This window comes from Hypanus sabinus, chromosome 8 (assembly GCF_030144855.1).
Source record: "Hypanus sabinus isolate sHypSab1 chromosome 8, sHypSab1.hap1, whole genome shotgun sequence".
Classification (NCBI taxonomy): Eukaryota; Metazoa; Chordata; class Chondrichthyes; order Myliobatiformes; family Dasyatidae; genus Hypanus; species Hypanus sabinus.
In genome coordinates this window covers 73,871,187-73,943,275 of record NC_082713.1, presented here as the reverse complement: position 1 = coordinate 73,943,275, position 72,089 = coordinate 73,871,187, and the positions used below count along the sequence as shown (strand labels likewise).

General features: G+C 42.7%; 1 pseudogene; it reads right to left on the bottom strand.

Annotated features, from left to right (window-relative positions):
* Nucleotides 1-34,285: 34,285 nt before the first annotated feature.
* On the bottom strand, nt 34,286-46,831 carry LOC132397636 (uncharacterized protein K02A2.6-like; annotated as a pseudogene).
* Between the last annotated feature and the right edge of the window lie 25,258 nt (nt 46,832-72,089).

Genomic DNA, 72,089 nt, shown 5'->3' with positions numbered 1-72,089 from the left:
ACAGCTTATCCAGTGATGTCTGCTATAAACCTACTAACTCTCACAGCTAACTGGACCATACCATTTCCCACCCTGTCACTTGTAAAAACACCATCCCCTTCTCCAAATTCCTCCGTCTTCACTGCATCTGCTCTCAGTAGGAGGCTTTTCATATCAGAAAGAAGGAGATGTCCTCCTTCTTCAAAGAAAGGGTCTTTCCTCCCTGCACCATCAATGCTGCCCTCAACCACACCTCTTCCGTTTCATGCATGTCTGTCCTCACCCCATCCTCCTGCCAGGGATAGGGTTCATCTTGTCCTCACCTACCATCCCACCAGCCTCTGTGACCAGTACATAATTTGCAGTAACCTCTACCATCTCCAGCGGGGTCCCACCACCAAACACATCTTTCCCTCACCCCCCCATTTTCTGCTTTCCACAGGGATTGCTCCCTCTGTAACTCCATTGTCCATTCATCCCTCCCCACTGAACTCCCTCCTGACAATTATCCTTGCAAGTGAAACAAATGCGGCACCTGCCCCTACACCTCCTCCCCCAATACCATACAGCACCCCAAACAGTCCTTCCAGTTGAGACGATACTTCATCTGAGGGTCTGTTGGAGTCACTTACTGTGTCTGCTGCTCCTGGTGTGGCCTCCTGTATATCAGTGAGACCTGATGTAGATTGGGGGACCAATTGCCGAGTGCCTACACTGCGTCTACCTGAAAAAGTGGCTACCTACTTCAGTTTCACTTCCCATTCCTGTTCCATCATGTCCATCCATGGCCTCCTCTACTGTTGCTATGAGGCCACACTCAGGTTGGACGAGTAACGCCTTATATTCCATCTGCATAGCCTCCACCCTGATGGTAAGAACATCGATTTTTCAAACTTCCAGTAATGCCTCCACCTCTCCTCTCCCACTTCACCATTTCCCATCTCCTTTTTCCCTCTCTCACCTTATCTTCTTACCTGCCCATCACCTCCCTCTGCTGCTCCTCCCCCTTTTCTTTCTTGCATGGCCTACTGTCCTCTCCTATTAAATTTCCCCTTCTCTAGCCCTATATCTCTTTCAGAAATCAACTTCCCAGCTCTTTACTTCACCCCTCCTCCCAGTTTCAGCTCTGTGATATTAGCTCAGTTGCTTCCCACTCCCCTTTGTTTCTCTTTTCTCTCGGAGTATGCCCTGCTCAACCTGAAGGGGCTTGCTGCTCCTACGCTCTGTTGTATGTGTTCTTTTGTCCGTGTACTCCCTCTCTACCTATTCCCATGCATTCATTGACTAAGAACCTTATCCCTATAGTTACATAGTTATATCCTATTTACCCCTCTCCTACCTTCCTTACAACTTCACAAGCTTCTTTTATCTCCTTCCCTGTTCTGTGACAAACCTTCAACCTGAAATGTTTCCTCTGTTTTTCGTCTTGCCCTGCTGAGTGCCTTGAATGCTTCCAGTATCAGTTTATGCCAACAACACACACAAAATGCTGGTGGAACACAGCAGGCCAGGCAGCATCTATAAGGAGAAGCACTGTCGATGTTTTGGGACAAGACCCTTCGTCAGGACGAACGTCGACAGTGCTTCTCCTTATAGATGCTGCCTGGCCTGCTGTGTTCCACCAGCATTTTGTGTGTGTTGTTTGAATTTCCAGCATCTGGAGATTTCCTCCTGTTTGATCAGTTTATGCCATCTGACTTCACATAAGATGCTTTAATGAAACTGGATCATTTCAGGCTCCATTTCTGCCATCCACATTCTTTTGAGGTGAAATGTTCCACGCAGACGTACACATTTTCCACACTCCTGAATGGATTCCTATATTTCAGTTCTCTGTATGTTCAGTAAACTTATTTTTAAACCAGTTCTTAATGTCCCTTAATGCGCAAAGTTCCTGGAATTTGCTGTCCTAATTATTCACTCTTGTGGGAATATGCTGACATTGAATCCTGAGAGTCAATAGTCCATTCCAAAGGGGAATCTATCCAGTGATACTGAAAAATGTGTTGAAGAGATGCACGTAGCAAAATATATAATGATGGCTTTTACTGGAATCCATGAGAACCATGAGCCAGCCTTTACCAACACAAGTTAGAAAGCGGATGAGGAGATTCAAGATTCAAAGATTCTAAGATAGATATTTAAATACTCCCAAGGGAAATTCCAGTGTCATGGTAACATTATAAGTGCACAGATATGCAAATACTAGAAGAGAAGTAAGAAAGAATAAAATATAAGTTCCCTCAAACAGTCTAATGGGAGGGTGTCATCACTCCCCCAGCTGTAGCTTGACTTATTGTAGTGCCTAATGGCTGAGGGTGAGAGTGACCTCATATAGTACTCTTTGGAGCAGCACAGTTGGCTTAGTCTATCAATAAAAATGCTTCTCTGTTCAGCCAAGGTACCATGCACAGGATGAGAAACATTGTCCAGAGTTGCCAGTGTTTTCCGTAGGGTCCTTTGTTCTACCACAGCTTCATCCTTTCTAATCTGTTTATTGAGCCTGTTGGCATCACCCGTGTTGATGCCATTGCCTCAGCACAGCACCACATAGAAAATTGTACTGGTGACAACAGACTGGTAGGACATGTGAAGGAGAGACCTGCATACTCCAGAGGACCTTGGTCCCCTTGGAAAGTAGAGGCGACTCTGGCCCTTCTTGTACCCAGCCTCTGTGTTGGTGCTCCACTCAAGTCTGTTATCCAGGTGGATGCACCTTTATGCATGTAACCCCCTGGGTCGCCTCAGGCTCGCTCAGCTCGTTCTCATCTAGGGGGAGCAGCCTTCGGCCCCGCCAAACTGGGTAATCAGCTGGTGTGGATGCTGTGTGTTGTCCCCGCCTCGCCAAAGAACAAACAGGACACCATATGCGATTAAATGATTACAGTTTATAAAGATTACTATAACTGATTAATAACCATACAGTATATATGAAGGTAAAGAAAATAAAGAAAAGGTGCTAAACTTATCAAAGTCCAAACCACTTCACGCACAACCGTTGGAGCTCAATTACTGAAGTCTTCTGGCCACCATTCGATCCCCTCCGAACTCCTCGACTCGCAGCTCAGGACCATCCGAAGTGGTCAACCAAGCACATCTATCTTCATCTCCTCTCCTCAGGGTACCTCCTGGCCTCGGACCGCTGCTTGGGGTCCGTTCCTCGCCCAGTTTACAGCATCGCGTCCTCTGTCTCTCACCCCCTCGCGCTGACTCCCCAAAAGCCGCCAACAATAGCTTACAGACTCAGCAGAAAGAACAACATTAATCCCAATTGGTTTACAAAGGAATACAATTCTCGTTATCAGTAAATTTTAACCCAAACAAGCTTCTAGCGCTCTCTCGCAACAAAGCATTCCTACTTTTAACAAGCCAAAGAAGCCATTTTAATTAACATATGCAATAAAAAAAAAGAAACCCCCCTTTACATGCATCTTTAACATCTAGTGTCAAATACATTTGTTATCAGAGTATGTATGGAGTATATAACCCTGAGATTTCTCTTCTCACAGACAGCCACAAAACAATGAAACCACATCGATCAAACCTTGCCCATGATGGCAGCTTTGAGCGAGAGTGGGAGATATATATCTGTCTATCTATCTATCTATATACATATATAGATCTATGTATATCGTACGCAGAGACCTTTGTCCGGCAGCAATGAGTGAGAGAGTGGTGGACTGGCCTGAGCAACTCCCACCTTCTGCTCTCATTCTCGTTGAATTCAACCTTCCTTGATGCTTCAATCAGAGAGAAATGGAGTCAATCATTGGCTCCGACCCCAAGTCCAGGCTGCAGGCTTTGCTTGAAACCTCATGGAACCTCTACAGAGACAGCAAAGCGCCAGATCGCTCAATTGGCCTGAAAACACACCACCAACATGTAGATCACAGACTCCAACAGTCGTACAACCACATTTGAAAGAAAAGGAAGATGGAAAAGAAGTGAAAGAAGTCGTTTTGTAAACCATCTGAACGAAGTTGTGTTGTACACTGGCGCCATCTTCTTCTAGAAAATGAAACTGACTTAGAATAAAGAGGTGAGCTTGTATTAGCATTGATAATGGCCATCACTCCATTGACAAAACTGAGTTAAAACTGAGGAAACTTGTTTTAAGTGAAATGCTTCTTGCTGAATATTATCCACCTTGTCAGAGTTGCCAAGGATGTCACTCTTGTATGCACCCACTAGATGGAGCAGCACCTCCAAGCCAAACAATGATTGCAACAGATCACCTGCTTTCTGCGTACTGTAATCTTAAAAGCATTCAGGAGTAGTGGGTTTCAGCTCAGAGACAAAATACAAAATACCTTAGTTTATAAGGTAAGTGAGAAGATATCTCATTTGTCAGGAAATACCACATTTAGAAATTCCTAAACAGACATTGAACCCTTGAACACTACTGCACTTTTTAAATATATATCATTTCTGTTTTTTACATGATTTTTAATCTATTCAATATATGTATACTGTGATTGAATTACTTATTTATTATTATTTTCTTTTTTCTTCTAGATTATGTATTGCATTGAACTGCTGCTGCTAAGTTAACAAATGTCATGACACATGCCGGGGATAATAAACCTGATTCTGATTCTGATTCATCAGGCAAAATTGGGAAGGGGCAGTAGGAGGAAAGGAGCGGGGCAGTGGTACAGCCAAACATTAAACTGGATAAGACTGCGAAGAAGGTAGTGAGTAGAACATCGAACGTAGAACACTAGAGCACAGTACAGGCTCTTTGTGCACAATGTTTTGCTGAACTTATAACCTTCTCTAAGATCAACCTAAACTTCACGTCCTACATAGCCCTCCATTTTTTATCGTCCATGGATGATTCTAAGAATTTTGTAAATGCCCATGATATATTTGCTTTACCACCACCCTGACAGGCCATTCCAAGCACTCACCACTCTCTTTATAGAACACTTACCTCTGACATTCCCCAGTTGAATAATGCATTGTCCCAGAGCAATGAAATCTTCTGCACAAGTCGGGATGCCTTGGCATCATCAGAAATTCACCTCTTTTACTTTCAAACAAGACTTTCTTTCTTTTTTCACTAATTTTCCATTGTAAAACTTCAGGTTGCTTCAACATATGTGAAGGCAGACGTACGAGAATCCGGTACAGAAAGCTGTACAGTTTTGGGTCTGCCTCATGTTTACTGATCACACCAACTACATTCTTATTCAAATCAGTAACATGCAGCATGTAGCAAACAACAGTAAACTCAGCAGTAATCCTTATAGTACACAACAGGTCCACTACTACCCTCTGCCTCTTCACACCAAACCAGTTTTGCAACTAATTGGCTAACTCACCCTGGATCCCATGTGTTCTAACCTGGACTCATTGGGATGTAGGTGACCTATTCTTTGGGGCCTAACAAAGTTCCTGACCACACGTCAGGAACATATCCATCTTTGCATTCTTTCAGTGTTTGAGTATGGGGAGGCCATTGTTTCTCATCTCCAGTGTAGAAGCCTCCACTCTTCCAGAGGTATTGAGAGAGAATGTAAGGACTCCTGGGACAAACCAGGGTTCCCCTTGACACTCTTAAAAATTTCTCCTTTGGCTCCTTCCACTTCCTTCAAACAAAAGATGTAGCCATGGGCACTCGCATGGGTCCCAGCTATGCTTGCCTTTTTGTCAGCTACGTGGAACAGTCAATGTTCCAAGTCTATACTGGTGTCCATCCCCCAGTTTTCCTTCACTATAGTGACAACTGCGTTGATGCTGCTTCCTGCACCCATGCTAAGCTCGTCGACTTCATTAACTTTGCCTCCAACTTCCACCCTACCTTCAAATTTACCTGGTCCATTTCTCCCCTCCCCTTTCTCATTCTCACTGTCTCTATCTACTGATGTCTATTATAAACCCATGAATTCTCACGGCTACCTGGACTATACCTCTTTCCACCCTGTTATTTTTAAAAATGCCATCCCCTTCTCTAAATTCCTCCATCTCCACCACACCTGCTCTCAGGATGAGGCTTTTCATTCTAGAATGAAGGAGATATTGAAAGGGGCTTCCCTTCCTCCACCATCAACACTACCATCAAGCACATTTCTTCCACTTTGTGCACGTCTGCTCTTACCCCATCCTCCCACCACCCCAGCAGGTATAGGGTGCCCCTTCTCCTCACCTACCACCAGCCTCAGCACATAATTCTCTGTAACTTCCGCCATCTCCAATGAGATCCCACCACCAAGCATTTTTCTCCCTCACCTCCCCCCTCCCCATTTTCTGCTTTCCTCAGGGATCGCTCCCTCCGTAACTCCTTTGTCCATTCATCCCTCCTCACTGATCTCCCTCCTGGCACTTACCCTTGTAAGCAGAACAAGTGTTAACACATACAAACAAGCTGGAGGAACTCAGCAGGTCGGGCAGCAACCGTGGAAACGAGCAGTCAATGTTTCAGGCCGAGACCCTACATCAGGACTGAAGTGTTACACCTGCCCCTACACCTCCTCCATCACTACCATTCAAAGCCCCAAACGGTCCTTCCAGTTGAGGCGACATTTCACCTTTGGGTCCGTTGGGGTCATATACGTACTGTATGCAGTGCTCCCAGTGTGGCCTCCTGTACATCGCTGAGATGCGGCATAGGTTGGGAGACCACTTAACCAAGCATCTACACTGCATCTGCCAGAAAAAGTGGGATCTCCCAGTGGCCACCCATTTTAATTCCAATTCCCGTTCCCATTCTGATATGTCAATCCATGCCCTCCAGTACTGTCGTGATAAGGCCACACTCAGGTTGGAGGAACAACACTTTATATTCTGTCTGGGTAGCCTCCAACCTGATGGCATGAACATTGATTTCTTGAATTTCCAGTAAAGGCCCTTCTCCTTTCCCTCTCCTTCACCATTCTGCATCCCCTTTTCCCTCTCTCACCATATTTCCTTGCCTGCCCATCTCCTCCCTCTGGTGCTCCTCCTCCTTTTCTTTCTTCCATGGCCTTCTGTCCTCTCCTGTCAGACTCCCCCTTCTCCAACCCTGCATCTCTTTCACCAATTAACTTCCCGGCTACTTACTTCATCCCTCCCCCTCCAGATTTCACCTATCACCCTGTGTTTCTCTCTCCCCTCCTCCACCTTTCAAATCTACCCTTCATCTTTTTCTCTCCAGTCCTGCCGAAGGGTCTCAGCCTGAATCATTGACTGTACTTTTTTCCATGGATGCTGCCTGACCTGCTGAGTTCCTCCATCATTTTGTGTGTGTTGTGTTGCTTGGATTTCCAGCATCTGCAGATTCTCTCTTGGTTGCCTCTTGACATTAATAGCTACACTCATCATTAAATGTTAATTTTTCTATGAGATTTGGCTGTTGTTAAGTATTTCTGAGGAAATAATTCAGGGGTGACCCATTGATCAGTGGAATTGAAGATGAGAGTGCTGATATCTGAGCCTAGTTCAGGGCTTTAGAATGGACATCTTAATGTGAAGGAGATTCACTCTTGGGAGAAGAATGAGGAACACCAACATAAATTAAGAGAAATATTGAGGAATGTTTAATCAAAACGAACCTAGACTGTAAGGGATTTAGAATGACATGTCATGATCTCGTCACAACAGAAGGATCAGAATCAGGTTTATTATCACCGGCATGTGACGTGAAATTTGTTAACTTAGCAGCAGCATTCAGTGCAATACATAATCTAGCAGAGAGAAAAAATAATAAAATAAAATTAATAATAAATAAAGAAACAAGTAAACCAATTATATATATTGAATAGAAAAACATGCAAAAACAGAAATACTGTATATTAAAAAATGAGGCAGTGTCCATTCAATATCCATTCAAAAATCGGATGGCAGAGGGGAAGAAGCTGTTCCTGAATCACTGAATGTGTGCCTTCAGGCTTCTGTACCTCCTACCTGAAGGTAACAGTGAGAAAAGGGCATGCCCTGGGTGCTGGAGGTCCTTAATAATGGATCCCCTGGAATCTTAACTGGGTCAATATTAAAAGAATGTTTCTTTTGCTGAGTAAACTAGAACCATTGGGCATCGTTTTCATACCAGAATTTATCCCTTTATGACTGAGCCAAGGAGAAATTTCTTCTCTTGAGTGGATTGAAGGGTACTCCAAAACCACTGTGAAGGCTAAGCCAAGATGCTGTTAAGTTGCAGAATCTGTGGCCCTAATTAAATTTGTGCTTTCATGTCCATGACTTTGACCTAATATTTTTACACATCGAGTGGTAGGTGACTGGGCATATATCAGGGGGAGGTGATGAAGGTAGATAGGACACACTAGAGAGGCCCATGAACAAGCTGGTGGATAGCAGGTTATAGATCGGCTACAACTAGATGTGATTAGTTTAAAATGGCATTGTGGCCAGCACAGGCATTATGAGCTGAAGGGCCTGTTCCTATGCTGTACTATGTCTAACAATGAAAGAATATGTACTTCTTAGCTAGGGTAGTTTTCAAATTGGGGGCAAACTAAGAGCATAGTTATTCCCATAAATCTGCTATCCTGTGGATGAACTTTGAGCATACGTGTAACTATGATGTTGTGGCCATTACAGAGACCTGGATGTCTCGGGGACAGGAATGGCTGATGAGTGTGCAGGCTTTAGATGTTTCAAAAAGGACAGGGAGGGAGGCAATAGAGGTGGGGGCATGGCATTGCTAATCAGGGCAGTAAAGGAGGAAGTCATGGAGGGATTATCTACTGAGTCCATGTGGGTGGAAGTCAGAAACAGGAAGGGGCCCATAACTCTATTAGGTGTTTTTTTATAGACCCCTCATTAATAACAGGGATACCGAGGAGTAGATAGGGAGACAGATTCTGGAATGGTGCAATAATAATAGGGTTGTTGTGATAGGAGATTTTAACTTTCCTAATATTGATTGGCATCTCCTTATAGAAAGGAGTTTAGATGGGATGGAGTTTGTTAGGTGTGTTCAGGAAGGCTTCTTGACACAATATGTAGATAAGACAACTAAAGGAGAGGCTGTACTTGATCAGGTATCGGGAAATGAACCTGGTCAGGTGTCAGGTCTCTTGGTGGGAGAGCATTTTGGAGGTAGTGATCACAACACAATCTCATTTACCGTAGCGCAGGAGAAGGATAAGAGCAGACAATTTGGAAAAGCATTTGTTTGGGGTAGGGGGAAATATGGTGCTATTAGGCAGGAACATGGGAGCAGATGTTCAAAGCCTGGGTGTATCAGCATGGCATTCTTCCCAGAATCCTCTGGCCCCTCCTCGTCTATGTAGTTCTGATCTCGACGGTCGAAACCTCAGAGAGGAGGGTCAGTAAGCAACTCAGGAGATGGCTGGGGCTGCTGAGGAGCCTGAGCAGCATCGCCCTCTATGGACACCACAACAAACTGCAACGGCCCTTCAAACCCCTGGAGGAGGAATTCAAAGTTACAAGAGCCAGAGAAGTGGTACAGTACAGGGACTGGAGTGATCTGAAGGTGGCTAGAGCATTGAGGACTGGCAGGAAGTGGAGGGCAGAGGAAGCTGATCAGGAAGCAGAGGAAAGGCTGCGTCACAGGAGGCTGGTGGGAGGGGTCACACGAGGCCGAGCTGGGCTAGGATCCTTTCCAATTCCCCAAATGGACACCATCAGAGGGAAGGAAAGGTGCCATCTAGTTCAGGAGGAGGTGAGAGCACAGTGGAGGAGAGGAGAACCTGCAAGGCGATGGGAATGAAGCAACAGGGAGCTTAGACAAGTAGGAGAATGCAGTGGAGAGGACAGTGACCTGGGCTCAGCTTTCAAAAGCTGAGCCACACCACATCCAATTTCTCATTCAGGCAGTATATGATGTGCTTCCAAGCCCACCAAACCTGCACACATGGGGCAAAGCAGAGTCATCAGCGTGCCCACTGTTCCAAGCGAGAAACCCTGGAGCACATCCTCAGCAGCTGCACAAGGGCACTTGGTGAGGGACGGTGCCGATGGAGGCATGATCGGGTCCTGAAGACCATCGCTGGAGCCATCAGCGCAGGAGTGGAGGGGGCGAAGCGGTCCCGACCCTCCAAGCAGACCATTGCCTTTGTAAGAGCTGAGGAACAGCTAATACCTGCCAAAAGAACATCTGCAGGTATCCTGACCTCTGCAAGAGACTGGCATTTGTTGGTGGACCTCGAAAGGTAGCTGAGGTTCCCCAACCATATCGCAGCCACCATCCTGCGACCAGATGCTGCCCTTGTGTCTGAGGCTACGAAGCAGGTGGTGATGCTGGAGCTGACAGTCCCATGGGAAGATCACTTGGAAGAGGCCTTTGAAAGGAAGCTATCAAAGCACGCAGGACTGGTCAACAACTGCCAGCAGGCTGGATGGAAAGCGAGGTGTCTCCCAGTGGAAGTTGGTTGTAGGGGATTCACAGCCTGTTCCTTAGCCAGAGCCTTCAGCAATTTGGGCATCGAGGGAGAGAGGAAGAGGAGAGCCATTCGCAATACCACCGATGGGGCAGAGAAGGCCTCAAGATGGCTGTGGCTCAAGAGAGGGGACCCATGGAGTCACATGTAGCTAGCCATCTGATCAGCCCTGGCTGGATCACCTGGAGGAGGGTGTATGATGTTGAAAGACCCAAAACACCTGATGATTCCAGGAACATCACTGATGATGTCCAGAAGCATCAGTAGATGTATGCACACAGCTTACACCCTGAGTTTATCAGTGACAGCTGGGAAAGACTGGGTGGCAACCACGAAAAGAGTGGTGACGACTGGAGAGTCAGTGACAGCCTGGAGAGACAGCAACCAGGGAAGAATGGGCTGGCAACCCCATCTGTGTCCTCTGAGAGGAGGACCCCCACAAAAACTACAATGAATCTAAGGGAAAGATACCCCCGGGGGTGCCCGAGGTGGGGAGGATGAGCACCCCAGTGGGACAGACACGACGGCAACAGACCCAGGCAATGAACAAATGACTATGAGGAAGCAGTGTGCACGTGGCAAAATCTGCAAGAACAATCGCAGCTTGAAGATCCACCAAGCAAGGATGACGTGTTCGGCGGGAGCAGTAGCAACACAGCATGCAGGTGTCCAACCTGGTGAGACGAAGGAGGTGCCAGGCCTGGAGTCACCCCGCAGTGCCCAGAACCTCCAAGTGTTGCAAACTGATCTCTCTAACATCAAGTCTATCAGAAGGTGGATCAAATGGCCTGCAGCTAACATGACTTCACTGTGGAAACAGCCATCCACAATGCCAACGATGTGGCAGAGAGGGCATCAAGATGGCAGTGGCTCCAGAGAGAGGAGCCATGGAGTCATAAGTAGCTAGCCATCTGGACAAAAGCTGGGGTCTGAGTCACCCGGAGAAGGGTGTATGATGTTGAAAGGCACGAAACACCCAATGATTCCAGGAACATCACTGATGATGTGTCCAGAAGCATCAGTAGATGTACGTACACAGCATGTGGGAAATTCCAGAGAACATTCATGTGGTATTCTACATAGCTATGTTCCATTGAGGCAGGGAAAGGGTGGTAGGATAAAAGAACCATGGTGTACAAAGGATGTGGAAAATCTAGTTGAGAAGAAAAGAAAAGCTTACAAAAGGTTCAAGAAACTCGGTACTGATAGAGCTCCAGAAAATTACAAGGTTGCCAGTAAGGAGCTTAAGGATGAAATTTGGAGAGCTAGAAGGGGCCATGAGAAGGCCTTGGCGGGCAAGATTAAGGAAAACCCCAAGGAATTCTACAAGTATGTGAAGGGCAAGATGATGAGCCATGTGGGAATAGGATCAATCAAGTGCGATAGAAGAAATGTGTCCATGGAGTTGGAGGAGGTAGCAGAGGTACTTAATGAATACTCTGCTTCAGTATTCACCAGGGGAAAAGGACCTTGGTAATTGTGGGGATAACTTACAGTAGACTGAAATGCTTTAACATATAGACATTAAGAAAGAGGATGTGCTAGAGCTTTTGAAAAATGTTTAGTTAAATAAGTCGCCGGGACCAGACAAGATATACCCCAGGCTACTGTGAGAGGCAAGGGAGGGGACTGCTGAGTCTCTGGCAGTGATCTTTGCATCATTAAAGGGAACAGGAGAAGTTCTGGAGGATTGGAGCGTTGCTCATGTTGTTCCCTTTTTCAAGATAGGGAGTAGAGATAACTCAGGAAATTACTTCGGTGGTAGGCAAGTTGCTGGAGAAGATCATGAGATGCAGGATTTATAAGCATTTGGAGAGACATCATCTGATTAGAGATAGTCAGCGTGGCTTTGCCAAGGGCAGGTCATACCTTACAAGCCTAAGTGAATTCTTTCAGGATGTAAAAAAATACATTGATGAAGGTAGAGCAGTGGATGTAGTGTATATGGATTTCAGTAAGGCATTCGATAAGGTTCCTCATGCAAAGTTCATTCAGAAAGTAAGGAATAATGAGATACAAGGAGACCTTGCTTTGTGAATCCAGAACTGGCTTGCCCACAGAAGGTGGTTGTAGATGGTTTGTATTCTACATGGAGGTTGGTGACCAGTGGTGTTCTGCAGCAATCTGTTGAGGGACCCCTCCTCTTTGTAATTTTTTATAAATGACCTGGATGAAGAAGTAGAAGGGTGGGTTAGTAAGTTTGCTGATGACACAAAGGTTGGGGATATTGTGGATAGTCTGGAGGGTTGTCAGAGGTTATAGCGGGACATCAATAGGATGCAGAACTGATCTGACAAATGGCAGATGGACTCAACCCAGATAAGTGTGAAGTGGTTCATTTTGGTAGGTTAAATTTGAAGACAGAATATAGTATTAATGGTAAGACTCTTGGCAGTGTGGAGGATCAAAGAGATCTTGGGGTCCATGTCCATAAGACATTCCAAGCTGCTGTGCAGTTTGACAGTTGTTAAGAAGGTATATGTTGTGTTGGCCTTCATTAACCATGGGATTGAGTTCAAGAGCTGTGAGGTAATGTTACAGCTATATAAGACCTTTGTTGGAGTACTGTGTTCAGTTCTGGTCACCTCACTACAGATAGGATGTGGATACTATAGAAAGATACAAGGATGTTGCCTGGATTGGAGAGTATGCCTTATGAGATTAGGTTGAGTGAACTTGGCCTTTTCTTTTTGAAGCAATGGAGGATGAGAGGCGACCTAACAGAGGGGATGATGATGAGGGCACTGACTGTGTGGATAGCCAGAGGTTTTTTCCTAGGACTGAAATGGCTAACATGAGGGGCATAATTTTAAGATGCTTGGAAGTAGGTACCGAGGGGATGTCAGGGGTAAGTTTTTCACACAGAGAGGAGTGGATGCTTGGAAGGCACTGCCAATGGTGGTGGTGGAGGCAGATACAATAGGGTCTTTTAAGAGACTCTTAGATAGGTACGTGGAGCTTGGAAAAATAGAGGGCTATGTGGTAGGGTAATTCTTGGCAATTTCTAGAGTAAGTTACATGGTCGGTACAATGTTGTGGGCTGAAAGGCCTGTAATGTGTTGTAGATTTCTATGTTCTTGTATATCTTCATTGCAAAAAAATATTCAGCCCACTCGGATGGAGCTAATTATAATTTTCTTTCTTCTTGAGCATTTCTAACAGTTGCTGTTTTTGATCACTGATTTCCATCACTATATGGCATCAGGAACAAAATCTGCCATATTCTGAATGCTTTGTGTAGATGATATAATCATTGGCTTCAAACCTACTTCCCAGTCAGCTGTACATAATTTCTTTGAAATTTAATTATCTACCTACCCTAATATTGGATATACTTCTCATCCACAGTGGATTATAAGTAGCAGATTCCAACGATTCCTTATCCACTCAGAGAAGAACTTTCTCATTGGCTTAGTCTTAAATGGGCAATCTCATACTGAAGACAGTTCCCACCATTTCTGTGTTTCCCATTAGAAGAAACATTCTTTCTAACCCTCTCTCACTGCTCACCTTGTGCTCATCTCTCTCCTCCCCCCACCTTTTAAATCTACTCCTCATCTTTTTTTCTCCAGTCCTGCCGAAGGGTCTTGGCCCAAGACATTGTCTGTACTCTTTTCCATAGATGCTGCCTGGCCTGTTGAGTTCCTCCAGCATTTTGTGTGTGTTGCTCAGATTTCCAGCACCTGTAGATCTTCTGTCATTTGAGAGGAGAAGCATTCCCTCAGTATTGATCCTGCCAAGTTAAGACCACAAAGACGTGGAAGTATGCAGATGCTGGAAATCCAAAGTAACACACCCAGAAGTCTGGAGGAACTCAGCCCATCAGGCAGCATCTGTAGAAAGGAGTTGATGTTTCGGGTTGAAACAGGACTGGAGTTAAAACCACAGTTCAAATCAGCCATGTTTTAGAAGGTGAAGCATTGTTGATACCCAAGTAGACGTATTTCTGGAGATATTGGTGAAAAGGAGCAACAGATAGTTGTGGCTATTATGAAAGAGAGGGGATGCAAGGATAGTTTACATGGATGGAGTAGAACAAGCGAATAGTGAGAATTTAGGAGAGGAGTGAAAAAGATGGAATTTGTTGAAGGACAGCATGGCATAAATTTATTCAGAATCCTGTGATTAAAAATCAATTAAATTAAAAAGCATGATATTGAGCATTATACACATGAGAAAGTCTGCAGATGCTGGAACTTCAAATCCAAATCCTGAAGAAGGGTCTCAGCCTGAAACGTCAACTGTTTATTCATTTCCATGGATGCTGCCTGACCTGCTGAGCTCCTCCAGCATCTTGTGGGGTGTGTTGATAATAAACATTGCTATGTCATTTTATGATATTCCAGGAAAAACATAGCCATTTTCAGGTTTTAATCACTTCTGTGTTGCTAATATGATTGTGTTGGTACTACGTTAATCCTTTTCACTCCTTATGGAGCATAGGGCCTCAACAAAAGTCCTCCACTTCCTGCGATCTCTAGCAGATGTTTTTGCAGTCTCCCAAGTTTGGCCGGCGGCTTTCAGTTCATCCAAAAGCCTATGGCTCCAGGTTTGCTTTGGGCGACCTCCTCTTCCCTTGTGGATTCCATTCGAGTGATTGTCGAGTGTCATTCGACTGGCTCTTCCTCAAGGTGTGGCCGACGCATCTCCACTTCCTCCTCCTCATCTGGAATACAATGGGCTCTTGCTTTGCTCTCTTCCACAGGTCTAGGTTTGACACTCTGTCGTACCACTTGAGGCGGAGGATCTGCCGGAGGCATTTGTTGAGAAAGGTCTGGATCTTGTTGCAGCTGGTGTTAGTGATTCTGATTGTGTTGATAATTGAAGCAAAAGGGAAAGATGGAATCAATCAGAAATAGGCCTTTCAGCCTACTGAGTCCACACTGACCACTAACACAACACTAATCAAATTTTAATCTCCCCAGTTCCCCATCAATTCCACCCAGGTATTACCTCTCACAAGTATACTAGAGCAATTTGCAATGGCCAATTACCTATCAACCTACAGGATTTGGGATGTGGGAGGAAACCAGACCTCATTTGGGAAACCCACAAGGTCACAAGGACAACATGGAAGCTCCTACGCAAACAGCGCCTTTGGTCAGAATTGAAGATCCGTCGCCGGAACTGTGACATTTCAGCTCTAGAACTGTTCTGCTGTGCCATCCTGTCAGATGGAATCCATTAGGTAAGTTAATTACTTACCTTCAATCCTTTCTGCCTCACACTCCAACTACTACTTAATCTCCTTCCCATTTTCCTACCCTGTGATCCACTTTCTCAGAGCTGAAGATCCAGTTCCTGACCCACCCACAGATCTTTATTCCTGCAATGTGCTGAGGCTTTCAATTGAAGCCTTAAATTCTTCCCGTCCAATTTACTTCAACCTCCAGCTGACCCTTGGCACACTTGACAAACTACAAATGGCCCATCTTCATCCCTACCTCTGCAATATCATGCTTGTGTCAGAAGTCTCTCTACCAAATATAGGTAACTGGACATGCCTTGATGTCTCTTTCACCCCTCCCTGAAACCTCTGGACAGCAAGTGCTGACCTTTGCGATGGCAATCAAATATGGTTTTTAACCCAACTGGGAACTAGTTTGTAAGAATTCTTCAGCACTGGGACTGACTTTGAAATATCTGACTCACATGACGTTTATAAAGGAGGAGGGATTTGGCAGCAGGGAGTGAAGTTTATGAGAAGAGCTGAAGGCTGTGGCTTTGATCTTCCCAATTTTGATTGAAGAGTATCAATACCAAATAGTCTTATTTTTAGATTTAGTGTGGCTTTCAGCTGGACACCCATGGTAAGAAAAACTGATCTCTCTTGAACAGCATGAACAGTTTTCAGCTGGAATCCATTAAGAAAATTCTTTGAAGACTTATAAAAAAAATACAATTAGCTCATTAGCTTCTTCAGAAATCATGCATCTCTCAAAGAATTGATTTGACTTGACGTAGATTGGGGAAGCCTTGCTCCATCTGCAGCCAGCACGGTTTCCCAATGTTAACTATTTTAATTCCGTTTCCCATTCCCATTCCAACATGTCAGTCTGTGGCCTCCACAACTGCCATGACGAGGCCACACTCAGGCTGGAGGAGTGATACATCATATTCCATCTGCGTAGCCTCCAATTGATGGCACAAACATCAAATTCTCTAACTTACTGTAATTTCACCCCATCCCTTTCTCTTTCCATTCCCCATTCTGGCTACCTTCTTGCCTCTTCTCCTCTCTTCCCCTGCCAATCACCTCCTTCTGGTTCCTCTCCTACTTTCCTTTCTCTCACTCTCCTCTCCTATGAGATTCCTTCTTCTTTAGCCCTTTACCTTTTCCACTTATCACCTCCCAGCTTCTTGCTTCAAGCACCCTCTCTACCCACCCACCTTCCCTCTCACCTGGTTTCACCTATCATCTGCCACCTTGTACTGCTTCCCTACCCCTCTCTTCCTTATCCAGGCTTCTTTCTCCTTCCTTCCCAGACGTGATGAAGGGTCTTGGCCCGAAACGTCGACTGTTTATTCCTCTCCATAGATTCTACCTGACATGCTGAGCTCCTTCACCGTTTTGTGTGTGTTGCTCTGGATTTCCAGCATCTGCAGAACTTCTTGTGTTCATGATTACCTGGTTGTTTACCAAAGATTCCCACTCAATGGGTTAATAATTATATGTAATGTGAGTTAAAGCATTAATAACAAGGCCATCAAATTTTACCAGTTACTTTTTTTTTAAAAGAAGGCTTGTTTGTTTTGGGAAAACTGAAGATAAATTGTCACATTAAAGAAGTAAAGACAAATATATAAAATTAGCACTTCAGCGCGGTGCTGTTATAGCTCATGGCGTTGAAGCTCAGAGTTCAATGTGGATGCTTTCTGTCCTTCCCATGATGGTGTGAGTTTCCTCTGGGTGCTCCAGTTTCCTCCCACAATCCAAAGACATACCAGTTGGTAGGTTAATTGGTCATTATAAATTATCTCATGATTAGGCTAGGGTTTGCTGGGCGGTGTAGCTCATTGGGCTAGAAGGGCCTGTGCCGTGCTGTATCTCTAAATTAAAATTAAATTCAGTACAGTAACACCAATGAATTCATATCTCTCCTGAGTCATACAGTGAGCATTATCATGTATTAGCATACATCTCCACTCGCCCATTTTAATGGCAATTCTAGGTATATGGCCTGAAATAAATATCAACTGCAATTAGATTTGAAGTATATTTGAGTAGTTTGCTTTTTAAAGAAGGCTGCATTGAAAGGCATGTGTTCTGTTTGTTTAGGCATCACAGTGGCACAGTAGATGGAGCTGTTTCCTCACAGCCCCGGCGCCATGAAAAGTCTTGCCCTCCAATGCTGTCTGCAAGGAGTTTACATGTTCCTGCACGGTGCCTTGGTTTCCTCCATGTCCAAAGACATGCCAGTTTGGTGTGTCAACTCCCACCTACTTCACAGGCACATCCTTCCCCATTACTTGTATCTACATGAGACGAGTCTCACCAAGGAAATGACTATTCTAAATCAGGGACCTGACATCTTCTCACAGCTACTATTGGGCAGGAAGTAGAGAATCCTGAAGTACCACACCTCCAAGTTCAAGAACAGCTTCTTCCCTTTAACCATTTCAGTTTGTGAATAATCCTGCACATCTGGCAACAAGACATGACCACTTTGTTCTAAAAAGGGCCTTGCTTTTTGTTTTTCTAATTGTGTTCTTTTTAATGTCATTTTGTATGTGTTTAATTAATATTTTTCTCATGAATGTTGCGTCTCTGATGCTATGTGCCCGAGATGCTCCTGTATATCTATGTACTTGTGACAATAACGGCTTGCACAAGAGGGCACTGTTTTAAAGTGCTTGGAAGTAGGTACAGAGGAGATGTCAGGGGTAAGTGTTTTACACAGAGGGTGGTGGGCTGCCGGCGATGGTGGTGAAGGCGAATACGAAAGGCCCTCTTGAAAGACTCTTGGATAAGTACATGGAGCTCGGAAAAATAGAGGGCTATGGTTAACCCTAGGTAATTTCTAAATTAAGTACATGTTCGGCACAGCATTGTGGGCCAAAGGGCCTGAATTGTGCTGGAGGTTTTCTATGTTTCTATGTTTCTTATCTTAATTTTGACTATAAGTTACACATAACATGAATACAGTGCCTATAAAAGTATTCAGCACCCTTGGAAGTTTTCACGTTTTATTGTTTTACAACATTGAATCACAGTGGAATTAATTTGGCTATTTTGACATTGATCAACAGAAAATGACTCTTTTGTCTCAAAGTGAAAACAGATCTCTACAAAGTTATCTATAATAATTACAAATATAAAATACAAAATAATTGATTGCATAAGTATTCACCCCCCTTTAATATGACACACAAAATCATCACTGGTGCAGCCAATTGGTTTTAGAAGTCACATAATTTGATAAATGCAGATCACCGTGTGCAGTCAGGGTGTTTCAATCAATTGTAGTAAAAATATACCTGTACAGTATCTGGAAAGTGTAAATACTGGTGAGTCAGTGTCCTGGCAAAAACTACAGCATGAAGACAAAAGAATGCTCCAAGCAATTCCATGTAAATGTTATTGAAAAGCACAAGTCAGGAGACAGATACAAGGGAAGTTCCAAATCACTGAATATCCCTTGGAGTACAGTTAAGTCAATCATCAAGGTATGGAAAGCGTATGGCATGGCTGTAAATCTGTCTAGAGCAGGCCATCCACAAAAACAGAGTGATTGTGCAAGAAAGGGACTCGTAAGGGAGGCCACCAAGAGACCTATGACAACTCTGGAGGAGCTACAAACTTCAGTGGCTGAGATGGGAGAGACTGTGCATACAACAACTGTTGCCAGTTGCACAACATAAAACCAGTTGCAGCTTTATGGGAGAGTGACAAAGAGAAAGCCACTATTGAAAAAACTCAGATGAAATTTCAGCTAGAGTTTGCCAGAAGGCATGTGAAAGCTGGAAGAAGGTCCTATAGTCTGATGAAACCAAAATCGTCCTTTTTGCCCATTAGACTGAATGCTATGTTTGGCATAAGCCAAACATCGCACATTATCAATAACACATCATTCCTACTGTGAAGCACATCATGCTGTGGGGATGCTTCACTGCAATAGGCCCTGAAAGACTTGCGAAGATAGGGGGTAAAATGAATGTGGCAAAATACGGGAAATCCTGGAGGAAAACTTGATGCAGTCTGCAAGAGAACTGCAACTTAGGAGAAGATTTGTTTTCCAGCAAGACAATGACCCCAAGCTTGAGCCAAAGGAATGGCTTAAAAACAAGAAAGCTAATGTCCTGGAGTGGCCAATACATGGTCTAAATCTCAATCCAATTGAGAATTTGTGGCTGGACTTGGAAAGGGCTGTTCACTTTACGATCACACACAATCTTACAGAACTTGAGCAGTTTTGTAAATAAGAATGGGGAAGAATTGCAGTGTCCAGATGTGCAAAGCTGACAGAGACCTATCCACACAGACTCAAGGCCGTAATTGCTGCCAAAGGTGCATTTGACTTGAAGGGGGGGGGGGAATAATTATGCAATCAATTATTTTGTGTTTTATATTTGTAATTAATTTAGATCACTTGGTAGAGATCTGTTTTCCCTTTGGCACAAAAGAGTCTTTTTCCCATTGATCTGTGCCAAAAAAGCACAATTAAATCCACTATCATTCAATGTTGTAAAACAATAAAACCTGAAAAGTTTCAAGGGGAGTAGTGAATAGTTTTTATAGGCACTGTAGGTAGAAGAAGCATCTGGAAGATGGGCTACAGATTAATAAGAAGGGGAATGGGATTCCTCTGACAGCTACAGTGTATGCATAATTAATGTTCATATAAGTTTATGTTAACATTCTCATCTTGTAGTACACTTTGATGCTGCAAAACTAACTTTGATTGTATTTTCACCCTGTGTATCTTTGCAAATGATAACGATAAATTTGAACTAGATCCAATGAGCCAAATGATCTTCATCATCTCATGATTAATGTGAGAACATACATGGGATTAAAATAAAGAGCCAATAAATAAAGAAGATATATTTTAGCAAGGCAGCACTGAACATTATAATAAGGTTATAAGCAATATTTCTGAGTGAACATAATGCAAAAATCAGCAGTGTTGCCACTGGCCTATTGCAAATGAAACAGTGGGTGGATGAGATACTTTGTGGTTAATGTCACAAGTGCAGTAATATTTTCACCTATCATCACAAAGTGTCTATATCACAGATAACTTCAACATTATGTAACGCTTAGGGCTATCGGCTTGTGTTTGTCTCGGAAAAAATCCACACACCTGCCAAACCGTGTTTCCTGTTTGCTGTGTAATGCCTACTCATACAAACTGGCACATACAATATCAGACAGCACACAATGTACGTTTTACAGATTGCACTTTATATATCTTACTGGAACTAGGTAATTAATAGCGATACAATATAAAAAGAAAGAAAAGGGCGCCAAAATTTACAAAGTTAAATCAGTTCGTGCACAACCGTTGGAGCTCAATTATCGAAGTCCACCATTTGATCTTCTCCAGCCTCCTCGACCCGCTGCCTGGGACCAGCCTCGGTGGTCGACCAGAGCACATCCAGCGCGTCCTTCCTCTTCTTTTCTCCTTCCAAAAAACCCGGGCACTCACTCCAGGTTCCCACACATACAGATAGAACAACATTGCTACCATTGATGCTGCCTGGCCTGCTGTGTTCCACCAGCATTTTATGTGTGTTGTTTGAATTTCCAGCATCTGCAGATTTCCTCGTGATTGCTACCATTGGTTAGTTCCTCCGTTATCAATAATTATAACCCAAACATTTCAACTAAACAGAGCATTACCTCATCAATTACCTACAAAGAAGCCATTTCATTATATTGCTACAGAGAAGCCATTTTATATATGCAGTTAACAGATAACATTACAGTAAATAATCTGAGAACCCTGCAATTATAAAAGCATGCGTAGCATCAATAGTCAAGATTGTTTAATGTCATTTCCAGTACACAGCTGTAAAGGAGGACAAATTAATTGTCTGTAGAAGTAAATGATTTGACACAATCAATCAAAAACATTTAAGTTCAGTAGAGTTGGAAAGACCAGTTAGTCTCTAAAGTGCTCATTGATGGCTGTTCCTAGGGAGACTCAAGAGTTCCTTTGTACAATGATGGGGAGAAACTTGTATGAGGTTGACAAGCATTTTTCTTTTATTTATGGAAGGGAGATGGGATTAATCATTTGCGGAGACTCTGAATATGTCCCAAAGTGGATTGTTTGTTTTTGGTGAATATGTTATTTTCTTCTGTGAATTCCCAGCCTGTCATGTAAGAAACAAAATGTTCTCCTTTCTTACTGTGGCAGCAGGACGATCAGCCATGACAGAACCTAATGTGAGTGCAGTCATCCTGCTTGCTTTGTGAAGAACCTTGTGCTCTGACCTGCTGCAGCAGAGACTTTGAAAAGCCACCAAGCAGAGAACATACAAGGAATGTTCCATTTTGGTCTTTAAAACCTTTGATTTTAAAGATTAGAAAGCAGATAAGTGACTAATTCCACGCATCTGCCCTTGTTCCAGATCTGTTAAGGGAGCCAAGGATCAGCTCAGACATTCTCAAATGTATCCACCTCACTTTCCTCTGTCTCAATGAATGGAATGGTTTTAGTGCAGCACTTGTACTAAGTAGCCATGATCCATGGAGATTTGCTCCAAGTCTGTCAAAGACAATTGTGACAGAGTCTTCGACCGGAAGTATAAAGTCGCTCAATTTTGCAGACATGCTATCTAACCAGCATGTTGTTTTTGTTTCTGCTCTATAATTAAGATCAAGGTTCTCAAAGTACATTTATGCCAGCTGAGATTCATTTTTTGCCAGTATACTCAATAAAACCATAGAATAACAGCCATAAGAGAATCAATGAAAGACTGCACCACCTTGGGCGTTCAACCAGTGTGCAAATGACAACAGACTGTGCAAATAGGAAAACTAATAAATAATAAACAATAAATATTGAGAACATGAGATGAAGAATCCTTGAAAGTGAGTCCACTTGTGGGAACATTTCAGTGATGGAACAAATGAAGTTAGCTCCTTTGCTTCAAGTGCCTGACAGATGAGGAGTAATAACTCTTCCTGAACTTGGTAGTGTGAGCCACGAGTCTCTTGTACCTTCTTTCTGATGGCCTCAGTGAGAAGTGACCATATCCTGGGTGGTGGGTGCCCCTAATAATGGATGTTTTCATGCAACAGTGTTTCATGTAGATGTGCTCAATGATGGTGAGGGCCAGGTATACCATTACTTACACTGTCTCAATGCATAATGTATTTCTGTGCAGTTGACCCAGTGTACTGAGCTGTACATGCTGGCTGGTGGCGTAGTGGCATCAGCACTGGACTTTGGGGCAAGAGGTCCAGAGTTCGATTCTGGCTGGCTCCCTTGTACGCTCTCCATCCGTGCCTGTGTTGGGCCTGGGTCAACAGCACCTTCACCCACTGAAAGGCCTCCTCACATTTTGCAGACCAAAGGGCTCCAACAAGCTAAGACACTCCACCCTCCTGTCCTTTTCTCCCCCTCCCTTTCTTCCCCAAGGGAGGGTAACTGCACAGAAGCTGATTCAAAGGGTGTCTCACTTTCATGTAGCCTTTCACAAACCTCTGATAGTAACGTCGGAACCCGAGGAAGGAGCACAGAGCGCTCACAGTCTGGGGCCTTGGCCATGTGGTAACCACCTCGATCTTAGCTGGATCTATAGTTACTCCATACATGAGACTATGTGTCTGACATAGCTAACAGATGTTTGGCAGAACTGGCACTTGTCCAGGCTAAGTTTTAACCCTTCCCCAGAAAGCTCTTGCCAGCCTTCTCCATGCCGGCCCCCATGAGCCTCTTCACAAGACGGATGTTGGTCCCCACCAGAATTCAAACTCCCCTCCCCTGTCTCAACAGGGTCCAGACAAACCAGCGCCAATGTACCAAGAACCTCAGATACTTCCACATCGGTATCCGAGAACTCGAACTTCACTGACAAATAACCATTGTACAAATAATCACCAGCACTAAGCCCCCAGATCTCCAGCGTACTGAATAGTGTCAATGGTAAATGCTTCAGATACCAGTTGTAAAATGAATGGTACAATAATGTGACCTACGACCCGGTGTTGAGTGTGGCTTTAGCATAAATACCCTCTATCAGTAACGACACACTGGAGCATGGACCCACTAAGAATTGGGCATTTTGATTTCAGGGGATCCTTGGTACATTGCTGGGAATGTGTTCCCCAAGAGACACCAGGCCATTCCCTCACTGGGTCTCCTCTAAGTTTTCCCAACGACTGTCTCTGCTGAGGTACCGGGGGGCTCACTGTCCTGGCGTGACACCTGCTGCTAGCAGGCCCCCGCATTGTTCGTCCCCTTGGGGAACATGTTCCTAGCAATGTATCCATCACTCCCGCTGATAACAGCCGGCACATCTCCATTCTCAAGCCTGCCACAATCTCCTCTACTGCTCTCCGCAGCAGGCTATCTGCGGTCACTTCACTGTAGTGGACCACTACCAAAGACTGTACCCTGCTGACGGAGGCCTCCCGCACCTCCGCTGTGCTCTCCTCTTCCCGCACCTCTCTGATCAGCTCAACGAAAGATGGAGTGGGGCGCTTCTTACGAGACTGTCGGAGACCCCAAGCAATCAGGTCCTGGGACTGGGCGTCCCCAGTTATCTGGTCCATTCTTAACTGATCCACCTCAGCCGCCTGAATGACCCTCTGCGCTGCAAGTGATTTAACTGTCTCTCTAGCCAAAAAATATAAGCAGAAAGCTTCTCCCCTTCTCCTAATGCATGTTTTGAAACTCCACAATAAACTCCATTGGGTTTCCAGTCAGACCAAAAGCATTGTCCAGTGCTTGCATGTAATTGACAGCTGTCGCTACCGGATATTTCAACCTGACAGTTCTCACATCAGCGGCTCACCCATTCAAACTTTCAACCAATCTCTGTCGCTTTTCATCATCAGAGTACTGTCACTCATCTAACAGTTCTGAGGTCTACTTCACCCAAGTCTCATACTCCTCTTCCCCTTTAGGGGTGGGCATAATTCCAGAGAATAGGTGGAGCCTGCCATAGCTGGGACTTTGAATCAGATTTTTCCATTCAATCGCCAGAGTATTAAGGGCAGATACTAGCTCAGAATTCTTACTCTTCACTGGGGGGATGTGGACTAATTAGACATTCCAAATCAGACCACTCTTTCTCCTCACTCCTCAGAAATGAGAAAACCCTGTCTTTGAAATTTCCACCCTCAGCTACTTATACCTCAGAGCTGGTCTGCATTAAAACGAGAACTGTGCCAGTCATTTTATCAAACCTCCTCCCACAATTGCAACTTTAACAGTATTTAACAGGCAAATTAACAATTCAGTTGGAGTACAAATATCTGCCCTACTGGTTCATTGTTCAGGGTAATCACACAGCATTCAATGGAATCAATCTCGAATGTAGCCCCCACAATTTTAACTCTCGCTTTGGCAAGCGACTTAATATAGGTGATGATAGCCCCCCCCCGGCCCAGCCAAACTTAGGAAATCTCATTTGGGTGGGTACTGCACAATGTGTCCCCTGTTACAAATCAGTAGCCCGAAATAACAAACAGTACACAATATGCAATTAAATGGTTGAGCTTTATAATTCTTACTTTGACTATATGGTTAGTGAAGAAAACAAAAAAAGAAAAAGGGCCCAATCTTATGAAACAGTCTATTGCGCCATGTTGGAGCTCACTGATAAGCTGATCGTCCACCATCGACCTCCTCCAATCGTCGCTGCTCTTCAGACCCTCGCTCCACGTCCACCCTGTCCGGCGGTCTACCAACTCTCTCCATTTGCATCTTCTCTCCTCATCTCTCCCCGGCAAAAAGACCATGAAAATCTCTCTTCCAGACTCACAAGAAAGAACAACAGCATTCCAAACCCCATTATCTCTAGTCATAACCCAAACATTGCTGCTACAGAGAAACCATTACATTATCAGTGAAACTCTACAGCATATTACACAAGTTATGTTAGTCATGGGGGATTTCAATATGCAGATAGATTGGGAAAACCTATTTGATGCTGGATCCCAAGGGAGAAAAGATTGTGGAATGCCTGTGAAATAGCTTTTTGGAGAAACTTGTGATTGAGCCCACTAGATGTCAGAAATTCTGAACCGAGTGTTGTATAATGAACCAGATTTGGTTAGTGAGCTTAAGGTAAAATAGCCCTTAGGAAGCAATGATCATAATATAATAGAATTCACCCTGCAATCTGGGAGGGAGAAGCTAAAGTCTGATGTATCAGTATTATTGTGGAGTAAAGAGAATCTCAGAGATGTAAGAGACGAGCTGGCCAAAGTTGATTGGAAGAGGACACTAGCAGGGTTAACAGCAGTGCAGCAATGATTGGAGTTTCTGGGAGAAATTTGGAAGGCTCAGGATAGATATATCCCAAAAAAGAATTTCTCTAAAGCAGGACAATACAACCCTAGCTGACAAGGGAAGTCAAAGCCAACATAAAAGCACAAAAGAGCATGTAATAAGGCAAAAAATAGTGGGACATTAGAGGACTGGATAATTATTTAAAACCATCAGAAGGGAACAAAAACATAATGTGTTAAAAGATGAAATATCGAAAATGATACCAGAAGTATTTTCAGATATATAAAGAGCGAAGGAGGTGAGAGTAGATATTGGATCACTGGAAAATGATGCTAGAGAGATAGTAATGGGGAACAAGGAAATCATGGACAAATTGAATAAGTATTCTGCACCAATCTTCACCATAGAAAGCACTAGTACTTTGCTGGAAGTTTGTTGAGTGTCAAGGGGCAGAAGTGAGGGCAGTAGCTAACATTAGGGAGATGGTGCTTGGGAAACAGGAAGGTCAGAAGTCACCTGGACCAGATGATGCACACCTCAGGGTTCTAAAAGAGGTAATTGAAGAAATTATGGAGACATTAGTAATGATCTGTCAAGAATTAATAGATTCTGGCATGGTTTTGGAGGACTAGAAAATTGCAAATGTGACTTCGCTCTTAAAGAAGAGAGGAAGACAGAAGAAAGGAAATTATAGACCAGTTGACTGGACCTCAGTAGTTGGGAAGATGTTGGAGTCGATTGTTAAGACTGTGTTTCAGGGTACTTGGAGGCACATAACAAAATAAGCCAAAGTCTGGTTTCCTTATTGAAAAATCTTGCCAGACAAATATGTTGGAATTCTTTGAAGAAATAATAAGAAGGGTAGACAAATGAGAATCAGTGGATGTTGTCTATTTGGATTTTCAGAGGCCTTTGACAAGGTGCTGCACAAGAGGCGGCTAAAGGAGATAAGTGCAAGGTATTACAGGAAAGATACTAACATGGATAGAGCGCTGGCTGATTGGCAGGAGGTGAAGGATGGGAATGAAGGATTGGCTGCCAGTGACTAGAGGTTTTCCACAAGGGTCTCTGTTGGGACTGCTTCTTTTTATGTTATATGTCAATGACTTGGATGATGAAATTGATGGCTTTGTGGCTAAGTCTGCAGATTTTACAAAGATGTAGTTTTGAGGAAGCAGAGAGGCTGCAGAAGGAATTAGACAGATTGGAGAATGGACAAAGAAATGGTAGATGGAATACAGTGTCAGGAAATGTATGGTCATGCACTTTGATAGAAGGCATAAAAGCATATACAATTTTCTAAATGAGGAGAAAATTCAAAACTCCAAGGTATTAAATGACCTAGGAGTCCTCATGCAGGATTGCCTGTAGGTTAATTTGCAGGTTGAATCGCTGGTGAGGAAAGCAGATGCAATGTTAGCATTCTTTTCAAGGGGACTAGAATATAAAAACAAGCCTATAAGGCTGTATCAGGCACTGGTGAGTCTTCATTTGGAGTATTGTGAATAGTTTTGACCCCTCATTTAAGAAAAGATGTGCTGACATTGAAGAGGGTTCAGACGAGGTTCACAAGAGTGATTCTGGGAATGAAAGGGTTATCATATGAGCAGCGATTGAAGACGCTGGGCCTGTACTCACTGGAATTTAGAAAAATAAAGTGGGACCTCATTGAAATCTGTCGAATGTTGAAAGGACTGCATAGAGTGGATGTGAAGAAGAAGTTGGTGGTGGAATCTAGGACCAGAGAGCACAGCCTCAAAATGGAGGGACATCCATTTAGAACAGAAATTAGGAGTTTTTTTTTAGCCAAAGGGTGGTGAATCAGTGGAATGTGTTGCCACAAGCAGCTGTGGAGGCCAAGTCACTTGGTGTATTTAAGGTGGAGGTTGGTAGGTTTTAAGTCAGGGTGTGAAAGTTTATGGGAAGGAGACAGGAGAAAGCGGTTGAGAGGGAACTAGGCCGGCTTTGATGAAATGGCAGAACAGACTCAAAGGGCCAAATAGCCTAATTCTGCTCCTATGTCTTAGGACCTTCTGAAGGACATTTCACCAGGCTCCTATCAGCAATGCTTCAGAACAACCACAGCTCCACCAGGAGAGACATCCAGTGGGACCTGCCCCCACCTAAAGGACTATACTGTCGCTGGATGTGAGCAGAGCAGTGCACCAAGGAGCAGGTTTCAGAAGTCATCATCTTGGAACAGCTACTTCGTGTCCTACACTACGACACCCAGTCCTGGGTCAGAGAGCATGAAACTAGACGATGAACTAACAGCAGCGAAACTGGCCCTCAGTACATCAATGGCCGCTGAGCAGACTTACGATGGAGGGACGTCCATTTAGGACAGAGATGAGGAGGAGTTTTTCTTCTTCATTCAGCCCATAGAGGTACTAGAGACGAGGCTGGCAGACAGGACCCTGGGGGTAATCGTGCTGGGGTGGGGAGTAAGAAGGGGAAGTGACAACAGTTACCAAGGGACTGGTGTATTTCTACTGCCAGCAGCCAGGCCATAATGTGTCAGTGTGTCCGATAAGGAAGTTCAAGTTGACAGGGTTTTGTTATGTGCTAAGGGAAGGTGATAGTCCTGAGAGGAGGAAAGGAAGTGATAATTCTGCTTGCTGTGAAGTGACCTTAAATGGACAACAAGTACAGACATTGTAGAAACAATAAGTTTCATGTCTATGGTGAAGAAGAAACTTCTGGCAGACAGCAGTATTCATTGCAGTGACTGTGCCCATGTTCAATGTGTTCATGGAGACAGAAAATTGTATCCGATGACAGAGGTTACTGTGGTTGTAAAAGATCAGATGTACTCTCTGAATGAAGGAGTGATTAACTGCTTGCCTGGGGAGAGATCTACCCCGTGCTAAGTGATCTTTCAATGCCTACAAATGCTTTGAATCATGTCTTACCATCAATGTGTTATGTCCAGGGGTCACCCAGGTACAAGCGAAAGCCGGCTAGCAGCCACTACCAGACCTAAGCAAGGGTGGAACTGATGGCCCTAGAAAATCTGGATGGCAAATTCTGCTCCTATGTCTGATTGGCTTGAAGTCTAAGATTAAGATTTCTCCTGCTGCAATTTCATTTGGAGTCTGTTGTAATATTGTGGTTGACTTCGAGAACAGAATATATTTGTATTTCACCACCTCTGTAAATGTTGTTCAGTTTCCTTTCTTTTTTGACATAGGCCATGTTGTAGATTGATAGAACATGTAAGCAGATCCTTTGGTTGACCATATCTATGCCACATTAAGAATCATTCTATACTGTGCCTATCTGTAGCTTTTTATGTCTTAGTGATTTCTGTGTTCGTCTGAATAATATACACAAGATATTGATCATTTGGGAAAGTGGGCAAGGGAATGGCAGATAGGATTTGACTCAGACATCTGTGCCAGGTGTGTTGAGCTGCAGCTCTTTGGGGACCGTGTTAGGGAACTGGAGCTGCAGCTCGATGACCTTCATCTGGTCAGGGAGAGTGAGGAGGTGATAGAGAGGAGTTACAGGCAGGTGGTCACTACAGGGCATGGAGAGACAGAGAAGTGAGAGGGAAAGGCAGGAGTCAGATACTGGAGAGTACCCCAGTGGCTGTCCCCCTTAACAATAAGTACTCTTGTTTGAGTACTGTTGGGGGGGACAGCCTACCTGGGGGAAGCGGCAGTGGTCGCGCCTTTAGCACAGACTCTGGCCCTGTGGCTCAGAAGGGTAGGGAAAGGAAGAGGAAGGCAGTAGTGATAGGGGGTTCTATAGTTAGGGGGTCAGACAAGCGATTTTGTGGATGCAGGAAAGAAACACGGATGATAGTTTGCCTCCCAGGTGCTAGGGTCCAGGATGTTTAGGATCACATCCATGATATCTTGAAGTGAGAAGAACAGCCAGAGGTTGTGGTACATATTGGTACCAATGACATAGACAGGAAAAGGGAGGAGGTTCTGGAAACAGACTACAGGGAGTTAGGAAGAAAGTTGAGAAGCAGGACCACAAAGGTAATAATCTCGGCATTACTGCCTGTGCCACACGACAGTGAGAATAGGAATAGGATGAGGTGGAGAGTAAATGCGTGTTTGAGGGATTGGAACAGTGGGCAGGGATTCAGATTTCTGGATCATTGGGACCTCTTTTGGGGCAGGTGTGATCTATACAAAAAGGACGGGTTGCACTTGAATCCCAGGGGGACCAATATCCTGGCGGGGAGGTTTGCTAATGCTATTGGGGAGAGTTTAAACTAGAATTGCTAGGGAGTGGAAACTGAACTGTAGTGATGGAGGAAAGGGAGGTTGGCTGACAAACAGAGAAAGCTTGGAGACAGTGTGTGAGGGAGGATAGGCAGGTGATAGAGAAGGGACGCACTCAAACCGAAGGATTGTGATGTGTCTATTTCAATGCAAAGAGTGTTGTGAACAAAGCGAATGAACTTAGAGCATGGATCAGTACTTGTGCTGGCTATTACAGAAACTTGGATGGCTCAGGGACAGGAATAGTTACTTCAAGTGCTGGGTTTTAGATGTTTCAGAAAGGAAAGGGAGGGAGGCAAAAGAGGTGGGGCATGGCACTGTTGATCAGAGATAGTGTCACGGCTGCGGAAAAGATGGACGCCATGGAGGGATTGTCTACAGAGTCTCTGTGGGTGGAGGTTAGGAATAGGAAGGGGTCAATAACTCTACTGGGTGTCTTTTATTGAATACCCAATGGTAACGGGGACATCAAGGAGCAGATAGGGAGACAGATGCTGAAAAGGTGTAATAATAACAGGGTTGTTGTGGTGGGAGATTTTAATTTCCCAAATATTGATTGGCATTTCCCAAGAGTGAGGGGTTTAGATGGGGTAGAGTTTGTTAGGAGTGTTCAGGGAAGTTTCTTGACACAATATGTAAATAAGCCTACAAGAGGAGAGGCTGTACTTGATTTGATATTGGGATATGAACCTGGTCAGGTGTTAGGTCTCTCAGTGGGAGAGCATTTTGGAGATAGTGATCACAATTCTATCTCTCTACCATAGCATTGGAGAGGGATAGGAACAGACAAGTTAGAGAAATGTTTAATTGGAGTAAGGGGAAATATGAGGCTATCAGGCATGAACTTGGAAGCATAAATTGGAAACAGATGTTCTCAGAGAAACATACGGCAGAAATGTGGCAAATGTTCAGGGGATAATTGCATGGGGTTCTGCATAGGTACATTCCAATGAGACAGGGAAAGCATGGTAGGGTACAGGAACCGTGGTGTACAAAGGCTGTTGTAAATCTAGTCAAGAAGAAAAGAAGAGCTTACAAAAGGTTCAAAAAACTAGGTATTGATAGAGATCTAGAAGATTATAAGCACAAAGTACACTGCAGATGCTGGGGTCAAAGCAACACGTACAGCTCTCTGGAGAAACTCAGCAGGTTGGCCAGCATCCGTGGAAACGTTGACTGCTCATTTCCATTAATGCTGCCTGACCTGCTGAGTTCCTCCAGCATGTTGTACGTGTTGCCTAGAAGATTATAAGGCTAGCAGGAAGGAGCTTAAGAATGAAATTAGGAGAGCCAAAAGGGGCCATGAGAAGGCCTTGGTGGAAAGGATTAAGGAAAACCCAAAGGCATTCAGCAAGTATGTGAAGAGCAAGAGGATAACTTGTGAGAGAATTGGACTAGTCAAGTGTGACAGTGGAAAAGTGTGTATGGAACTGGAGGAGATAGCTGAGGTACTTAATGAATACTTTGTTTCCGTATTCATTACAGAAAAGGATCTTGGTGATTGTGGGGATGATTTGTAGCAGACTGAAAAGTCTGAGCATGTAGATATTAAGGAAGAGGATGTGCTGGAGCTTTTGGAAAGCATCAAGTTGGATTAGTCACCGGGACTGGAGGGAATGTACCCCAGGCTACTGTAGGAAGTGAGGGAGGAGATTGCTGAGGCTCTGGCGATGAACTTTGCATCATCAGTGTGGACAGGAGAGATTCCGGAGGACTGAGGGTTTGCGGATGTTGTTCCTTTATTCAAGAAAGGGAGTCGAGATAGCCCAGGAAATTATAGAGCACTGAGTCTTACTTCAGTGTTTGGAGAAGATCCTGAGAGGCAGGATTTATGAATATTTGGAGAGGTATAATATGATTAGGAATAGTCAGCATGGCTTTGTGAAAGGTAGGTCGTGCCTTACAAGCCTGATTGAATTTTTTGAGGATGTGACTAAACAAGTTGATGAAGATAGAACAGTAGATGTAGTGTACAGTATGTGGATTTTAGCGAGGCATTTGATAAGGTACCCCATGAAAGGCTTATTGAGAAAGTAAGGAGGCATAGGATCCAAGGGGACATTGCTTTGTGGATCCAGAACTGGCTTGCCCACAGAAGGCAAAGAGTGCTGTAAATGGGTCATATTCTACATGGAGGTCGGTGACCAGTGGTGTGCCTCAGGGATCTGTTCTTCGTGATTTTTATAAATGACCTGGTTGAGGAAGTGGAGGGATGGGTTGGTAAATTTGCTATGACACAAAGGTTGGGGGTGTTGTGGATAGTGTGGAGGGCTGTCAGAGGTTACAGTGGGACATTGATAGGATACAAAATTGGGCTGATAAGTGGCAGATGGAGTTCAACCCAGGTAAGTGTGAGGTGGTTCATTTTGGTAGGTCAAATATGATGGCAGTATATAGCATTAACGGTAAGACGCTTGGCAGTGTGGAGAATCAGACGGATCTTTGGGTCCGAGTCCTTTGGACACTGAAAGCTGATATGCACGTTGACTGTGTAGTTAAGAAGGCATACAGTGTTTTGACCTTCATCAACTGTGGGACTGAGCTCAAGAACCGAGAGGTAATGTTGCAGCTATATAGGACCCTGGTCAGACCCCACTTGGAGTACAGTGCTCAGTTCTGGTCGCCTCACTACAAGAAGGACATGGAAACTATAGAAAGAGTGCAGAGGAGATTTACAAGGACGTTGCCTGAATTGGAGAGCATGCCTTATGTGAATAGGTTGAGTGAACTCAACCTTTTCTCCTTGAAGCAACAGAGGATGAGAGGCGACCTGATAGAGGTGTACAAGATAATGAGAGGCATTCATCATGTGGATAGTCAGATGCTTTTTCCCAGGGGCTGAAATGGCTAGCATGAGATGGCACAGTTTCAAGGTGCTTGGAATTAGGTACAGAGGAGATGTCAGGGGTAAGTTTTTTATGCAGGACGGTGAGTGCTTGAAATGGGCTGCCGGCGGCAGTGGTGGAGGCGGAAACAGGGTCTTTTAAGAGACTCCTGGATAGGCAGACAGACAGACAGACAGACATACTTTATTGATCCCGAGGGGAAATTGGGTTTTGTTACAGCCACACCAACCAAGAATAGTGAAGAAATATAGCAATATAAAACCATAAATAATTAAATAATAATAAGTTAATCATGCCAAGTGGAAATAAGTCCAGGACCAGCCTATTGGCTCAGGGTGTCTGACACTCCGAGGGAGGAGTTGTAAAGTTTGATGGCCACAGGCAGGAATGACTTCCTATGACGCTCAGTGTTACATCTCCGTGGAATGAGTCTCTGGCTGAATGTACTCCTGTGCCTAACCAGTACATTATGGAGTGGATGGGAGACATTGTCCAAGATGGCATGCAACTTGGACAGCATCCTCTTTTCAGACACCACCATCAGAGAGTCCAGTTCCACCCCCACAACATCACTGGCCTTACGAACGAGTTTGTTGATTCTGTTGGTGTCTGCTACCCTCAGCCTGCTGCCTCAGCACACAACAGCAAACATGATAGCACTGGCCACCACTGACTCGTAGAACATCCTCAGCATCATCTGGCAGATGTTAAAGAACCTCAGTCTCCTCAGGAAATAGAGACGGCTCTGACCCTTCTTGTAGACAGCCTCAGTGTTCTTTGACCAGTCCAGTTTATTGTTAATTTATATCCCCAGGTATTTGTAATCCTCCACCATGTCCACACTGACCCCTTGGATGGAAACAGGGGTCACCAGTACATGGAGCTTAGAAAAATAGAGGGCTATGGTTAAGCCTGGGTAGTTCTAAGGTTAGGACATGTTTGGCATAGAAGCATAGAAAACCTACAGCACAATACAGGCCCTCCAGCCCACAAAGCTGTGCCGAACACGTCCTTACCTTAGAACTACCTAGGCTTAAACATATTTTTGAATGTCTGTACAAATCTTTCTGCCAAGCCATTTGTGGATGGATGGTAAGGAGCCAATTTAAAGGGCTTGATTTCATTGTTCTTCACAAAACTTTTGAATTCTTCAGAGACAAATTGTCATCCATTGTCTGTGCAGATTTGTTCTGGTATGCCATTCCTGGCGAACATGGCTCTCAGCACTGTAATGGTCTTTTCTGATGTGGCTGTCTTCATTTTGATGACTTCTGGCCATTTGGAATGTGTATCGACGGAGATTAAAAAGATAGAGTCCATGAATGGTCCAGCAAAGTCGACGTGCACTCGCTGCCATGGTGATGAGGGCCACTCCCATGGATGGAGAAGGGCTTGTGTGATGTGTTCTTGATCTTTTGACATCTAGAGCAGTTCTTGGTCACATCCTCAATCTGCTTATTGATTACTGGCTACCACACATAGGCATGGGCAAGACCTTTCATCTTCACGGTACCCAGGTGCCCCTCGTGCAGTTCCTCCAGCACTCTGGTGCGTAGCTTGGAAGGAATCATAACTCGTGAACAAACATTAGTGTTCCCCGACACACTGACAACTGCTCCTTCCTCTCTGAAAAGGCTGGAAACAGTGTGTTACCATGCGCTGGCCATCCCTTTACCATTATGTCATACACTTTTGACAACATAGTGTCATTGCGTTTTTCACTTTCAATGAGGCTCTGTGTCACTGGTAATTGATCAACTATTGTTGTGTGAAAGACCTCTGCAGAGTCCATTTGCGTAGTTACCTCAGGCAGTAGTAAACATGACAAACCATCTGCGTTGCCATGTTGCTTGGTTCCCTTGTGTTCAATGTCATACATGTGACCTCCTAAGAAAAGAGACTATCACTGCAGCCTTTGTGCTGTCATCACTGGAACGCCTTTCCTTGGGTTGAAGATTGACATGAGTGGCTGACAGTCAGTCAACTGGGTAAACTTTTGGCCATACAAGTAGTGATTGAATTTCTTGACGCCCCACATGAGGCTTAGGGCCTCTCTGTCAATCTGTGCATAGTTGTGTTCAGCTGAAGTTAGCATTCTTGAGGCAAAGGCTATTGGTCTTTCCGAGCCATCTGGAAACTTTTTTATAATTTTTTTTTATTGAATTTTCAAATAAGTTACAGAAAGAAAAAAAATCAACCCTTCCCCCCACCCCTTAACCTCTCCCCCCTAACATATCGCTATAGAAAAAAAAAGAGAAGAAAAAAGGAAGAATGAAAGAATGCCTGGATATCAGAAGATCCCCACATGCTCCATGGAGTTCATAATAGCTTTAATATGTATATTTATTTCTTTCTCCAGATAACCAATAATTTTATCTTTGGAGCACCTATATATTTAATCCTATCTTTTGTAAATAAGGGCACCAAATTTTCAGAAATATTTCATATTTATCTCTTAAATTATAAGTAATTTTTTCAAGTGGAATGCAGCTAAAAATTTCATTCTTCCAACGATCTATACAAGTATGAATCGGATTTCCAAGTAACTGCAATAGCCTTTTTGGCTACTGCCAATGCAATTTTTATGAATTCTTTCTGATATTTATTCAATTTGGATTTCGATTTTATCCCTTCAATATCGCCTAGTAAAAATAATGTTGGATTATGTGGAAGTTGTATTCCAATAATTTGTTCCAGTAAAACTCTTAAATTTGTCCAAAAAGGTTGAATTTTAAAACAAGTCCAAGTAGAATGTAAAAAAGTACCAATTTCTTGGTTACATCGGAAGCATTGATCAGATAAATTTGGATTTAATTTATTTATTTTTTGTGGTGTAATATATAATTGATGTAAAAAATTATATTGCACTAGTCTTAGCCGGACATTTGTTGTATTTGTCATATTATCAAGACATAGTCTTGACCAACTTGTTTCTTCAATTTTAATATTCAAATCAGTTTCCCATTTTTGTCTTGACTTATGAATTCCTTGTTTAATTGCCTGCTTTTGAATCAAACTATACATACGAGAAATAATTTTTTTAATTTTTCCTTTTGAATTAAAATTTCTATTTCATTAGGTTTCGGCAATAACATTGTTTGACCCAATTTATCTCTTAAATAAGCCCTTAATTGGAAATAACAAAAAGGAGTGTTGTTTGATATTTTATATTTATTCTTTAATTGATCAAATGACATTAATATACCTCCTTCAAAACAATCTCCTATATATCTAATCCCTTTTTGAAACCAGTTGTATAAAAGTTGGTTATCCATTGTAAAAGGAATAAGTTTATTTTGAATTAAAGGTCTCTTTGCTAATAAAGATTTCTTTATCTTATCATCAACATTTATCTTATTCCATAAATCAATCAATGTTTTAATATAGGAGATTCTTTCTTTTCCCGTATCCATTTAGATTCCCACTTATATATCAAATCTTCTGGTATATTTTCTCCTATTTTATCTAGTTCTATTCTAATCCATGTCAGTTTATCTTCATCAAAAAAAGATGCAATAAATCTAAGTTGATTTGCTTTATAATAATTTTTAAAGTTTGGAAGTTGTAACCCTCCTAGATCAAATTTCCATGTCAATTTTTCCAATGATATTCTTGACATCTTACCTTTCCAAAGGACCTTCCTCACACATTTATTTAACTCATGAAAAAACTTCTGCAGTAATTGTATTGGTAGTGTTTGGAATAAATATTGTAATCTAGGGAATACATTCATTTTTACAGAATTTATTCTGCCTACTAATGTTATTGGTAACATCATCCATTTATCAAGATCTTCTTGAATTTTTTTCAATAATGGTAAATAATTTAATTTATATAAGTTCTTTATATTATTATCAACTCTTATACCTAAATATTTTATACAATTTATCGGCCATCTAAATTGAGTATTAATTGACATTGACAATAATCTCCTTTAGTAAGGGGTAGAATTTCAGTTTTATCCCAATTTATTTTGTAGCCTGATATTTTCCCATATTCTTCCAATCTAGAAGATAATTTACACAGTGAATACAATGGGTTTGTTAAATAAAGCAAAACATTATTTAGCAAATAAATTAATCTTATATTCCTCCTGGTTAACCCTGAAACCCATAATAACCGGGTCTGTTCTAATGAATTCAGCTAATGGTTCTATTGCCAACACAAATAAAGCAGGTGATAATGGACAACCTTGTCTAGTTGACGTTGTTAACTGAAATGATGTTGAAATTTGACCATTTGTCATTACTTTAGCTTTGGGATTAGTATTTAAAGTTTTAATCCATGTTATAAAAGATTTTCCTAACCCATACTTTTCCAATACCTTAAATAAAAAATCGTATTCCAATCTATCAAATGCTTTTTCTGCATCTAAAGCAACTGCCACACTCATTTCCTCCCTCTTTTGTGCCAGATGAATTATACTAAGTAACCGAGTTACATTATCTGCCAATTGTCTATTTTTGATAAATCCTGTTTGATCCATATGTGTTAATTTTGGTAAGTATTTAGATAATCTATTAGATCAAATTTTTGCTATTATTTTACAGTCGATGTTCAACAAAGAAATAAGTCTATATGATGTTGGCTTTAAAGGATCTCTATCTTTTTTTGGCAATACTATTAAAATAGCTGTCAAAAAAGATTCTGGAAGTTTATGCGTTCTTTCTGCTTGGTGTATTAGCTCCATAAAAGGAGGAATTAGTAAATCTTTAAACTTTTTGTAAAATTCAAGCGGAAAACCATCTTCTCCTGGGGATTTATTACTCTGAAGTGATCCTAGAGCTTCTTCGACCTCTTTTAATGTAAAAGGCATATCTAATCCCTTCTGTTCTTCCGAATTCAATTTTGGAAGAATTATTTGTGATAAAAACCTTTCTATCTCAACATTATCATTTTGTGATTCTGATTGATACAGTTCAGAATAAAAATTCTTTAAAATTTCATTAATTTCTGAAGGTTTATAAGTAATTTTATTTACACTTGTTCTAATTGCATTTATCATTTTGGAAGTCTGGTCTGTTTTTAACTGCCAAGAAAGAATCTTGTGTGATCTTTCACCTAGTTCATAGTATCTCTGTTTAGTTCTCATAATTGCTTTTTCTGTTCGGTATGTCTGAAGTGTATTAAATTGTAACTTCTTGTTAACAAGTTGTCTTCTTTTTTCTTCTATCATATATCTTTGAGATTCTTTTTCTAATTTTGTAATCTCTTTCTCCAATTGATCTGTTTCTACCATATATTCCTTCTTAATTTTAGAAGTATAACTTATTATCTGACCTCTCAAATATGCCTTCATTGCTTCCCATACTATAAATTTATCATCAACTGAATGTAAATTTGTATCTAAAAAAAACTGAGTCTGCTTTTTCATGAAATCACAAAAATCTTGACGTTTTAATAATATTGAATTAAATCATCTGTAAATCAATTCCTCTTTATCCATCATTATCATTGTCATTATCAAGGGGGAATGATCCGACAATATTCTTGCTTTATATTCCATATTTTTCACTCTGTCTTGAATATTCGTTGATAATAGAAAAAATCTATCCTTGAATAAGTTTTATGTCTATTTGAATAAAATGAATAATCTCTTTCTTTTGGATTAATTCTTCTCCATATATCAATCAAATTTAAATCTTTCATCAATGATAAAGTTAATTTTGCTACTTGATTTTGTAACAACCTTTGTTGACCTATCTAAAACTGGGTCTAAACAAAAATTAAAATCTCCACCTATTAATATTTTGTCATATGCATCAGCCAAATTCAAAAAGGCCTCTTGTAGAAATTTTACATCATTTTCATTTGATGCATAAATATTCATGAGTCCATAGTTCTGAAAAAATTTGACAACGTATAATTACATATCTCCCCGCAGAATCAATTAATACATATTGTATTTTAATTGGAAAAGTTTTATTAACCAAAATTGCAACTCCCCTCACCTTTGAGTTAAATGAAGCTGCAATAACATTTCTGACCCAATCTAGCTTTAATTTCTGATGTTCTATCTCTGTTAAGTGTGTTTCTTGTAAAAAAAGCTATATCTATTTTCATTTTCTTAATATATGTTAAAATTCTTTTTCTGGAAATGATTCCATTTGTGAAATTTAAATCTTTCACTAATGACCAGTGGTTTGGGGTTTAAATGCCATTGGAGAGTATCTATTTTTTGCTTGAACGTTCTGGCAGCTGGCTTTTCAGGGGTTAAAAAGCTCCATAGCATCCCATCTGTTTTTGTTCCCATAACACTGAGGCTATGTCCACACTAGACCAGATGAATCCATAACCAAAGCTTTTTCTCTTCGTTTTGACCCTCCGTCCACACTGAAGTGGTGTTTTCCTCCCCCAAAAACAGAGCTTTTCTAAAATGCTCTCCAGAGTGTGTAAATCTGAAAACTCTGATGGAGCGGTGTAATGTGTACAGGGTAACCGGAGCTTTTCAAAAACGCTGTCATGACGTGCTGGAACAGATGGTAGTGGCAGCGTGGCATTTCATTGTTTTCTTGAACGCAACCTCCAACACCACACAACAATGGCGGACAACTTCAGGAGACTGTCCCTGAGCAGAATGTTACTGCAGCTTTGCAGTATTACAGAGAATTTCAACCCCCCACACAACCTAACAATTTCAGAACAGACGACAATGAGACTGAAGCCAGAAGAGTTAGAAATGTACTCACCACATACTTTGACTCATAACTTACTGAATAAATAAGTATACTGTACTCAGTTTGCCCTGTTTTCTGTCCTTGCTTATATGAAGGTGGTTTACCTATTTATGCAAGTGCTTCTCTGACAGTGGATGTGTTATAGCCTAAAGTAACATTGTATGGAAATACAAGGTAACACTGATGCAGACATGTCTTATACAATTATCAAGATGCTTTATTAATGTATTGCTTGTGCAAATGTTCAATAGATGCAATTGTCACTACTTCCAAAATGTCATTTTTAGGTAGTAACTTATGTTTGGCATAGACATGAAAATATTAAGGCCAAAAAAGGAAAATTGCAAGTTTCACTTTTAATCAGGTAAAAATAAAATCACTTTTGCCCAGTAACTCCTTTTATTGTACATGTTAAATGCAGCAAAATAATACAGAAAGACATGGCAAAAGTAAAGGCAAACAAATGAGGTAACGGCAAATCTCACTTTTGCCCAGTAACAAGTCTTCTTGCATTTAGTTGTAGCTATTGTCCCTTTCATCAGTGAAGAGACTGTGGCTGTAGGAAATTTTTCCAGGTTTAGTCAGTTTTTCAGTGTTTATCATCAGTTGGGTCATACTGGCCGTGAACTCCCTGTCGGTTGCCTTCGTATGCTCCAGTATTTTCTGTTTTTAGTTTTAAGTCCTCCTGTGTGAGAGCCAACAGCTGTCCACTGTTTGGCAATTGCCTTTTAAGTTTTTCTGGTCTGTAACTGAACAAACTCGCACCAAGTCTTTCATGGCGAGATTCAACATCAAACGTGTTATTTGTTTTCTGTAGATGTGTCCTACGCTTGCCAAGTAGGAGGAGATTTTCCCAAATGCCTGTTTTAATGTGGAAAGAGATATTCTCAAAAACGCCTGGTGTAGACACCTATTCTTTTTATATGAAACCGGCTTTTTCAAAATTATCTAGTCTAATGTGGACGTAGCTTGAGTAAGACGCTGGCTTTCTTTTCATCATTAACACCATTAACATCATAATATTGTCATGGTCCTGGCTGGCATTTCCCAACTTTTCCTTCCTCCCTAATTAGTCCTTAATCCCCACATTCGATTCCCAATCTTTCCCATTTCCTCTCAATCACCAGCACCTGGTTTCCATTAGCCACCAGAGGATAAGACTCCGACAGCTCCGGTCAGCCCTTGCCAGATTGTTGGTCGACTCTCAGAGAGAGAGGAACCTTGCTCCAAGTCTTCAATCACGTATCTCTCCATAAACCAAGTCTCCCAGATCCTGACTCAGCCTGGTCCTGATTCTACAGTCACTACGGAGATTCTGCCTCCTGATCCTGCCTCTGTGTCAGAGTCCAGCACTTGGGTTCGTTTTCCTGCTACATTCGTGTCACAAATATAACTCCACTCTTTCAATGTAAGTTACGCAGTTTTCAATGCCACTATCAAATGCTGTAATGGTTCCAATCATCGCCATCTTTGTTACATTAATTTAGCCCTGTTTTTTATTATTTTCTTTTAGCTAGCTCCCTGCAGTCACAGCACGTTTCACTTGACTCACGTGTCATTTTTGCTAGTGCAACGAGCGCACTCTGTCTAGACGCGTGTGTCACTCCTTTTCATTTCCCTTCTCTCTCTTCTCCTCCAAGTGTTATTGTTAACAAAAACACGGCATTCTGATAAGATGTAGGTTCATAATTCTCGTCACCAATTTGTTATGTATGTGGCCTGTTTACACAACTGTATTATTAACAACAACACTGGAGACGGGAACTAAGTTTCATGGTTCTTTACTAGTAGAGTCTGAAATTGACATACATATCCATACGCACTTAATAGTGTGTTACTTAATGATGTGTTACTACAACATAAAATAGACCCTTATTATAATGTAGGCTATACGGTACTCTATGGTTTCCACATTCTTCCTGTAGTGAGGCAACCAGAACTGAGCACAGTACTCCAAGTGGGGTCTGACCAGGATTCTATATAGCTGCAACATTACCTCTCAGCTCCTAAATTCAATTCCACGATTGATGAAGGCCAATACATCGTATGCCTTCTTAACCACAAAGTCAACCTGCACAGCTGCTTTGAGCGTCCTATGGACTTGGACTCCAAGATCCCTCTAATACTCCATCTGCCAAGAGTCTTACCATTAATACTATATTCTGCCTTCATATTTGACCTACCAAAATGAACCACTTCACACTTATCTGGGTTGAACTCCATTTGCCACTTCCCAACCCAGTTTTGTATCCTATCAATGTCCCACTGTAACCGCTGACAGCCCTCCACGCTATCCACAACACCTCCCACCTTTGTGTCATCAGCAAACTTACTAACCCATCCCTCCACTTCCTCATCCAAGGTCATTTATAAAAATCACAAAGAGTAACGCTCCTCATGGACAACTTCTTTGTGGATTGTCACCTTGTCATGGTGGAGAAGCTTGTGTGGTCCTGAGATCCCGAGAGCAATGCCATCTGGAGCTGTGCTCCTGGTAGGGTCACCAAGGTGGTAAGGTCGAGGGTGAGGTCCCTGACAAAGAACAATCCAACCAAGACCTCAATGGTAGAACAGGTGGATGAAGTTACTTAGAGCTCAATGGCTGTGAAGGTGGATGAAGGCTGCAACAAATCCATCAGCTCCAATCGTCATGGTTTCCATGCCATTGGAATCAGTTGGCTGATCTGTGAAGTGTCGTGTGCTTCTTGGAGTGCAACATCAAGTACCCATTAAACAAATACACACACAGGCATCTTCGCTCTGTGATCGATCAATGGAATGAAGACCATCATCCTCGACCTCAAGGGATAGCCACGACGAAGAGTCCCGGAACACATCACTGGTCACTGGCCTCCATGCAGAATATGATCCGTCTACAACCACTCTTTGCCTTCTGTGGGCAACCCAGTTCTGGATCCACAAGCAATGTCCCCTTGGATCCCATGCCTCCTTACTTTCTCAACAAGCCTCGCACAGGCACCTTATGCCTTGCTGAAATCCATATACACTACATCTACGACTCTTCCTCAATGTGTTTAGTCACATCCGCAAAAAAATTCATTCAGGCTCGTAAGGCATGATCTGATCTTGACAAAGCCATGCTGACTGTTCAAAATCACACTATACCTCTCCAAATGTTCATAAATCCTGCCTCTCAGGATCTTCTCTGTCAACTTACCAACCACTGAAGTAAGACTCACTGGTCTATAACTTCCTGGGCTATCTCTACTCCATTTCTTGAATAAGGGAACAACAGCCGCAACCTTCCAATCCTCTGGAACCTCTCCCATATTCACTGATGATGTCAGAGGCTCAGCTATCTCCTCTCTCGCCTCCCACAGTAGCCTGGGGTACATCTCGTCTGGTCCCAGTGATTTATCCAACTTGATACTTTCCAAAAGCTCCAGCACATCCTCTTCCTTAATATCTACATGCTCAAGCTTTTCAGTCCACTGCAAGTCATCCCTACAATCAGATAGATTTTTTATGTTTCTATGTTTCTGTTTCAGGCAAGAGTGAGGTGATGTATTTTGGAAAATTAAATCAGGCCAGGACATACACAGTCCTGACGAAGGGTCTTGGCCTGAAGCATCGACACTTCACTCTTTCCCATAGATGCTGCCTGGCCCGCTGAATTCCTCCAGCATTTTGTGCATATTGCTTTGGATTTCCAGCGTCTGCAGATGATCTTGTGTCCTTCATACACAGTGAATGAAAGGGCTCTGGGAAGTTGTGTGAAACAGTACATGGCCATAGGCCCACAGTATTCACACACTTTTTCAATGCTAATCCCACTTACCGCTACTTAGCCTGTAATATCATATGACACACTGATTTCAGTATTCATCTCAGTGTTATAAACAGAATATTGATCAAATGGGAAAGTAAGCATGATATTGAAAGACAAATCTTTTTGCAACTCCAGAGGTATCCTTTATTCCAGCTTCAATTTCTTATGCTTTGCTGTTTTGGAGGAAAATGGGGAATGAAAGAAAAACAATTTTATTTGCTGCAAACTTCTTAATGTAGGAGCTCCGCAGAAAGTTTGAAGTTTCGAAGTACATTTATTATCAAAGAATGTATAAATTATACAACCTTGAAATTTGTTTGCTTACAGGCAGTCGCAAAGCAAGAAACCCAAAAGAACGCAATTTTAAAAAATAAACACCGGATGCACAGAGTAAGGGGAAAAATACACTAATAATTCAATCAATAGAAGCTGTGGTAACTTCTACTTTACAAAAGGACCACTTGACAATCTAATGGCCAAAAGAACATCTTTATCTGGAACGGCAAATGATATTTACAACACAGAGGCTTTCAGGTACCTCGTGCAGCGTGGGTGGTGGAGCTATATACAATGCATACCGGGAGTAAAACCTCGCTGACTCCGGATCCCACCTCTCGTTACCAACGGCTTCCTGATTAGTATTAACTTACCTTTAATAATACTCACATTACAACACTTCTCCCCCTTTAAAATCCAACATTCCCTAAATATGGAAGAACTGGGAAATAAAAACAGTGGTATAATTAGCGACAGGTTACTAATACTAAAAAAAAAGTGGCAAATTCAGCATTCAATCTAACAACAAAAAAAAAACTATCCAATCAAGGAGTCTGTCAGGAGGTTTGCGAGGGCACTGCGATCTATGCACTATCTCCAGTGACCCAGCAGGCACCGCTGGTGAGGATGTGTTGGGTGGATCTACTGCTGGGGACATGAGAGGGGTCTGTGTGTCCAAGTGAGAATGTCCATCCACTTCAGGGGACTCTGTCCCCTCTGCCAATGTCTCTCCCTCTGGCAAAGTCACTGGTGGACACACTTCCCCAGTAGGCTGTCTCACCATTGGAAACTCCACGGAACTGTCTACCTCTGAGCCTGTGTCATGATCCTGATATCTGTGGAAAACACGCCCATCAGTCAGCTTTACAACGTAGGAGACTGGACCACTCTGCTTAAGAATAACCCCAGTTAGCCATTCCTGATTGTTTCTCACATAGATATTGTCATCCAGTTCTAACTGTCTCTTTCGCACATGTTGATCATGTCCCTCCATCTGCTTTTCCTGTTTTCTAACTACTTTGGCCTTCATATCTGGGTGCAGCAGGTCCAATCTTGACTTGGGCCTATGCCCCATCAGCATCTCTGCTGGAGTGCGTGCAGTTGTAGTCTGTGGCGTCAGGCGGTATTTAAACAGGAAACGTGAAAGCCGGGTACTAAGAGAGTCCTCTGTCATCCGCTTCAGGCCTTCCTTCACTGTCTGAACAGCCCACTCAGCCAAACCGTTTGAGGCTGGGAGGAAAGGGGCCGTCTGAATGTGACAAATGCCATTCTGCTGCATGAACTCACTGAACAGTTCACTGGTGAACGTTTGGCCATTATCAGTGACCAGAGTGTCAGGCAACCCTTGGACTGCAAACACTTGCCTGAGTTTGTCTATGGCTGAGGGGGCTGTGATGTTTTTCATGATGTGAGCTTCAATCCATTTGGAATGCGCATCTACCATTACAAGAAACATCTGCCCCATAAAGGGGCCAGCAAAGTCCAAATGTAGCCTAGACCAGGGGTAGACTGGCCACTCCCATGGGTGCAAAGGAGCTGGTGGTGGCATGTTCTGATTGGTCTGACATTGCGTGCATGATTTTACCTTGTTCTCCAGATCCTGATCCATTATTGGCCGCCAGACGTAGGATCTTGCAAGGCTTTTCATTGGAGACACCCCTGGGTGAGTCTCATGAATTTCCTCCACAATGTGTGAACGGCTGGGGGAGGCACAATGCCCCTCACCGCCCAGAAAATGCAACCATCCTGCAGACTCAGTTTGGTCTTGCGTTTGGCATAAGGTCTCAGTTCCTCTCCTTCCACGACTCCGGGCCAACCTTGTGAAAGGAAAGTCTTGACTTGAGACAGGACTGGGTCCCTCTCTGTCCATTGCTTGACCTGGATCGCCTTTACAAGTGTCTCGGACAGCCTCTCCAATGAAAACACAGTCTCTGGAGGCACATATGTAGAGGCAGGCGTCTCAGGTAAAGGGAGTCGACTCAGCGCATCGGCGTTTGCATCATCCCCATCTGCTCTGTACATGATAGTATACTGGTAGGCTGACAATGTGAGAGCCCAACACTGTATCCTGACTGAGGCTAGTGGTGGGATGCATCTGGTCTCCCTAAAAAGGCTCATCAGTGCTTTATGGTCCGTATAAATTGTGAATGCACGTCCATAGAGGTACTGATGAAAACGTTTGTCTGCAAAAACAATGGCCAGACCTTCTTTGTCTAGCTGTGAATATCCCTTCTCAGCAGCCGTCAGGGTACGTGAAGCAAAACCGATTGGCTTCTCTGAACGGTCCTCCATTACGTGTGAGAGTACTGCCCCGACTCCATAGGGCGAAGCGTTGCATGAAAGGGTGATCTCCTTGTCTGGGTCATAGTGAACAAGTAGCTTTGCTGAGTGCAGGAGTTCTTTCACTTCCTTGAAAGCTTCCTCCTGCTCTTCACCCCACCGCCACTTAGTGTCATTGTGAAGTAGTTTTGGGGCCAAAACTTTTGAGCGGTCCGGAAGAAACTTGCCATAATAATTCACCATGCCCAGAAATGATCTGAGTTCTGTGACGGTTTTGGGCCTTGGGACCTCCTTGATAGCTCTCACTTTGTCCTCCACTGGGCAAAGCCCCTCATCTGTAACCTTGTGTCCCAGGTAGGTCACACTCAGAGCCAGGAACACACATTTTCCGCGTTTCAATTGCAGCCCTGCGTCTGAGAGCCTCTTCAGCAGCAGTTAGCTAGATGCTCCCCCTCCGTGGCTCCCATGATCAAAATATCATCAAGATACACTGCTACATGCAGAATCCCCTGCAGCAAAGAGTCCATTGTCCTTTGGAAAATAGCGGGGCTAGACGCCACTCCAAACACCAGGTGACTGTATTTGAATAATCCCTTGTTCGTATTGGTGGTGACGTACTCCTTTGAATCCTCGTCGAGCTGCAGCTGTTGGTGGGCGTGGCTCATGTCCAGCTTTGTGAACAGCTGACCCTCTGACAGGGTCGCAAACAGATCATCCACCCGTGGCAATAGGTACTCCTCCAGCTTAGAGACCTGATTCACCGTAAGCTTGTAGTCCACACATGTCCTCATCGTTCTATCTGCCTTCAAAACTGGAACAATGGGAGCCACCCACCTTGAAAACTGGACGGGCTCAATGATATCCAGCCCCTGTAAACGTTCCAGCTCCTCCTTGACTTTGCCTTTCATGGCAAAGGGCACCGACCTGATCTTAAAAAAACATGGTGTGGCCACAGGGTTGACATGGAATTTCACTGTCACACCCTTCACCATGCCCAGCTCGTCCCTGAAAACGTCACTATACCGCTGCAGAATGTCTCTCACTAATGACCAATGCAGTAGCCCCTGAATCAATCTTGAACTTAATGTCCTTTCCCTTGACAGTGACTGTGGCATAATATGGTTCAGGTGGTCCCTCATCTGTTTCCACTCCAAACATGTTGTAGGCACACGCTGCCTCCTCGTCTGCTTCTTCTAGGTGGTGTGTAGCTGGCTGAGTATGTTGAGCTTTCCCGTGCCCAGGCTTAACGTCACCCCTTATGCTCCTGCACTTTTTAACTAAATGTCCCTTTTTGCTACAAGCATGGCAGACAGTATCTTTGAATTTGCATAGCGCATCCCTCCACACCAAAAACATTCCACCCGCTTTGTCTGTTTACCAGTCTCCCTCCTGACTTGGAGCACTGCCGCCGACTGCGACCCCCCATATCCTTTCTGTATATCCTTGGCATTATTAGCAGCCAACTCCGTGCCTTGGGCAATCTCTAGGGCTTTCTTGAAAGTCAACGGTGGGGTTTCCCCCAACAAGCGGAGTTGTACGGCATCATTATTAATGACGCATACTAATCTATCATGGAGCATGTGATCCATCACGGCTCCAAAATTGCGATGCTCGGACAGCTGCCGAAGCTCGGCCACAAAATTAGCCACAGACTTGCCTGGCTTCCTAAAATGGCTGTGAAACTTAAATTGTTGGACTATCACAGAAGGTTTTAGATTGTGGTGGTTCCCCACGAGCTTGACCAGTTCGTCGTATGGAATTTCTCCCGGTTTCCGCAGTGTAGCTAAGTTCCATATCAGCTTGTACGTCTTTGCCCCACACACACTCAGGAGAATGGAGCGCTTCTTAGCCTCCTCAGTAATCCCATTAGCACAGAAAAAGTGTCCCAACCTTTCCTCATACTCCGGCCAGTCCTTGTTTCCCTCCACAAATTCACTGATAGTCCTGAATGTAGCCATTCGAATGCAAGGCTCCTCGTCCTCTCACAGCTCCTGTTCCAAATGGGCCAACACATCCACAAAACCAGTTCACCTCACCGCCAAAAATACCTGGTAACTACTACTTTACAAAAGGACCACTCGACAATTTTATGGCCAAAAGAACATCTTTATCTGGGATGGCAAATGACATTTACAGTACAGAGGCTTTCAGGTACCTCATGCGGCATGGAACTACATACAGTGCATACCAGAAATAAAAAACCCCACTAACCCCAGAGCTAATCCCTTGTTACCAACAGCTTTGCGATTGGCATTAACTTACTTTTAATAATACTCACATTACAACAGAAGCGAGCACCAACATTCTGAACCAAAATGAGTCCTTGGATCCAAACCCCGGAGCAGCCCAAAGTAGACCCAAAGCCTCAGTATCAGTCCATCATATTAGTGGGCACAAAGCACAGCAGCCAGGAGAGCCTTCATAGCCTCAGTGCCATGGAGAAAGGGGTAAACATCATGGGATATTGAGCAAAATCGGCTCTTGCCTCCAATCCTGACACCCTGACTTTTCGGTATATCTGGACAGGTGTTTAAATTGTCCAAACAGCATATCGTACCTGACACTATGACCTTGGCACTGCTGCAATGAAAGGCTCCAGGCCTAGACCACGATGCCCAGCAACTTGATCCAGGCCCAGATTTCTCTCTTCTGCCCAAAGCTGGTTTCAATTTCTCCAAATCGACTCAGTGCCCTGAGTGATCCAACTTCTCACCTGGATCAGTTGTACAGACATCAAAACTCCTCAGCCTTGGCTTCTCTTGTCCGGATGGCTCACTCCATTTGCATCAATTCTGCAACGTACCAGCATGGTTCATCCCTTGATTCCAATTTGCCAACACTTTGATGATAATTTAGCACAATTTACCTCCGAAAAGGTGCTATTAGAATTGCTTTTTGTCAAATCTCTTGCTTTTTAAACTGCAAGTGTGCTGTTGCATACATTTGGTCGCGCTGTCTTAAACTGAAAGTTTAAGAAGGCTAGAATTAGTAATGCAGAGGTGATAAGGTTAGAGAAATAATTGAAGTCATAGCTAATTGATGTTGATGTAAAATCTGAGCAGTACATCAATTAGAGAAAGGAAGAAACAATGAGAGATTGCATTGGTGATCTGGAATCGAAGTGTCATGACAATGGGGTCATTGAATCTGTGCACCCAATGACAGGTTTGTAGATTAAGGGACAAATCGATTCAACTTAATTTGTTGGTTCCTTTGATTTGGCTTGTAGAATATCCATGGAACTGGCAACAAAAAAATAACAGGATGCAATAAAAAATAACAGTCTTTCATTGCCAATAAATGTAGCAGTAATTTATAGTCCAAGGGCAACTCCCAAACCTATGATCCAGGAATAGAGACAGGAACATGAGACGAGAAATGGTGTGTCATTGTTCCAGAAGAAACAAAAAACATTCTTATTGCAACTGTTCTTTGGAATGTTAATAAAAAGCTGCACAAACACAAAACCATTGTCCATAAATCTAAAAACAAAGCACAAGGGAATTGTATCAAATGCAACACCTGGCCAAAGATATTTCTGTGAAAAGAAGTCACACAAAAAATCGCAATAACTTCAGAGCAGTCCTACTTTATTTTTATTCTATTTAGAGATGTAGCTTGGTTACCGGCTCTCCTTCTCCAATGAGGCTGTGCTGCCCAGTTACACATGTGACCAATTAACCTACCAACCCTTACCTCAGAAACTGGAGGACCTGGGGAAAACCACAAAATCATGGGGAGGATGTACAGACTCTTTGCAGAGAGCGATGGGAATTGAACCCGAGTCACTGGTGCTGTAGTAGCATTACGCTAACTGCTACACAACCATCCTGCCCCTATCTAAGTTACAATGTCTATACTACAAGCAATCACAGTGTGAAAGAACAGGGCATTAAGGTCTCATGTCCGACTGACAGTAAGTACCAGAGATGAAATCTTGATGTAGCTGCAGATTATTCCAAAGGTTCAATTTAATGTCAGAGAAATGTATACAATATACATCCTGAAATGTGTTTTCTTCACAAACATCCACAAAAGCAGAGGAGACACAGACTTCGCGTTTGACCCAGCATTCGACATACCACAGGTTCTCTCTCTCCCTAATAAGGGAGAAGAAGGTGTTTCCGTTATTTCCCCAGCAAGCGAGGAGACAAAACAAACAACTCGCTGGTTTAGGATGTTATAAGTCCATTACATCACTTTTTCTGAGCTCTGTTCTCAAAGATCTCAAAGATCAGGGGTCGTTGGGCATACAGCAGTAGATTTTCTGATTCCCCCCAACAACAGACAGGCCTCCTGCCATGTCACTGACCCTCAATCCGCCCGCCTCCACAGCCCCGAGATCTTAGGCTTCCAACTCGGAGCCAAACTCTCAGGCCGAACCTCTGGTGTGCCAAACAATGGCCAGTCCTGAAACCCCGAGAATAGGACCAATTCCTGCAAAGAACAGAAGTCACCGTGAAACCCCAGGTCAGGGTCTTCAAAAGAACCCTGAAAGGGAAAAATTAAGATAGTAAAGATGGAAATAGAGCTGTTTCCGAAGATGCAAGCAAAGGAGTTGCCATCTTGATTTAGCTCTGCCTCCATATGGAAAATAACAAAAAGTTTAGTCACCGATCCTTAGAGAAAGAGGAGTTTCTAAAGTTATTCTTGAATGGCATTAGACAGATAAGACGTGGGGTATTCCACAACGGCCAGTTCTTGCCTTGTGAAACTGTCACTTATTGTACTAGCATCTGATTGTGTTGTTCATAATCATACAACTCAAATGGAAGGATATATTTGGTGCCTATATGTGTATTCTAAAATAAAATCTATGCAAATGAAGATGCCTGTGAAAGTACCACAGGATGCAAGTACAGATGTGGATTAAACAGTGTCAAAATAAGATAATTTCCCCACCTTTTGAAGATCCAAATTGAAGAAGAGCTCAAGAAACTGGAAAGAAATTAGTCTGTTGTAAGCAGCCCATAGCAAACAGGCAACTCAGATAGGTGCTCTATTCTCTCTACACTCTTGACTGTGTGGCTAGGCACAGCTCAAGTGACATCTATAAATTCACTGATGATGCATCATTTGACCCTCAGCTCCAAGGAGACGCTCTCTTTCTACCATCAGGAATGAGGTACAGGACCCTGAAGACTGATCCTCAGCATTTTAGGAACAACATCTTCCCCTCTGAGAACAGTGTTCTAAGAACGCATGAGCAATACCTCACTACTCATTGTGAAACTGCTTTGGTTTCCTTGGCTGTGTAAGTCTAGGGAAGTCAACCTCCAGCCCTGCGTATGATTAAAGGGATTGCATTTATGAATATTAACTGCAATGTTAGTAAAGAATAACAAAAGGGCCCATTCTAATTAAACTGTCAAATGTGCATCAGTTGGAGCTCATCTTGAACTTCTCTGTCACTCACACGCAGGCCCCTCGGTCAACATGAAAGCACACACCACCTTCCGAAAGTTGTTCGCAATCCATCTCCAACAAACGGGTCTCCCATCAGATCGTACGCTATGACCGGTTCCCCCAGCATCATCTCCTCTCAAACAAAAGCTCCAAGCCCAACCATGTTGTTCTTCACCAAGAAAACCTCCCACTAATTGGATGGCACATATTCCACATCATCCCTTATCTTCAACAATAACCCAAACTGGCTGAAAGCAGAACAACAACTCTTACAGATCTGCTAAATGAAATGCCTCAGCATAGCAGTAAAGATTTGAACCAGGGCATTGCATTTGTTTGCATGCATTATTTATTTAGTTTTTACTGTAACAGTAAAGTTTGATGTCTTTACTGCTACCACAAAATAACGCATTTCATGATATATGTCAGTGATAATAAGCCTAACTCTGGCTCTGAGTGATAGTATGTCAGGAGCAAGACAAATCTAAAGCAATCAGCTGACAACAACCAATACTTCCCCCACCTTTCCAGGACCGGCATGCAAATTTGGTAGGAAGCAAAATGTACAGTATTCGATTTGAATGAAGACAATCAGAAACTATTCTGGTAACAGCACACAAGACATTGTACTCCTTCTCTAACTTAAAATAGTTAATTGAGCAATACAGCTTATGAACAGCAATCCCCCAGTCACCACACTGTCAAACTAAACTAATCACATTTGCATACAAATAGCCCTTGTCCCTCAAGTCCCTTCATGTTTATATCTGTGTAAAGCCTATTGTATCTGCTTTCACTACCTCCTCTGCTAGCACTTACCACTCAGAGTGTAAAAAAAAGCTTTCCTACTCAATCTCCACTACATTTTCCTAATTTATCTTTAAACCTATGTCATAGTGTTTGACATTTCCACACTGGGAAGAAGACTCTGACCATATTCCTGATAACTACATCTATAACTTTATGAACTTCTATCAGCTCACCCTTCAGCCTATTGCCTCCAAAGGAGACAATCCAAGCTTGTTCAACCTCTTTCTATAGCTCATATTTTCCAGTCTAGGGAAGATATGGATAGATACCTCCTGTTCCATCTCTAAAATCCCCACATGTCTCCTATAGTGTGATGACCAGAACTCCACACAACACTCTAAATGAGATCTAATTAACGTTTTATACAGTTACAACATTTATTTCCTTGTTCTCACACTCAATGCCCCAATAGATGAATGCAATCATGTTGCACATCTTCTATCCCACTCTATCTATTGCTGTTGCAATTTTTACAGAGCTATGGACTTGCAGGGTCATCCAGAAGTACAGCACACAAACAGGTTCTTTGACCCATCTGTTCCATGCCAAAACCATTTAAGTTGCCTATTCCCATTGAACTGCACCAAGACCATAGCCCTCCATTTCCCTTCTATCCATGTTCCTGTCTGAACTTCTCTTAAACGTTGAAATCAAGCTCGCATGCACTTGTGATGGCAGCTCATTCCACACTCTCACGACCTTCTGAGTGAAGAAGTTTCCCCTTATGTTTCTTTTAAACTTTTCACCTTTCACCCTTCACCCATGCCCTCTGGTTGTAGTCCCACAGGACGATAGTGGGAAAAGCCTGCTTGCAATCACCCTCTAAATACCTCTTTATAATTTTGTATACCTCCATGAAATCTCCTCTCAGTCTTCTACATTCTGAAGAATAGTCCTAACCCATTCAATTTTTTCTTATAACTCAGGTCCTCCAGAGCCAGTAATATCCTTGCAAATTTTCTCTGTACTCTTTCAAATTTGCTTACATCTTTCCTGTAGGTAGATGACTAAAACTGCGCACCATACTCCAAATTAGACCTCACCAACATCTTATACAACTTCAATATAACCTGTACTTAGTACATTAATGTACAAAGGCCAATGTGCCAAAGCCTTCTCTACGACCCTATCTACCTGTGACACCACTTCCAATGAATTATGTATCCCCAGATTCCTTTGTTCTACCACACTCTTCAGTGCCCTACCACTCATGTGTAAGACCTACCCTAGTTGGTCCTGCTGAAGTGCAAAACCTCGCCCTTCTCTGCATTAAGTTCCATCTGCTGTCTTTCAGTGCATTTTTCCAGCTGATACAGATTCATCTGCAAGCCATGATAGCTTTCCTCATCGTCCACTACAACCCCGACCTTGGTGTCACCCACAAATTTGCTGATCCAGTTAACCATATTATCATCTAGATCATTGGTAAAGATGACAAACAATAAAGGACCCAACACTGATCCCTGCAGCACACCACTAGTCACAGGCCTCCAGTCAGAGAGGCAACCTTCTACTACCACTCTCTGTCTTCTCACATGAAGCCAATATCTAATGTAATTTACTAACTCATCCTGAACGGTGAGCGACTAAACTATGTGGGACCTTGTCAAATACCTTTCTTGAGTCCATATAGACAACGTGAACTTTCTTGCCTTCATTCACTTTCCTGGTAGCCTTCCTCGAAAATTAGACTGGTTAGACATGACCTACCATACATAAAGCTATGCTGACTAATCAGTTCATGTTTATCCAAATACTTATATGTCGGTTTCCTTGGAATACCTTCCAATAACTTTCCCATGACTTACATCCAACTCATCACCCTATAATTTCTTAGTGTATATTTAAAGCCTTTTTTAAACACAATAACATTGGCTGTCCTCCAGTCCTCTGGTACCTCTCCTGTCACTAAGGATGTTTAAATTACCTCTGCTAGGGCTCTGGAAATTTCTGCACTTGCCTCCCTAGGGTCCGAGGGACTACCTTGTCAGGCACTGGGGATTTATGCACACTGATTTTCTTCAGGGTAGCAAACATCTCCTCCTCTGTAATCTGTAGAGGGTCCATGAAGTTGGTGCTGCTTTGCCTTACTTCTATATCCGTCTCCTGAGTGAGTACAAATGCAAATACCGTAAATTCCGGGCTATAAGCCGCTACTTTTTTCCCACGCTTTGAACACTGTGGCAACACTGCGGCCTATACTACGGTGCAGCTAATGCATGTTTTTTTTCATGCCGCCAAAAACATTTTGCCTCATAACAGTAGACCAATAAAATTAATAAGTAGTTCACAGAGGTCCAATGAAATTGTACGATAAATCAAGCGCACTTTCACAATTAAATTATTGTAAATCAGTCATTTGTACTCACCCTCATCAACATGGAAAACACTCGAAGAAAAGCATATGATGCAGCTTTTAAGTTAAAGGCGATCAATCTGGCGGTTGAAGAAGGAAATCGAGCTGCTGCACATAATCTTGGCATAAATGAATCGATGGTGAGACGGTGGAGACGCCAGCGTGAAGAACTGAGTCAATGCAAAAAGACGACAAAAGCTTTCAGAGGTAATCATAGCAGATGGCCCGAACTTGAAAACTTTCTTGAAGACTGGGTTAACACACAGAGAGCTGGCGGCCGCGGTGTTTCCACCGTGCAGATCAGACTGAAGGCTAAAGCAATCGCCACCAAAATGAAAATCGAAGATTTTAGAGGTGGGCCATCGTGGTGTTTTAGATTTATGAGACGAAAAGGCCTGTCCGTCAGGGTATGCACGACTCTGTGTCAGCAGCTCCCTCCCGACCATGAGGAAAAACTTGCTAACTTCCGCACATTCGCTCAAACAAAGATAGCGGAGAATTCCATCGGGCCAGATGATATCATAAATATGGATGAAGTACCTTTGACGTTTGACCTGCCTCTCACTCGGACTGTTAATAATAAAGGTGACTCGTCCATCACACTGAAAACAAGTGGCCATGAGAGAACACATTTTACTTGTGTTCTGAGCTGCACAGCATCCGGACTAAAGCTTCCACCGATGGTGATTTTTAAGCGGCTGACAATGCCAAAGGAAAAATTCCCAAAAGAAATCATGGTGAAAGTCAATAAGAAAGGTTGGATGACGGAGAGTCTAATGAAGGATTGGCTGAGAGAGTGCTACGCCAAGCGACCAGGGGGATTTTTTCACAGAAAAAAAGCATTGCTCATTATGGACAGCATGAGGGCCCATATAACAGATTCAGTGAAAGCTGCCATCAAGAGTACAAACTCAATTCCAGCTGTGATTCCTGGGGGCACCACGAAGTATTTGCAGCCACTGGACGTCAGCATGAACCGGGCATTTAAAGTGGCGCTGCGCATTGAGTGGGAGGCTTGGATGATGAGCGGCGAGAAATCCTTTACCAAAACAGGACGCATGCGAAGAGCATCTTTAACTCAAGTCTGCCAGTGGATCCTAAATGCGTGGAGCCATGTCACAACATCCACCATCACCAACGGGTTTCGAAAGGCTGGACTGCTGCGTGATGAAGAGGACCGCGTGCGCTCAAGTGAGAGCGACAATGAAGAGACTGAAGTGAGTGACGAGATCCTGAGGTTGTTCAATTCGGACACTGAAGAAGAGGACTTTGATGGTTTTAGTGCGCAGGAGGAAGATGAAGAAGGCGATCAATAACTTTTCCTGGTAGGCTGCAGTATGTATATTTTTTTTACCAGTCATTAGGAGATCTTGGAATGTTGTTCGTGCACTGTTCAGTAAAAAAGTATACGCAATGTAATTTGTGTGTTACCGATACGTATGTATATTTAAAAGTAGCTGTGTTACAGGCACTGTTCGAAAAAAAGCATTTGCAATATGTATTTGTTTATGTTACCATACGGATTTAATTAAAAGTTAAAAAATCCTCACGTGTAATATCTTTCTGTGTAAATATCTCATATTACAACGTGGTACACCTGTGGCTTAAAATCCGGTGCGGCCTGTACAAGTACAAAATTGATTTTCTTTCTAAAATTAGAGCGTGCGGCTTTTAATCAGGTGCGCTCTGTAGTCTGGAATCTACGGTAATTCATTTAGGATCTCCCCCCATCGGTTTGGGGTCCACCCATGGGTTACCATTCTAGTCTTCCAGAGGACCAATTTTGTGCCTTGTATTTCTTTTGTTCTTAACAAACTTGCAGAATCTCTTAAGATTCTCCTTCACCTTGTCTGCTAGAGCAACATCATGCCTTCTGTTAGCCTTCCTGATTTCTTTCTCAAGTGTTTTCTTGCATTTCTTAGACTTCATAAGCACCTCATTTGTTCTACTTGCCCGTACCTGCCATGCACCCCCTTTTTTTCTCTTAACCAAGATCTCAGTATCTCTGAAACCCAAGGCTTACACTTGCTATCTTTACTTTTTATTCTGACAGGCACCAACAAGTTTGTACTTCAAAATTTTCATTTTAGAAGGCCTCCCACTTTCCAGGAAATGTGGAAAGAGCCAGTTCAAATCCTCACTTGCCTGATTAATTCTGATACCATCAAAATTGGCCTTTCTCCAATTTAGAGTCTCAACCCATGGCCCAGCCCTATCTTCTTGCATATTTACTTGGAAGCTAACAGCTTTGTAATCACTAGATGCAAATTGTTCCCCATAATCAAATTTCTGTCACCTGCTATCTCATTCCCTAATAGCAGATCCACATCGCACACTCTCCTATTGAAACTTCTACATATTGATGATGGAACCTTTCCTGACTACATTTGAAAAACTCTATCTCATCTAGTCCTTTCTCAGTATGGGATTCCCAATCAATATGTGGGAATTTAAATTCACCTACCATAACAACCTTATGTGTCTCACAACAGTGTGCGATCTCTTTGCTAATTTGTTCTGTTTGCTGGTCTGTAATATAGCCCCATTAATTTCTTCACACCTTTCTTATTTCTCAGTTCCACCCATAATGCCTCACTGGCCGGGTTCTCCAGTCTGTCTCGACAGAGCACTGCTGTGACATTTTCCCTGACTCAAAACACTATCCCTCTTCCTTTAATCCCTCCTGCTCTGTCAAGTCTAAAATAATGCAACAGAATATTGATCTGCCAGTCCTGCCCCTCCTGCAACCAAGTCTCACTAATGGCTACAATGTCACAATTCCAGGTGTTGATCCAGGCCTCGAGCTCATCCGCCTTTCCCACGATACTTCTTGCATTGAAATATATACAGCTCAGGACAGTGGTCGCACCAGGCTCAACCTTCCGATTCCAGACTTTGTCTGAGGTCTTACTAACATCTATCTCCACAACCGCTCCACTAACTATTCTAGCACGGTTTCCCACCCCCTGCAACTCTGGTTGAAACCCCACCATGTGGCATTAACAAACCTTCCTGCTCCAGTTTAGGTTCAAACCTTCCCTTCTGTACAGGTCCCACCTTCCTTGAAAGAGAAGCCAATGGTCCAAAAATCTTATGCCCTTCTTCCTATTAAACTGTATAATCTTCCTAGTTCTGGCCTCACTAGCACATGGCACAAGTAGCAATCCTGAAATCACAACCCTGGACATTCTGCCCTTTAACTTAGCACCTAACTCCCTGAACCTCATCATTCATCCTTTCCGTGTCAATGATACCCACATGGGCCACGACCACAGGGCGTCCACCCTTCCATTTAAGAATGTTGGGGACTCAATCTGCCATGTCCCAGACGCTGGCACCCAGGAGGCAACGTATCATCTAGGAATCTTGTTCTCACCCAAAGGACCTCCTGCCCATTCCCCTACCTAATGATTCCCCTATCACCTCAGCTCGCCTCTTCTCCCCCCTTCCCTTCTGAGTCACAGAGCCAGACTCATTACTAGAGACTGGATTGCTGTAACTTTCCTCTATTAGGTCACACCTCCCCCAAAAAAGCATCCAAACTGGTATACCTGTTGTTGAGGGCATTTCTCCTTCCTGACTGCCACCCAGTTTTCTGTGTCCTGCATCTTGTGTATAACTACCTCTCTCTATGTCCTGCCAATCACCCACTCAGCCTCCTGAATGATCCAGAGTTCATTCATTTCCAGTTCCAGCTCCTTGTTAGAAGCTGCTGCTGGATGCACCACTCACCGTTGTAGTCGTCAGGGACACTGGACGTCTCCCTGCCTTCCCACATCCTGCAAAAGGAGTATTCAACTATCGGCCTGGCATCTCTACTCTCTTAGCTGAGCCGATATAAATAAGGGAAAGAGAAAAAAAACTTAACCTAGAGATTTTCTTTTCTTTGTTTTCTCTGACTGAAGCCTCGAAGAGATAAAGCCTCAAGATCACCACTGACTCTGTCCACTCAGACCCTTTCTTCCTTTAATTTACTCTTGCTAATCTATCCCAAACACCGATTGGTCACTGGTCAGTGTTCAATAATGCTGGCACAATCCCATTCTGCCTTTTTCTACTCAGTCAGTGGACCTGATTGAAATCCCCTCCTCCCCTCCACTCAAACTTCTGATTTATGGATTGGTCACTGGTCAAATCTCAGTTACGCTGATACAGTCCGATGCTTAACATCCCTCTGTTCTTCACTGCTCCCAAGGTCCTACCATTTACTGCATATTTTCCTGTTAAATTTGACCTGCCAATATGCATCATTCCACACTTGCCCACATTCCCCTTCACAGCCCAGATCTCCAACTGGTTTATTTTGTAAGGTATCATTTGATAACATTCATTACTATCCATAAATCCACTTTATTTTTCTGTCATCTGTAAGGTCATCTGTCACTTTTTCTGTCAACTGCCACTTACATTTTCATTCAAGTCATTTACACATACCACAAAAGCAATCCCAGCATAAACCCTTCCAGAACAACACTGGTCCCAGACGTCAAATCAGAAAAAAATCATTCCTCTTGTATTACCTCTGTTTATTATGACAAAACCAATTCTGTATCCAGTTTATCAATTCACAGTGAGTTCTGAGTGACTTATTCTTCTGGACCAGTCATATCATGAGGATGTGGTCAAATGTTTTACTAAAGTGTTACTGTATCCAGACAGCATTCACTGCCCTTCCCTCATCAATAATCATCAACCCTTCTTCAATAAATTCAGTCAAATTTGTGAGATAGTACCTCATCCACCCAAAGCTACATTGACTATCCCATTTCAGACTATGTTTTTCAAAATACAAGTAAATTGTGTCTCCATTACTCTCCTTCCCATTGATGTACAGCTCACCAACCTATCATTTCCTGTTTCATTTCTATTGCTCTTCTTCAACCAAGGAAAACACTGGCTATTCTCCAGTCTTATGGGACTTTGTCTGTGGCCAGAGAGGATACAGGGATCTCTGTCAAGGCCCCAGCACTCTCCTCCCCTGCCTCCTTCAGCATCTTGCAAGCAAGAGACAGGACAACCAATGAGTCAGTGCACCCGGTTCAGGGTCGCATCATCAGCGATTGTCGAAGAAGACCAGTGGCTGAAGCCCGGACACCGAGAGGTTTGGAAGCCTATTCTGGAGGACTGCCAACACACGCAAAATGCTGGAGAAACTCAGCAAGCCAGGCAGCATATATGGAAAAGAGTATAGTCGCCATTTCAGGCCGAGACTCTTCATCAGGACTGGAGCAAAAAAAGATGAGGAGTCAGAGTTAGAAGGTGGAAGGAGTGTTCTGGAGGACTGCCTTTGAGTGTGAATGCAATCAATGTGTTCTCATTGTTGCTATGATAAGTGCAAAGGATAATCAATAAAGTTTGAAACAATATGGGTGTACATTTGTACAGTCTACCTTGCAATGAAGCCATTGTTTCTCATTCAGACAAGAGGTTGCAATTTTACCAGTTTAAGGAACTGATACAATGTTAGAGACCAGCTGAGGAAGTTGAGAAGCTGAATTTGTAGTGGCAATATGTATATGTGAAGAGTTTCCTTACCTTAGAGAAAGGGTAAGAATTTATATGCAAAAAGAAAGTAGGTGTAGAATGTACTAATGTAAACATTACATTTGAACAGTATCAATCAACATCCTTGATTTGAAATTCCTGGTGTGCTGCTGATAATGTTATGGTTTAAGTCCAAGATTCACCTCAAAATCCTGTGTCACAGATTACTTCCAAATACACTTGAGTAATGCTGGAAATTTAGCAGTTAACCTTTTAAAATAAACTCCAGTAAGAACATGATCTGTTGAATACTGTATTGACTAGGAACCCACAAGAAAACTTTTTTTAAATTGTGTTATCTGTAATATTCCCTAAGGCTTGCCTTCCAAAAGCTGACGTGCATTGTTGCCAATACATGTGTGTTTTCCTTCTCGGAAGACAGACAAAATGAGTAGGATCATTCATTTCACCATCTTCGGGTCTGTCTTTCATCAATCTGGCAAGGCCTCTGCTGGGACTTGCAATTCTCCACAGAGCTGCACTTTTGGCTCTGGTGCTGGTAATGCATCTGGATTTCTGGAATCGGAGGAAGACTTCACAGTAAGACCACAGGAATGGAAGAGACTCGTATGTTCATATCCCCATCATCACTACATCCCCAACTCCATGGTTTTATCCATCTTCCAGCCTGATAATATCCTTATGAAATGTGTCTTCCTCCAAAAGTCTCCTCTTTTTCAACTTGGATTTTTCTTTCTTCATTACTGTCAGCAATTCTTCCCCCAGAACCTTTATTTTCCTTTTTTTTTGATTATACATTTAATCTACTGTACGTTTGATTAATTAGCTTAGGATCAATTTTCATCAAACTGTGCTCCTGTGAAAAGCCTTAGACCATTTTACCTTGCTAAAGACGCAAGTTATATTTATTATCACTTTCAGAAACAATGTTTCTCACTTCCTGGTTTAAAGAGTAATCTAAAAAATTGTTCCTCTCCTCACTTTTTGATGCATCAGGCAGCACCTTGCCATTTCTTTACCAGTTCCTCTGTTTTTTTGCGAGGCTGAGTTGCTAGCTCTATACTCAACCCAGCACAGATGCAAAGTGTGCAAGGGGTTGGCCAGATTCAAACTCGGGGCCATTTGCCTTGAAGTCCGGAACAGATGCCATTACACCACCAGCTGGCATAATCTGAAAAATACCTCAACGTTAATTGGTCAATCAAGAAATATTTGTGGTAAATAAAGACTATGAATTGCAGACAGAAGTTTTTTTTAGCCAGAAGGTGGTGGATCTGTGGAATTTTTTGCCACAGGCAGCTATGGAGGCCAAGTATTTATGTATATTTAAGGCAGACGTTGATAGATTCTTGATTGGTCAGGGCATGAAAGGATACAGGGAGAAGGCAGGAGATTGGGGCTGAGAGAGAAATTGGAACAACCATGACAAAATGGCGGAGCAGACTTGATAGGCCAAGTGACCTAATTCTACTCCTATATCTTATGGTCTTTTGCTCTTGTGGTTTAAAAATTTACTCACAGATTTCTGTCATTTGTTATTCCAGTGCTTCAGGGAAACTGGTGAATGGTGGTCAGGAAAGAGAGGGGACCAGGAAAATGGATGTTGGAAAGGCACAAAGTGAGCAAGCACATTTTAAAGAGGAAAGGACAGAGTAAAGGTGTTCACCAATGGTAGCATATGGGACACCGTGGTAGCGGTCAGTGTGACGCTATTGCATCTCGGGGTGCTGGAGTTCGGGACTTGAATTCTGGCTTCCTTTGTAGGCAGCCTTGTATGTTCCTTCCCACGTGTGTGTAAGCTTCCTCCAAGTGCTCTGGTTTCCTCCCTCACTCCAAAGATGTACTGGGTTAGTAGGTTAATTGGTCATTGTAAATCGTCTTCTGATTAGGCCATGCTTAGATAGGCAAGGTGCTAGGTGGTATGGCTCATTAGGCTGGAAGGACCTGTTCTGCGCAGTTTCTCTAATTAAATTCAAATACAGTAACAGGCTGAGCTCTGTTAAAGGTCAGAATAACTGTCTCCCCTCCTCATTTTATTTACAATTGGCATCATTTCTGTGTGTACTTTTTCAGGACAAAGGGTCTCAGCCTGAAACGTCGACAGTGCTTCTTCCTATAGATGCTGCTTGGCCTGCTGCGTTCCACTAGCATTTTGTGTGTGTCCTTTGAATATTTGATAGGTTTCAATGAGATCCCCTCTCATTCTTCTAAATTCCAGTGAGCACAGCCTCAGAGCCATCAAACGTTCCCCTTTCATTCCTGGAATCATTCTGGAGAACCTCTTCTGAACCTTCTCCAATGCTAGCAAATCTTTTCTTAGTTAAGGGACCCAGAACTGCTCATTATACTCCCAGTGTGGTCTGACCAATGCCTTATAAAGATTCAGTAATACCTCCTTGCTTTCATATTCTGGTACTCTAAATGGATTTTTTCTCCATTTAGGAAATAGTCTACACCTATCTTCCTTCTGTCAAAGTGCATGACCATATTCTTCTCTACACTATATTTCATCTGCCACTTTTCTGCCATTTTTCCAATCTGTCTGAATCCTTCTACTGCCTCTCTGCTTCCTCAACAGTACCTGTGCCTCCACCTACCTTCACTTCATCTGCAAACTTGACCACAAGGTCATCGATTCCATCATCCAAATCATTGAAATATTATGCAAAAAGAAGTGGTCCCAATACCTGCCCCTGTGGAACACCATTGGTCGCCGGCAGCCAACAAGAAAAGGCCCCCTTTTTTCCCACTCTTTGCTTGCACCCAGTCAGCCTCTCAGGCACGTACACTGATGCTCCAGCGTGCACAAACTTTCCTGCTTCTGGTCCTTCTTTAGTTTGTTTTGGTGAGTTTGGGCCGTTAGTTCCAAGACTTATATAATTGTCATGCTAAATTCAGTCCATACGGCAGGTTGAAATGTCTAATCACAAACAAGAAAATCTGCAGATGCTGGAAATCCAAGCAACATACACAAAGTGCTGAAGGAACTGTGCAGGCCAGGCAGCATCTATGGAAAAGTGTAAACAGTCAACATTTTGGGCTATCAGTAATATCACTTTATCAGGACTAGAGAGAGAAAAAAAAGATCAGAGTAAGAAGGTGGGGGAAGGGAGGAAGAAGTACAAGGTGGGAGGTGATAGCTGAAACCAGGAGGGGGGAAAGGGAAGTAAAGAGCTGGGAAGTTGACTGGTGAGAGAGATAAAGGGCTGGAGAAGTGGGAATCTGATAGGAGAGGACAGAAGGCCATGGAAGGAAGGGAACCAGAAGGAGGAGATTTGCAAGTAAGGAGATAAGGTGAGAGAGGGAAATAGGAAAGAGAATGGTGAAGGAGAGGGGTGGGAACATTACATTACCGGAAGTTTGAGAAACCGACATTCATGTCATCAGGTGTTACTCCTCCAACCGGAGCGTGGCCTCTTCATGGCAGTAGAGGAATGGAAATGGAAAGTAGAATTAAAATGGGAGATCCTGCTTTTTCTGGCACATGGAGCATAGGTGCTCAGCGAAGCCGTCTCCCAATTAATATCGGGTCTCACTGACATACAGGAGGCCACACCGGGAGCACTTGTCACAGTAGATTACCCCAACAGACTCACAGGTGACGTGTTGCCTCACCTGGAAGAACTGTTTGGGGCCCTGAATGGTAGTGAGGGAGGAGGTGTAGGGACAGGTGTAGCACTTGTTCAGTTTGCAAGGATAAGTGCCAGGAGGGAGATCAGTGGGGAAGGACAAATGGACAAGGGAGTCACATTGGGAATAATCCCTGAGAAAGCAGAAAGTGGGGTGGAAGGAAAGATGTGCTTAGTGGTGGGATCCCGTTGGAGATGGCGGAATTTGAGGAGAATCGTGTACTGGACGCAGAGGCTGGTTGTGTGGTAGGTGAGGACAAGGGGAACTCTATCCCTAGTGGGGAGGTGGAGATGGGGTGAAGGCAGGCATACTGAGTTCCATAATAAAGAGCCTCATCCTGAGAACAGATGCAATGGAGGAATTGAGAGAAGGGGATGGCACTTTTACAAGTAACAGTGTGGGAAGAGGTATAGTCCAGGTAGCTGTGAGAGTCAGTGGGTTCATAATAGACATCACCAGATAAGTTGTCTCCAGAGATTGAGGTAGGGAGATCGAGAAAGGGAAGGGAGGTGCCTGAAATGAACCAGGTAAATTTGAGGGCAGGATAGCAGTTGGGGATAAAACTGATGAAGTCGATGAGCTCAGCATGGGTGCAGGAAACAGCACGAAAGCAGTCGTCGATGTAGCGACGGAAAAGCTGGGGACTGATACCCGCGTAGGCTTGGAACATAAACTGTTCCATGTAGCCAGCAAAAAGGCAGGCATTGCTAGGACCCATGGGAGCACCCATGGCTACACCTTTGTTTGAAGGAAGTGGGAGGAGCCAAAGGAGAAGCTTCCTGTGGAGTAGATCGGTGCTGCTTTCTACATCCATGTCATGTGTTTCTTGGGGTATCATGAGGCTTTCAAAGGCACAATTGAAATCCAGTTCTTTTTGTATAATTTGTAGTCAGGGTTAGGGTCACTAATTCATCGCAATTGCTAACATACTATTCTAATTATTTGGCTCAGTCTTTAAAAATGTAGATTAAAAAATCTTACTATTGTATCATTTAATGGTGGAGGATTAAACTGTCCCTACAAGTGTTCAAAGGTTTTAGATTTCTTATGCAGACAGAAAATAGATATTGCGCTGTTACAGGAAACATTTTAAACCTAATGACATTCCCAGGGTTCAAAACTGCTTTTATAAACCCATTGTGGCATCAGCTGATGGTACTTGTATGAAAGGAGTTATGATATTAATGAGATTAATGTAACAATTGAAAGGACTGGCGCCAACAATGAAGGCTTCTAGCTTTTTGCTGTACATCCATTCAGGGTAAAAAAGTTACACCCATTAGCCTATATGCCCCAACAATATCTGAGGTTGAATTTTTTTTCCCTCGATTACCTCACAGTTACTGAAGTTAAGTTATATTGGTTTGGGCATGAATGCTTTGGTAAACAATAGCCTCGATAAATCTTCCTCAACTGTATCAAGCTCTCAAGAATCTGCTTCCAAAGCACTTAATCTTTTTCTAACAGATTTAAATCTAACTGATGTGTGGAGGGTGCATAATCCATCTGCTAAAGACTATACCTTATTCTCCACAAGATATAAAACTTTCTCTCGAATAGATTACATTCTTATATCCTCCAGTTTGCTGCCTTTGGTACACTCAATAGAATTTTTGCCCAGATATCTAATTGATCACAACCCAGCCGTATCTACTTTAAATTATGCAGAATTAAAAATAAGGCTACTAGGTGGAGGTTTAACTCCACTCTTCTAAAAAATGACAAATTTCTAATACAACTGAGAACAAAATTGATGGAATTTATAAATTTAAATAAAAATAGTGTCTTGGATGTGACAGTGGTTTGGGCCTCCACCAAGGGTTTCTTATGAAATAAGAAATGGGTCAGTCCCCACCTACATAAAAGCCAGCTTCAAAAGATTTCCACCCTAGAGGAACAATGTAAGATTTTGGAGAATGATCTCAAAAGGAGATACACCATAACAAAAGAAAACAAGCTCAAAACAAAACAAGCAGAATTAAATGATTTATTAAGAAGCAGGGCAGAATATATGATCCATATAATCAAACATAAGTATTATGCAGAAGGCAGCAGACCGAACCATCCTTTGGCACTAACATTCAAACAACAGGAAGCTGAAAGGTCTATACCAGTGGTCAGATGTGCTAAACGTGGAGTAGTATCTTCAACAGAGGAAATAGACGAGACGTTCAAGAATTACTTTAAAGAACTGTATACAAGTGGCTCAGTTCCTTCTGAGAATGACTTCGCCGATTTTTTTTAGTGGATTAGACCTCCCTACGTTGTCATTAGAGGACACCAAAACTCCAGACTCTCCTGTTACACTGGATGAGTTACTCAAAAGAGTCAAAGCTACAAATAAGAGACGTACGCCAGGTATAGGTGGCAGGCCTGTGGAACTTTACCTAGCACTTTGGGATATTCTTGGACCAGTACAGTTAGAAACATTAAATGTGCTATTGGAAATGGCGCTTTTCATAGAGATCCAAACACAATCCTGATCACAGTTATACCTAAGCCTGGTAAGGACCCCTTGGAGTGTGCCAATTATCATCCAATCTCCTTGATAAATGCCAAACTCAAGATATTTTCCAAAGTATTAGCCAGTAGACTTGAGACAGTAGTTGGGAAAATAATTCTAAAAGAATTTAAGTTGGGCGATAAATTTATCAAGATGATTCAAACACTGTATGCTAATCCTTCAGCCCAGGTATGTGTGGGAGGAGGTTTCTCAGAGTTATTTGACATAGGATGGGGCACACGACAAGGGGACCCTCTGTCTCCTTTAATTTTTACTATATCTTTTGATCTACTTGCACATTTAATTAGAAACTCTCCTCAGATCTCCCCTACTACAATAAGTACAACACATTCAATATCACTTTACGCAGATGACACACTAGTTGTTCAACAAACTCTCCCCTATGTTTTAAAAACACTGGAGCAATTTGGATTTCTTTCAGGATACGAAGTTAATTTGTCAAAATCAGCACTGATACTGATTAATACAGATGTAAGGTGTCTCTCCCTCCCCAGATTAAGGTTAGTAAAGAGGTCCTCTACTTGGGTATTAAAGTTAATACTTCCCTATCGTCTGTGGCTAAAACAAATTACTCTTTAATTTTGAAAAAAATAGAAGATATTAATAGATGGAGACACCTGCCAGCATCAGTCCCAGCCCGTATATCGCACATTAAAATGAACATCTTACCCCGCATTAATTTTATCAGCTCAATGAACCCAATTGCGCCTCCAGCAAAAACTCGACTCCTTACTATGATGCTATGTTTGGAATGGTAAACAACCCAATATAAAGTTACCAGCTCTACAATTCAAAAAGTCCGATGGGGGATTAACATGTCCAAATTTTAAACTGTATCACTGGGCATTTGTATTAAAAAGTCTTAGCTATTTGATGGAGGAGGATAAAGTTTCATCATAGAAAAATATTGAACAAGAGCTAATAGCATCAATAAGGTTGATAGACTTACTCCTTATAGGTATGTCTACCAAAAAATGTGATTTGTATTACAGTCCAATTTTAACCCATATGCTACAAGCGTTTAGAGCAGCAGAAAAATTCCTAAAATTTAAAAGTGTATGGTGCAAATCATCTCCATTATGGAACAATAATCATTTTCTATCTGGGGGAAAACCATTCACTAACAGAACGTGGGAGGATAAAGGTATTACTACTCTTCAAGATATTAATCAGTCAAGTACTATACTTAGCTTTCAAGAATTGGTATCTCGATATAATATTGATAAACTCTCCCAGTGGCCACACATTTTAATTCCACGTCCCATTCCCATTCTGATATGTCTATCCATGGCCTCCTCTACTGTCAAAATTAATCCAAACTCAGGTTGGAGGAACAACACCTTATATACCGGCTGGGTAGTACCAACCTGATGGCATGAACATTGACTTCTCTAACTTCCCTTAATGCCCCTCCTCCCCTTCTTACCCCATCCCTGACATATTTAGTTGTTTGCCTGTTCTCCATCTCCCTCTGGTGCTTCCCCCCCCCCCTTCTTTCTCCTGAGGCCTCCTGTCCCATGATCCTTTCCCTTCTCCAGCTCTGTATCACTTTCGCCAATCACCTTTCTAGCTCTTAGCTTCATCCCACCCCCTCAGGTCTTCTCCTATCATTTCACATTTCCCCCTCCCCCTCCTACTTTCAAATCTCTTACTATCGTTCCTTTTAGTTTGTCCTGATGAAGGATCTCAGCCCGAATCGTCGACAGTGCTTCTCCTTATAGATGCTGCCTGGCCTGCTGTGTTCCACCAGCATTTTCTGTGTGTTGTTGTTTGATAAACACTCTCTTTTCTTCTACTTTAGAGTAAGATCAGCTTGTAAAGCCTACGGTGTTCCCTGGGGGTCAGATTTAAAGGACCATCCCATTTTAAGTTGGATACAGAGTGCTCCAAGACAGATAATGTCATATATATACAATAAATTAAATTCCCAGAAATATATGGCCACATCAGGAATGAAGGCCTGGGAAAGGGACATACCTGAATTGGGTGAAGACTTAAACTGGGATGCGATTTGGGATAATGCTGCCGGTGTTTTGAAAAACCCAAATCATTGGTATATACATTTGAAATTTTGTCATAGAGCATATTTAACACCGAAAATTATACATCAAATGGGGCTGGTTTCTGACCCATATTGCTCATTTTGCCCCCACAGAACCGCTGGCTCTTTTATACATGTTGTATGGGAATGTCCAGGGGTTTTTGGTTTGTGGGGGAAGGCTATCAGTACTCTTACAGAACTAACAGGGGTACAATTAACAATGGACCCCACTGTACCTCTTCTAAATGATGACTCCCACCTTTCCCTTACGGAAAAAAAACACACAAAATCTGACTGGCAGGCCTGACTGCAGCTAAGAAGATTGTAGTCCAATATTGGAAACCTCCCTGTGATATTTCAAATACTCACTAGCTTCAGAGCTTTTTGGGTATTTCTTACTTGAAACTATCATCAGCAAGAGTAAATGATGCACGACCAAACTCAATCTTAATGTGGACAAATTTGATATCTATCTTAAAAGATCTTTTATTAAAATAGGAAAGCTTTGTCTGTGTATGCACTACTATTCAGTTGGTTGGTGGAGGGGAGGGGGGTGGGGGGAGAGAGAGGGGTGGAGAGGGGGGTGGGGATGAAGGTTGGGGGGTGGTTGGGTTAAACAATCAAAATTTAATCAGCAACTGGTTGTATTGAATGTAATTTATTGGTGTTGCAATAAAAATTAGTGATTAAAAAAAACATAGATTAACTGAATCAAACTTTCATTTGGAACATTGTTTCTCATCATGTTTTCAATTGTTCCTAACCATTCTAAACAATGTAGACCCAGAAGCTAATTTTATTGACTGAACCATGCCTTTAATATCAGAAGTCATGACAAAACTGGATTAACAGATATTCCATTTATTTACAAAGAACTTATAGCAATATCTTTTCAAAAATGCTGAAATGAAATCAAAACCCCTCAGCCTGGATTTTAGGATAGAATCAGGTTTAATGTCACCAGCAATTGTCATGAAATTTGTTTATTTTATGGCAGCAGTATAATGATAATACGTGATAAATAAATATAGAAAAAGCTGAATTACATTAAGTATTTATATAAAATAGTTAGTTAAAATAAGTAGTGCAAATAAAAACATTAATAAGCTGTAAGGTAGTGTTCATGGGTTCAATGTCTATTTAGAAATCAGATGTCGGGGGGAAGAAGCTGTTCCTGAATCGCTGATTTAGTACCTATAAGTATTTGAATCTCCTTCCTGACGGTAACAATGAGAAAAGAGCATGTTCTGGATAGTGGTGGTCCTTAATGACAGACACCATCTTCCTAAGTCATCACTCCTTGAAGACGTCTTGGATTCAAAGGAGGCTAGTACCCACGATGGAGATGACTAATCTCATAAGTTTCTGCAACTTACATCGATGATTTAGATTATGGATTAAATGGTTTTGTGGCTAAGTTTGCGGATGACACCAAGATAGGAGGAGGAGCAGGAAGTGTTGAAGAAATGGAAAGGTTGCAGAGAGACTTAGTCAGTTTAGGAGAGTGGGCAAAGAAATGGCAGATGAGATACAATGTTGAGAAATGTACAGTTGTACATTTTGGAAGAAGAAACAATTGGGCAGATTATTATTTAGATAGGGAGAAAATTCAAAAATCTGAAGTGCAAAGGGACTTGGGGGTCCTAGTGCAGGATACCTTAAAGGTTAACCACCAGGTTGGATCGGCAGTAAGGAAAGCGAATGCTATGTTGGCATTCATTTCAAGGGGAATAGTGTATAAGAGTAAGGAGATGTTCATGAGGCTCTATGGGGCACTGGTAAGACCCCATTTGGAATACTGTGTGCAGTTTTGGGCCCCCTATCTTAGAAAGGATGTGCTGGTGTTGGAGAGAGTTCAGAGAAGATTCATGAGGATGATTCCTGGAATGCAGGGACTAACATATGAGGAGTGTTTGTCAACTCTTGGACTGTATTCATTAGAGTATGGAAGAATGAGAGGGGATCTCATAGAAACATTTCGAATGTTGAAAGGGTTGGACAGAATAGACAATAGACATAGACAATAGGTGCAGAAGTAGACCATTCGGCCCCTCGAGTCTGCACCGCCAGTCTGAGATCATGGCTGATCATTCACTATCAATACCCAGTCCCTGCCTTGTCCTCATATCCCTTGATTCCCCTATCCATCAGATATCTATCCAGCTCCTTCTTGAAAGCATCCAGAGAATTGGCCTCCACCATCTTCCGAGGCAGTGCATTCCACACCTCCACAACTCTCTGGGAGAAGAAGCTCTTCCTCAACTCTGTTTTAAATAACTGACCTCTTATTCTCAATCCATGCCCTCTGGTACTGGACCCTCCCAACATCTGGAACATATTTCCTGCCTCAATCCTATCAAATCCTTTAATTATCTTAAATGTTTCAATCAGATCCCCTCTCAATCTCCTCAATTCCAGCGTGTACAAGCCCAATCTCTCCAATCTCTCTGCATAAGACAGCCCTGCCATCCCAGGAATCAACCTAGTGAATCTACGCTGCACTTCCTCAATTGCCAGAATGTCCTTCCTTAAACCTGGAGACCAAAACTGTACACAATATTCCAGGTGTGGTCTCACCAGGGCCCTGTACAAATGCAAAAGAACATCCTTGCTCTTGTATTCAATTCCCCTTGTAACAAAGGCCAACATTCCATTTGCCCTCTTCACTGCCTGTTGCACTTGCTCATTCACCTTCATTGACTGGTGAACTAGGACTCCTAGGTCTCTTTGCATTTCTCCCTTACCTAACTCGACACCGTTCAGACAATACTCTGCCCTCTTGTTCCAGCTTCCAAAGTGGATAACTTCACATTTATTGGATGTGGAAAGGCTGCTTCCCTTGGTGGATGAGTCCAGGACAAGAGGTCACAGTCTTAGAATTAGAGGGAACCCATTTAAAACAGAAATGAGGAGAATTTTTTTTAGCCAGAGGGTGGTGGATTTATGGAATTCGTTGCCACATGCAGCAGTGGAGGCCCAATCATTGAAGGTTTTTAAGGAGGAGATTGACAGGTATCTGATTAGTCAGGGTATCAAGGGATATGTGAAAAAAGCCAGAAATTGGAACTAGATGGGAGAATAGTTTAGCTCATGGTGGAGTGGCAGAGCAGACTCGATAGGCCGAATGGCCTACTTCTGCTCCTTTGTCTTGTGATCTTGTGAACTTACTTTGATCTTGTGCAGTAGCCCCTCCCATATCAGAGGGTAATACAGTCAGTCAGAATGCTCCTCACAGTATATTTGTAGAAGTTTTTGGGTGTTCTAGTTGAGAAACCAAATCTCCTCAAATTCCTGATGAAATATTGCTGCTGTTTTGCCTTCTTTATAGCTGCATCAATATGTTGCATCCAGGCTAGATCCTCAGTTATATTGACATCCAGGAACTTGAAATTGCTCACTCTCTCCACTTCTGATCCCTTTATGAGGATTGGTTTGTGTTCCCTTGTCTTAGCCCTCCTGAAGTCTACAATCAGCTCTTCGGTCTTGCTGATGTTGAGTGCAAGGTTCTTGCTGCACCACCACTCAAACAGCTGGTGTATCTTGCTCCAGTATGCCCTTTCGTCACCACCTGAAATGCTGCCAACAATGGTTGTATTAGATTAGATCATTACTAAGCAATGAAGTTGAGGAGCTGGTTAATTTTGAGATTGAAAAATCCAGAAGAGCTTCCAACAGTTTTTAAAAATTTTTTAGCTGCGATTCCTATTTATTGGAAGCCTAATCAACAGATTGGAGGCCAATCAAATCAACAGTACTGTTACAATGACCCCAGGAACACCTTCTGGAACACCGTTAGTGCCATAAACTGTCTACAATAAACTTTCAAGACTTTTCACTTGCTTTCAACTGCTAGATTACCTATTACTTGTGGTTAAAATAGAATAGCTGTTAAAAGGATGACAGTTAGTTTAACTTTGCTATTTAATTAATGAACTTCCTCCTTCTCAGGCAATTGACTTTCTCCCCATCACTATGCGT